The sequence below is a fragment of the Macadamia integrifolia genome, chromosome 4 (genome assembly GCF_013358625.1).
Source record: "Macadamia integrifolia cultivar HAES 741 chromosome 4, SCU_Mint_v3, whole genome shotgun sequence".
NCBI lineage: Eukaryota > Viridiplantae > Streptophyta > Magnoliopsida > Proteales > Proteaceae > Macadamia > Macadamia integrifolia.
Genome location: NC_056560.1, coordinates 2,536,512 through 2,608,600, shown reverse-complemented (window position 1 = coordinate 2,608,600; position 72,089 = coordinate 2,536,512). Strand labels below are relative to the sequence as shown.

The 72,089-nt window shown below is 37.7% G+C and overlaps 3 protein-coding genes across 4 annotated transcripts in view; 1 reads left to right on the top strand and 2 right to left on the bottom strand.

Annotated features, from left to right (window-relative positions):
* The first annotated feature begins 14,401 nt into the window (after window positions 1-14,401).
* Window positions 14,402-47,245, top strand: LOC122077267. The gene is made up of 11 exons (XM_042643155.1): window positions 14,402-14,616; window positions 22,040-22,095; window positions 24,872-24,996; window positions 25,140-25,234; window positions 26,678-26,883; window positions 27,283-27,471; window positions 27,543-27,743; window positions 35,206-35,359; window positions 35,523-35,586; window positions 46,733-46,798; window positions 46,905-47,245. Exons 1-11 carry the CDS (start codon window positions 14,497-14,499, stop codon window positions 46,979-46,981), a joined length of 1,353 nt encoding a protein of 450 aa, XP_042499089.1. The 5' UTR covers window positions 14,402-14,496; the 3' UTR covers window positions 46,982-47,245.
* Window positions 47,246-51,571: 4,326 nt separating this feature from the next.
* LOC122077220 lies at window positions 51,572-52,870 on the bottom strand. Its single transcript, XM_042643090.1, has 3 exons — window positions 52,262-52,870; window positions 51,984-52,156; window positions 51,572-51,868 (listed from the first exon to the last, which is right to left on the bottom strand). The coding sequence occupies exons 1-3, from the start codon at window positions 52,808-52,810 to the stop codon at window positions 51,772-51,774; spliced, it is 819 nt and encodes a 272-aa protein (XP_042499024.1). The 5' UTR covers window positions 52,811-52,870; the 3' UTR covers window positions 51,572-51,771.
* Window positions 52,871-64,646: 11,776 nt separating this feature from the next.
* The window catches only part of LOC122075149, a 14,173-nt gene continuing 6,730 nt past the window's right edge, over window positions 64,647-72,089 (bottom strand). For both annotated transcript variants that reach the window (XM_042640066.1, XM_042640067.1), the window contains one exon: window positions 64,647-65,067. The gene's annotated coding sequence lies outside the window, so the exon portion shown is untranslated. The remainder of the gene's footprint in view (window positions 65,068-72,089) is intronic.

Here is a 72,089-nt window from a genome sequence, read left to right as displayed (position 1 = left end):
AGAAATCGATTGGTGTTTTCAGGGTTTTGGCTACTTGCCAAAATCGGTTTTTCCCATATCTTCTAGGTGTGATCTCTATTTGCATATTCCTTTTAATATTTTCTTTATCATCATATCAAGAATGTCCAACACAAATTTCAGCATCATTGGAGCAATTTACACCCAACCGCAAGTATTCTCTCCCAACCCCAGCCCTAGGGTTATTTTATCCCTAATAGTCGTTTTTTGGGTTGACAATTTTGGGACAAGTTTTTTGTGGGTTGCTTTCATCTTTGTATTTATGGGTTTGTTTCTTAATTATATTTAGTTGTAATTCCCCATAGGTGGAGTGCCAAAACTTTACAATCTCCATGGGTGAATTTATCTGAGTCCCAAAACTTAACAACCGCCATGGGCAGAGTCCCAAAACTTTTTGGTTGTTGATTTTATTGAAGTCTAGCTAAAGGTTTGGTTTGCGATCTTATTTTGATTGGTTAAATATATAAGATCAATCAATTGTGTGGTCTAACAAGGGGGTTAGATCAATTTTCTGGTTTATTGTTTGTGCATTGTTGTGCACTAATGGCTGATAAGGAAGGAAAGAATATCGTCACTAAGGTGATATCTTCATCATCACATAAGATTACAGAAAAAAAGCTTGCAGGAGCTGCCAATTTTCAACAGTGGAAGAAAATTGTGCAGCTTGTTTTGACTGGTCGAGATCAACAGGATCACCTAACAAAGGAGAAACGTGCTAATGACACTACATGGGATATAGTTGATGCACGTATTTTGGGATAGCTATTGAACTCAATGGATAACTCTATAGTTGTTGTTGTTACCCACATCGATATTGTGAAGAATTAATGGGATTATTTGGATGTTCTATATTCTGGATAGAACAACCTCTCTGGCATCTATGAGCTATCTCAGGAATTTTATCGGACTAATAAGAAAGGTCAGCCTCTAACTCAGTACTTTGCTAATTTCAAGAGAATGTATGAAGAGTTAAATTCTCTACTCCCTATTAGTAGTGATGTGTAAAAGATGCAAAATCAGCGGGAGCAACTTGTAATTTTGGGCTTTTTTGGAGGTCTTGGAATAAAATATGACTCTACTCATTCTTAGATTCTTAGAGGTGACAAGGTAGCATCGCTTGCAGATACATTTTCCTAAGTCCTACAGGTATCTCGAGAAAATTCTCATTATTCTACTCCAGTGGAAAACTCCGTACTCACAGCACAGAGTAATAATCGTGGAGCTTCACGTGGTATAGGTAATGGTGACAATAAGGGACAATTTACTAGAAACTCTTCAGATAGTTCAGGGGCAGTGCACACATGCCACCATTGTGGTAAACCAGAACACAACCAACGCTTCTATTGGAAACTTCATGGCAAACCTCCTCAAGAGCAGTTTGCCAATTCAACTACAATTGATGAACCCTCTCAGCCTAGACAATCTGAGAGTAAGATGGCCAAAATGACCGATGAAGAATTTGCACGGTATAATCAGTTTCAGACTCAAGCACCTCAGCCTTCCACAGTTACTCTTGTTCAGACAAGTAATGCCATTTCATGTCTCTCCTCTTCTTCTTGCACTTGGATAATTAATTCAGGTGCATCGGATTACATGTCTGGTATTTCGGGTATATTTTCTTCTGTAAAGAAATCCTCTGCTAATGTCACATTGGCCAATGGCTCAATTGCTAAAGTCAATGATATTAGCACTGTTTGTCTTAATTTCTCTTTATCGTTATCATATGTTCTTTATTTGCCACAATTATTGTTCAACATTCTATCTGTAAGCAAGTTCACACAAGCTTACAATTGGTCTATAACCTTTTTCTCCGACCAATGTGTTTTTCTAGATCTTATGAAGAAGAAGATGGTTGGCAGAGGTCATAGGGTTGGGGGACTGTATCTTTTTTAATACAATTCACCTTCCATAACCTGTTTGGGTACTCTGATTCCTCATTAGGTTCACTGCTGGTTGGGCTATCCGTCTTTGCAAATTTTACAGAAACTTGATCCTAGTTTTAACTCTCTTTCTAGTTTAGAATGTGAATCATGCCAGTTTAGAAAACTACATCGTGTTAGTTATTCCTCTCGGGTCACTAAATGGTCTGCATCCCCTTTTTCTTTGGTTCATTCAAATGTGGGGCCCTTGTCCTGTAACGTCCAAGTTAAGCTTTAAGTATTTTCTTACATTTTTTGATGACTATTCTAGGACGACCTGGATTTATTTAATAAAAGATCATTCTGAATTATTTGTTATCTTTTGTGCATTTGTTGCTAAGATTCAAAATCAATTTAATGTGACTATCAAAATTCTACGAAGTGATAATGGAAAAAGAGTATTTTTCTAGTCCATTTTCTCAGTTTATGGCTGGTTGTGGCATGATACACCAGTCTTCTGTTTCAGACACTCCTCAACAAAACGGAGTGACTGAAAGAAAAAATCGTCATTTGATGGAGGTTGCTAGGTCATTAATATTTGAAATGAAGGTAGCAAAATACTTTTGGGCTGATGCAGTTCTCACTGCCTGTTATCTTATTAATCGTATGTCTTCCTCTATTTTGTGTGATGGTGTTCCCCATTCTTTATTATTTCTTTCTGACCCACTTTTTGTTCTTCCCCCTCACGTATTTTGTTGTGTTTGTTTTATTCGTGATCATCATCCAGGTTTATCAAAGTTGGATCCACATGCTATTAAGTATCTCTTTTTGGGTTATTCACGTACCAAAAAGGGATATTGTGTTATTCCCTTGTTCTTCAAAAATACGTTGTTACTGCCGATGTGTCCTTCTTTGAGTCCACACCCTACCCAAAATAAGTCATTTGTTTTGCCTGAGTTGGATGGTGATCTTTCAATTTATGTTATCCATCGTTCTGATCAATAGGACGCTATAGAGAAAGAATTGCCACCACCACCACCTCCTCCACCAGTTGCTCCACAAGTTTATACTCGTCGTGTTCGGGAAGCATTAGCACCCCCTCTCCCTGTGGAACCTACCTTATCATCTTCATTTACGGATCCTACTATAGTTACTCCTCTTTCTGACTTAGACCTTCTTATTGTACAACGTAAGGGTGTTAGGAGTTGTACCCAAGATCCTATTGTTGACTTTGTGTCTTATTCTGGCCTATCATCTACTTTTCATTCATGTCTTTCCACTATTTATTGTCATCCTATTCCTTAGAATCCTGCAGAGGCATTATCTAGTCCTGACTGGAGGATAGCTATGAAAGACGAACTATTTGCCTTGGAAGAAAATCAAACTTGGGATCTTGTATTGTTGCCACTTGGTAAAAAGGCTATTGGTTGTCGTTGGGTTTATGTGGTTGAGGTTAACCCTAATTGGTCTCTTACTTGTTTGAAGGCTCGACTGGTCGCAATGGGGTATGCTCAAGTTTGTCGCATTGATTACCTAGATACCTTCTCCCCTGTTGCCAAACTGGGCTTCGTTCGTGTTTTGATTTATCTTGCAGCTTCATCTCATTGGCCATTATTTTAGCTTGATGTGAAGAATGCTTTTCTTCATGGTGATTTGCATGAGGAGATGTATATAGAGCAACCTCCGAGGTTTGTTGCTCAGGTGGAGTGTGGAAAGGTGTGCAAGCTCAAGAAATCCTTGTATGGGTTGAAATAGTCTCCTTGGGCGTTGTTTGGTAGGTTTACTGATGTGGTTTGTATATTTGTACTGTCAAGGTGTGACAGTGATCATTCTGTGTTCTATCATAATCTAATGCAACGAAGATATTTCTGGTTGTATATGCTAATGATATTGTCATTACCGGAGATGATGTTGAAGGAATCCAAAGTTTGAAAGTACATTTACAGCAACACTTGCAAACTAAGGATCTAGGCCGGTTAGAGTACTTCCTAGGAATTGAAGTTGCTCAATCAAGGAAGGAAATTTCTGTCTCAGAGAAAGTATGTTTTGGACCAACTTGAAAGTATGTTTTGAACCTACTTTTAGAAACACTAACAGGTATGTCAGGAACAAAACGCATTAACACTCCAATGGATCCAAATGTGAAACTTATGCTTGACGAAGGTGATGTGTTAGAAGAACCTGAGAAATATAGAAGACTGGAGGAAAAACTGAATTATTTGACTGTGACTCGACCTGACAATGCCTTCCCTGTTAGTGTTGTGAGTCAGTTTCTTTTGTCTCCACGAACTTTGCATTGGGATGCTATTGTTCGTATTCTGAGGTATCTTAAGAAAGCTCCAGGACGTGGTATATTATACTCAGATAATGGACATAATTGTATTGAAGCCTTGAAGGGTTTTGTGATGCTGATTAGGCTGGTTCGCCTATTGATAGGAGGTCAACTATAGGATACTGTACTTTTGTTGGTGGAAATCTTGTGTCTTGGAGAAGCAAGAAACAAGCTGTTGTGGAAAGGTCTAGTGCTGAGTCTGAGTATCGTGCCATGTCTCATGTTACTTGTAAGTTGATATGGGTAAAGCAGCTTCTGACAGAACTTGGATTCGAATGCACTTCCTCTATGCAGTTGTAGTGTGATAACCAAGCTACTATTCATATTGCTTCTAATCTAGTGTTCCATGAAAGGACAAAACATATTGAGGTCGACTGTCACTTTGTTCATGAAAAGCTACAATAATGAGTTATTTCTACAAGTCATGTTCGTACAGGAGAACAACTTGCACATGTTTTTACTAAGTCCTTGGGGGGTGGTAGAGTGGACTATATATGTAACAAGCTGGGCATGATTAATATCTATGCTCCAGCTTGATGGGGGAGCGTTAGAAGATTATCATGAGAAGGAAGGATGTGCTACCTTGCTTTCTAAACCCAGTCTAATTCCCCAGTTGGTTTGATTTGGCCTTGTAGGACTTGAACCCAAGCGAGCGGAGTCGCTACCCTATAGAACATGATGACAAGTGTGACTCTAAACTGGGGTTGGCTAAACGAGTTGGAGTCGGTGCCTAGTGAAGTTCATGTGCCTAAGCCGTGCACTTGCAGGTATCACAAGGCCATATACGCATAATAAAGGTGTGTAGTCGTATTTTGTGTCGAGTACGCATTTTGGTCAATTACCTAGAGTGAAATACGTGTCAGGGCTGAGCCCCGTTGAAATCCAAAATTAATTGGCTAAGTTTTGGTTGACTGGTGGGTGGTCACAGGTGGGTCAGACCCACCAATGTGACCTACCACATTGGTCATTAGATATTTTGATCCATGTATAAATAGCATTTATTATTTTTCTTTCCCTCATTTATTGCCTTACAAGGTCAATGAGAAAAGTAAAGAAGAGAGAGAAACGAAGGAAAGAGAAGGGAAGAAGAAGGAAGAAATGGGGAAGAAGATGCTTGTTGTGCGTCACTGGGGTTAGATCTTTTGAATTTGACACCGGGAAAGTGATCCTCGCCTTGAGATCTACGATTTGAGGTGAGTAAAAGCTATATTTCTCAAACCCCCAAGAAACCCTAAGTGAAACCCTTCGATTTGGGTAGGAATCTTTTAGATTTTGTTAATCTTACATGAGATGATGAATCTAAGGTTTAATAAAGGACCTAAATGTTGTTTTTGAAGGTTTTAGAGGAATAAATTATAAGATTTGAGAAGCATTTGGTGATCTCTTGAGCCAGAGAAGGAATTTGGAGATTTTGAAGTGTTATTGAGAAAATAGGTAAAATCCAAGCTTAAAACTTTGAATTGATCCTAGATCTATGTTAAAATCACAATATGGGACCTTAGATTTTGTGAAAAATATGGTTGAATCGACCCCTTGTGGTTTCCCCAAGGTGGGATGAAGAATGGAAGTGAACAGAAAAATCCCGATTCTAAGTGGTGGGCACCTGAAAATGGTCGGACCCTCCAATCTGGAGCCCGCCTATCCTGGATGGGTTGCTGGCTCGACCGACGAGCAAGGACCGATGGGAACCTGGCCCGTCGCTCCTGGCCCATTGCTCTTAGCCCGTCGGTCCAAGCAGAGTCCCTGGGTAAAGAGACGAACAAGGACCGGTGGGCACCTAGCCTGCCGCTTCAGACAGAGCCCCTGGGTCGAGCGATGGGCAAGGACTGGCAGGTACCTCGCCTGTCAATTGACCTACCAGTCCGACCCTTCGGGTTTTGATTGGGCCCAAATTTGTTGGGCAATCTCTTATTGTGATTCTAAATGTGTTGGGATCATCGTACTCTATTGGTTTTGAACCTAAGGTGGAGATATACTAAGCTCGACCTCTTTTAAGATAGGTTGTACTAAAAACTCACATAATTGTAAGTCAGATCTTCCTCATACCAAGGGTGATCATTGTACACAATTAAGTAAGTGGGAAGAGGACTTTGAATTTATTTTCGGAGTGTTTTTACATCATTTCATTATTGATGTAGACTAGCCATGTCATCACTATATTACGTTGTGTAGACTAGTCATTCACGAATGTTTGCATGTATTGTCTAGTGCATTATAAAATTCATTTATGATTTGTTACATTGTGACTTTAATTGATACATGTTTATCCTTGCTTCGAGATATGAGATGGATGATTTTAAATTATGGAATATGATGCATTGCTAGACTAAATGTCGTAGACGGCTTGGAAACGAATGCATTGGTAGCTTGTGGAATGGGACGTTGTGGCACTATGTAGTCGTACTATCTCATATAGAAGCATGCGGTTAGAAATGACATATCCTTGTGCTACGACCCTTTCCAACAGGGATTTAGGTGTTGTGTATATCACTGGGGGGAAGCCCGAGGTTGTGTACTAGTGGTGGAGGTTAGAAGTACGTTTGGCCAATCACTAGGACGGTCGACAACTTTGGTGATATAATCAGAGAGCTAATCGTACTGCTTTTACTTTAATGCATGGCAAGGCCCAATTTACTTTCTGGTACCCATGGCTAGCCTTCTCCAACAACCCTATGGGCGTATCGCGGGATGGAGTTCGCGAATCCTACCCAGGGCATACATGCAATGTGATTGTGAGTAGCACATGACCTATGATTTAGATGTGATGTTTAAGTGATCTAGAATATAAAAATAGACTTACATACATATAAGTGCATTTGTATTGCGAATGATTGCTTAGTTTTTCTTTTCACTTACTAGTCTAGTGAACCCATCCCATGTGCATACCATTTTTAGATGATCTTGTAGATTATCTGGCCGAAGAACTGAGTTGAGACCCACAGTAGAGTTTCTAGCTGAGGACTAGTGGGTCTTCGAAGATCTTGGGCAAGGGACCGAGTGCCCATGCGAGAGTTGTGTTACAGGACAGCAACATTGATATCTACTCGGGATTCTTTTTGATTATTTTGTGATGTTACCCCTTTTGTGCTCTGGATGTCTAAATTGTAATTTTTGTGTATATATCATGCCTACGAGCCCACTTGTAAATGTATTATGTAATACAATATGGGTATCAAGAATATTGGGGTATTTACAGGTATATACATGTAAGACTTCCGCTGAAATACATAATTTGTTTTCTTTAGTTATGTGTATACTGTGTAGTGGCAACTGCGTTAGATGATCTTGGCAGGTTTTAGGTTAACAGATGTTAGCCCGGTCACTGGTCTGGTTCTGTGTGAACGGGGTGTGACAATGGAGGAGTCCTGCGGGTTGAGCAAACTCCTCCCTCCTCCCTTGTTGGTTTCCTAAACCAATTAGGAAAGTCCTAGTAGAACTAGGACTGATGTTAGTGGTGTTAGTCTAGAAGTTAGTAATCCTAGTAAAACTAGGAGAGTCAATATCCAACTAGGATTGGTAGCTAGTTAGTTTCATATTATGGTTCTATGTTTCTAGTCCTACTAAGACTGCTATATAGTCTTATTCACAGTTTATGTGTAAGGAGAAATTGCTATATATTGAGAAGAAGAGGGCTAACCCAAATCACACGATTAGGTCTCCCTTTCACAAAGTCTCTCTCTCTCTCTCTCTCTCTCTCTCTCTCTCTCTCTCTCTCTCTCTCTCTCTCTCTCTCTCTCTCTTCTCTATTATTATTTTACAATGATTAAACATAAGTAGAGATGAGGGCTATCAATAACTAGCAAACATATGTGCTTCAAGAAGAATCACAATACTTGGAGAAGTACACCTAACAAACTAAACCTCAGCTGCAATAAAAGCACTAGAAGATCCTTGTGTAGTTACTAGAACTTCATATGTGATACCACTCTCTTTCATAGACAACACATCTTTCAAATCATTAGCCAAATCATTGACATCATCAACCGGTTCAGCTTTAAAGGAACACAAATTGAACAATAGTATATGTAAGATAATAAAATATGATAAAAAAAAAAAAAAAGAGAGAAAGAGAGATAAATTCATATATGTTTAAAAATAAAAAATGTATACATTTAAAATTTGTTAGAAACTATCTCTAAAGTCTAATCCGAACATCCAATCTCAAAGGCAAATCAACGTTTTCGCATTTGTAGGTAGTAGCTTACTTCTATATTTGTCAATAAATCTACCTCCACCACTACAAGCAGCTTCAAAAGCAACATTTTATACTAAAATAGCCAAGACATCCCATGCCACCTGAAAAAGAACACTCTATTTTACTCATCGTGACTTCCAGAAGGCCAATACATCATACTGCTTCATCGAATCTTTGATCTTTAGCTCTTGCAGATGTAAATTAAATTCAGATTTATCTTCTATTACATTATTATTGAAACTCTTATACATGGATAGATCCTATAAAAATATAATAACCAATATGAAGAATAAAATATACATTATGATGAAAAAAAAATAATAATAATCTATGCCTCCCAGTCTAAAATATCTCCAACTGTATCAGTCTCTATAGCATATGAGTGTAGTCCCCTCTTTTCATCAGTTATCTCAAAGCTTTAGTACTCTTCAAAAGTCGTCTTAAGCTTGATTGTGCAAGATTAAATTTATTTTGCTGTGGGTCCAGGTTATACACCTTATCAAAAGCATACCCAATGAATATTAGCTTGTAACAATGACAAAAAAAAAAAAAATTACAATAGCTAAAATAACACTATATGTGTCCCAATACTTCTCAAACTTCTTTTTCATCTATTGTCTCATCTTCTTCCTATAGTCATCTCCATGATCTATCGTTTCCCATAAAGAAAAATGAATCTTTCATATATTATGAAAATACAAATTTCTTGTTAGGTACTTGGATAGCGACAACAACTCTATGATGTTAATAAAATACTTCAAAATTTGCACAAGTGCTCAACCTTTTCTAATCCTCATTGTTTGGACACAACTTTAGTTGAAATGTACTTTGATAGATAATGACAGAATCAAACATGTGATAAGTCAAGTCCTACCTCATGAAAACTTCTGCATGCAACCTTTTTGTATTTGGTACACCAATCTACTTACGACATTCAAGGAACTTTACTTTCCTTGCTTGAGAAACCTTCACATATAATACACTAGATCAAACCAAATGTACAGATTCATCAATGAACTTCAACACATCTTATACAATTTGGTTCAATATATGAGCACAATATCTGTTGTGAAAAAACTCACCACTACACATTGACGCATTTTTCAATACCAAATTTCTTTTCAAGTTCTTAATAAAACAAAGGTTTGCTTCAGCATTATCCAGAGTGATAGAGAATAATTTCTTCTCAATACTCCAATCTAATAAAATATTTGATGCTTCACATATGTTAGCTCCTATGTGGGGGTGGCATGATGCAAGATTTTAGAAATTTCTTATGCAATATCCATTCTGTGTCAATGTAATGACAAGTGAGAGAAATATAAGGGTTAGTAGTGATGGAGGTTCACAAATCAGTGGTCAATGATATTTTATTGTTAAAGGAACTTAAAAAATCTTTAATCCTCTTACTCTCCTTACTATGCCACTTTATGATGTTTGCCAATTGTATTATTTTACTAATAGGTCTAATTATGGGTAAAGATAAGTAATCAAAGCCCTAAACTCTTCATACTCAATGAATACCGCAATTCTTGTTTGACAGTAAACATAGTAATCATATCCTGCACTACTTTTGCATTAATCTTCTTACTTTTAAGTGTCAGATTCCCACCACCTCCACCCAATAACATTTTAACAATATCTTTGTTTTTATGTTTGGGTCAATTCTTAAGATATCTCATCAAACTGCTAGTGCCATTGATATCTATGTTAGCAAGATATATATTTTCATAAGCCTTACACTATGCCCTTTTTCTCCCATCAGAATTTTTTTCTTTTGGGATAAGTACAAACTCTTTCCAAATTATGGATGTTTTTTTTCCCTCTTTCTCGCCAAAGCATCAACTGTAGCAAATGACACAACCATTATAGTATCATGTTCAGATGCAATTCTAGAACTAGATGGACTAAAATTCCTCTATTTTCTACATTAACATGCATTTTAACTTCTCTAACTTCTTGATGTGGCATTTTACAATCAAAATAAATATATTAACAATGTTTGCAAATAATAAACAATAAAAAATCCACATCAAAATGAAACTCAAGTTTATCAAAATATAGAGTATTAAATGAGATGAGCTAATATATAAAATAATAAAAATATTATAAATCTCTCTCTCTCTCTCTCTCTCTCTCTCTCTCTCGGAATTAATAAGTATGCATTATTTTTTGTAAGAAAATAAGTATGTTTTAATACCATTAAAAATAGCACATGCTTGTAATTCAACAAACAAATAATGCATGCAATTCAACAAACAAAATACTATCTCTAGAATATTTTAGTAGGATTACATATAAATAAGGGAAACATGCTTTAGGGTTTCTCTTGATTATTTATTGTTGTTACTCTCTTATGTTTTGTTCGATATACATTCTCCAGATAGTTTCTAGATCTATAACACATTCTGAAGCAATAATGAAGAATAATTAGATTTCAAAATACATTCTAAACCAATAACATATTCCATAAATGCATAGCAAATGCACCCTTAACTTTCAAGAGACATGATAAAAGTACAATAGGTTTTCCCAAGGTGAATGGGTCTCAACTTAATAACTAAAGTCCTCCAAGAATAAAAGGGTGGGATTACGTTCCGGAAGCATTGATCATTTCTAAGCTTTCAAATTTGTCACAGATTTATAGCACGAGAAGTGAAGAACCGCTGTCTTTCCTGTTTAGAGGTGCTAGGAGGCCATCCCCACTTCAAAATCTACTTCGATAGAGATAAGTTGGGGAACAAATCAATCCTAAAAGAGATCAAGGAGGCAAACCATGCCTTCTTGGCAATGGACACTCCAAAAGGGCATGCTCAACAAACTCGACATCTAGTCCACAGCTACCATAGATCTCAGAGTCCACAATATGTTCTTGCTTCAAGTTGGTAAGAACTCCAGTAGTTCCAAGGCAAGCAATCCAAATGAAGGATTTCATTTTTGGGGAAATTTTAGAATTCCAAATGATTTTCCATACCTCTTTAGGGGTAAACAGGGCTCTCACTGCTGATTTGAACGAGGAGGAGAATGTTGAGCTCTCATTCTGCAGGTAAATTTAACTAAGAAAAAAAACTCCATTTGAAGTAGCCCCCAACAAAGCTTATCATGAACCCTTTCAAAGCTAATAGGAATTTTCAATACACTCAATCTCAAAGGGTAGAAAATAAGTCCACTGCTTTACCATATCCCGTTTTGTCTGCTCATCAATAAGCTCAAATACTCGATCACTTATTCAAGACTTTTCTCAGCCAAAGGAGAGTTCTGATTATCCTGGTGAGACTCCTTCTCTTCCTCCTCGAAGTGTTTTTTTCATCTCCTCGGATGTGGCGACATGTGTTTGGCCAAAGGCTATTGGAATCAATTGTGCCATCGTTGACCCGACTGGACGTCTTTATACGATTGGAACGGACCACTTGGCCCTTGCTCCTGCAGTGGTGGGTGAGGCCTTAGCAGTTCGTGTGGGCTTGTCTCTTGCTCGACGAGTTGATATTTCCAAAGCATCTATCGACTCAAACTGCTCTACTTTTATCAGATGTCTGGCACCTTATCCTTCAATATCCCTTTCTTCTATTTCATGTGTTGTCCGGAATATTCTTATGCTTAAATCCTTTGCGTTCTGTTGTAATTTCATACGTATCAATAGAGTCGATAATGGATTGGCCCACGCTATTGCCAAATGGGCACTTTCCTATCCTCGTTGTAAGTCTTGGGAATCTCTTTTACCAGAGGAACTCATGAACATTGTAATGCCATGCATTTTTGCCACAACGAGGTGAATATAATTATCTAAGTACTAAAAAAAAAAAAAAATCCATCCCCACCCCCCCCCCAAAAAAAAGAGGTTATACCCCTTTAACCTAACTAAGGATGTGAATTTGAAACCGAAACTGTTTATCGAAATCGAATTGTACCATTTACACCGAAATTGTGAAACCGTTTATTAAATTTTGGTTTTCGTTTTAAAATTGAAACCATGATTCAATTTTGGTTTCAAAGTTTAAACCGTTGATAAACCATTTAAATAAATCGTTAAGCCGATTAACATATATGTAGTAAGTTTAAGTCCTTCGATGTTAAGTTTACATATGTTTCAATAAAAAAAAAAGTTTACATCAAATAACTATTAATAAAAGCATATAATAAATAATAATTCAATTCAATGTTACAATTGACATCCATTTCACAACAAAATTTAAAGGTAACGAAGTTGTTGGATAAGGAATTTGAAAACATAAGAAAAATGTTTAAATCGAAACGGTTTATAAATGGTTTCAGTTTTAATCTATGAAACCGTTTGCTAAATGGTTTCATTTTGGTTTCACCTAAAGAATCTTGCACTAGACCGAATTAAGATACACCGAAACCAAACCGAACCAAACCAAACCAAACCGATTAACACCCTTCAACCCAAACAATATATATGTTTTGTTATTCGTTTACCCAGGAGTCTGTGTAGCTTTTGGAAAGTACAGTAAATTGTCAAACTATTTATTTAGGGTAATTTACAGTGCCACCCCCTGGAGAATACCACAATTATAAGAACACCCCCTCTGTTTCACCAAATTAGACTCAGACCCCCTACCCTCAGTCACTGTTAAGGAATATACCCTATATGCTGATGTCAGCAACAATATTTTATTTTAAATACCAAAATACCCTTATTAAATATGAAGTACCTAAAATACCCTTGTAATAAGTTACTATTTCTTTCACCTAAAATCTATAGATTTGGTCCCCATTTCAAGACCCCATTCCACTGGCCATGGCGATCGGACATAACAGCGGCGATGGCGATCGTTCATAGCAGCGGCGGTGGCGATCGGTCATAGCAGCGGCGACCTGCAGACCTTGCGGTGACCAGGCAAAACCCCTTTGTGCTTGAATCGATGTCGGAGAGAGTTGAAGACTCTGATGCGCCTGAGGAGTTCATATTCAAGCGGGTCCATATGCCTTACTTCCCTTCTCTTTCTCTCTCAAGAGTCTTCTTTGAGAAGTCTTTCTTCTGTTCCTCTGGAAAAAGCCAAAAAGATTGTTACGTGCTTTTCTTAATGTAATCACTTTCTGTAACATTCTTTTTCTTTTCGGTGGGTTTGTTGTTAAATTTGCAGGGCATGAAACAAGATGAAGAGATACATATAGTTCATAAAAGAAATAAAGCCAGGCTTGCTACTTCTTTTTTCAATCACTCATCAAGAAATGGTTTTCTTGTTGGCTACTTGTTTGTTTCAAGTAATCGTCTACTTGTCTTTACCTAATCGTGTGGCCTAGTATGAAAGAGATATCATGGGGTGTTATTACAGTACCTTAAAATTTGATTTGTGCCAATGTAAGTTTGGATCAATTGCAAAGATTTACTGAGTTTCTGAGCTGTACAATATCTGAAACTAATATAGCAACATGAAATCCTCCTTGGAGCCCCACCAGAAATGAACCCACCATCCATCTCTTTAAAAACAACTGGAAGCTCACGTTCAGCAGCTCATCTACCCCCAGAAAACCTCCCAACTGAAAACCCACCACTAGGTGGCCTCCATATGGTCAACCCCACCGTTTCTTCGTCAGCTACCGCCGAAGATTGGCCACCCGGGCTTCCATCACTCTCGATTGAGTTTCTGCCACGGACATCTATGGGTAATTCGTGGCGGAAAACGGGGCAAGAATTCCAAAGAGAAAGCCAAGGTAGGATGCAATCGGAATGGTAGATATGCTTACAAGGCATCTCATGACCTTCGGAACCGTCCGTCTCTCTCTCTCCCTCTCTCTGCACTTAATAACCCGGTGAAGGTGAGAATAGGTAGGGGTGAAGAGGAATTGGGTTAAAATAAGTTTGAGTGAAAAGGGTATAATGGTCATTTTACCTCTTGACTTAACAGTGACTAACGGCGAGGGGTCCGAGTCCAATTTGGTGAAAGAGAGGAGTGTTCCTCTTATATTGGCATTCTTCGGGGTGGCACTGTAAATTACCCATTTATTTATTTGGCCGAAACAAATGTAGACTGGTTTTGTCTGGTCTGCAAATAGTGGTTAGCTGACTTAGCTCTTCTGTATTGGTGCCACTGCCCTTCGTTTTCCCTAGAATCAACCCACGGCACAAAATGAGGAACGCCCTCCTCAAGCGCTTTGTCCAAGGTGCATTCCAATCATCATCGAGACTGAGATCGACATCAGCCATTGCAGCTGCAACTAATTCACCGATCTCCATTTCATCCAGACACGTGAGTTCTCCCTTTTCCCCTCTCCCATTTCCCAGCTAGCAATATTCTCCAGATATACTTTTGGTCCTCTATGTTTTCTTGCTCTGGTTCAATTAGTCTTCTGTTAGCAAACGGTCAAAGTATATTGTATAAGCAGATTTTGAGAGTTTGGGTTCGTTTTCTGTCATTAATTTTTTTTTCTTGCTTCATTTATTTGGGTTCTGCAGTTGTTTTTTGTCCGTCATCATAATGTCGCTAAAGATTTATTCAATGGTCTTTCGCACAGAGGGCTTTGTGAAGACTTATGCGAAATTAACTCTATTCAATATATATATATATATATATTATATATTTGGTAGAACACTATTCATTTTGAGCTATTGAAATTATATGTGTCTAATTTATAATACACCGTTGGCATAACAAACACGGGTTTGACAATATGTAGTGGTTAAGTTGGTAATGGTTCACTGTAGTTCCATTGTTGAATTGACTGTATACTGAAAGCTTCTACCCAAAAAAAAAAAAAAAAAAAAAAAAAAATCTATATACTTAAAGTGGGTTTGTGCTTCAATGGCTTCCAGTGAGGTAAAATTGAATTTCGTCTATTCACACCCAACATTTTGCAAAGCTAATGCTATACGGTGTCATCAAGGCAAACTGTTAAAGGAGAGCATTTAGTGTGCTTTATCGTGATAGAGTGCCCTTAGAATTTCAGAGAAGTCCTGGCAAGTCATGGAAGAACTCCTTTTCATTTTGGGAGGTGTGACTGGTGGACCGTTGATGATCGTGCTTTGAGTAGTTCCATGCATTGGCATTTGTGGAAATACTGTGAATTGATGAGACTGTTGCTGTGCAATAATATTTGGGTTTACTTTGGAAGTTCAATAAAATGGGTGGAATTGGTATAAAAAAGAAAGAAAAGGAGGAGGAGTTTGTTCTAAGAAATTTGATGGGGTTTCTATTATTCTTCTCTAATGATTGGAAGGGGATTCTCTAAAACTTGTCTTTTGGGGCTGGAGATCATGTTTATGCTCTGGGCACTTGCAAACACTATATGGTAGTAGTGGAACTTGTTGGGAGATTTAATTGTTTTGCAGTATATCCTTGTAAAGATTTAAAAACTTACCTCCTATCAAAATGTGTTCTTGTGATGGAGACTTGTGAATATCAATCATCTGCTATGGGATTTATTGGATTTAGGAGGTTGTAAAGATTTTTAAAATTCCAGATGAATGGAGAAGCACTGTAGTCCCGATCTGCAAAAATAAATGTGATATTCAAAGTTGCAATAACTATAGAGGCATAAACTACTGAATCATACTACTAAATTATGAGGGAAGATTGTTGAAGCCCATCTAAGAAGAGAAACTATTAACTTGGAGAATCAATTTGGTTTTATGCCAGGTAGATCCATGACAAAAGCCATTTACTTACTCAGGAGGCTTATGGAAAGATTTAGAGTTTGCAAAAAAATTTCAAATGATCTCCATATAGTCTTTATTGACCTAGAAAAATCCTATGACAGAGTCCCTAGAGAGTAATCTAGCTTGTACTAGAAAAGAGAATGGTGTTGAGTAAATATGCAGATATAATTAAAGACATGTATGAGGGTGTGGTGACTAATGTGAGAACTATGGGAGGTCAAGGTAGTGAATTCCCAATTACAATTGGGTTACATCAAGGATAAGCTTTAAGCCTTTATTTATTTGCCCTTATAATGGATGATTTAACCATGAACATTCAAGATGAGGTTCCATGGTGCATGCTACTATGCTTTTTGCTAATGGTATTGTTTTAGTGGATGAGACAATATCAAAGATTAAGGCTAAGTTGGTGTTATGGAGATCAACCTTGGAATCAAGAGGTTTAAGATAAATAGAACGAAGACAGAGTTTATGGTGTGTAACTTTAGTTACACTAAGACGGATGATGAAATGGTGAAACTTAAGGGGAGAGAGATATACTGCAAATGGCGCAAAGCGATCATTTTATATATCTAAGGTCAATCATAAATAAAGAAGGTGATATAGAGGATGATGTTCTCTTAGAGAATTAAAGTGGGATGGATGAAGTAGAAAGGTGCGTCCGGAGTGTTGTGTGACTGACGTATTCCTGTAAAGCATAAAAATATTCTATAAGACAATTGTAAGATCGGCTATAATGCATGAGGCGGAATATTGGGCAGTTAAGAAACATAATATAGATAAGCTTAGTATAGTAAAGATGAGGATATTGAGATGGATGTGCGAAAAAACTAGGAAGGATAAAGTAAGGAATAACCATATTAGAGCTGAGTTGGGAGTTGTCCGATTTGTGACAAGCTCTGAGAAAGTCGTTTGAAGTGGTATGACCATGCTCAACAAAGCCTTTAGATACACCAGTAAGGCAGTAAGGAGGAGTGATTGGATTCAGATTAAAGAATCTATCAATCTAAAAGAGCTAGGGGGCAGGCCTAAAATAACCGTAGGAGAAGAAGTGAGGAAAGACATGCATAGTTTAGGTCTTGGCTCAAGTATGACCTCGATTAGAGTTGTTTGGAGGCAAGTATCCATGTAGTCGACCCCATTTAGGTGGGATTTTTTTTTACCCTCGTACGGATCCATTTAGCCGATCCCATTTAGTTGGGAAAAGGCTGAGTTATTGTTTGCAGATGCGATTAGATTGCTTGAACATTTCTATTGTGAGTCTGATTTCTTTTTCTTTCATACATCATAAGTACTTCCTACACAAATGATAGAAGAAAAGAAAGCTACGAAATTGGATTGGTTGGTGGATTTTACTGCTGTCAAAACCTTGTTTACAGGTGCCCTACTTCCCTTACCCACCCCCCAATAAAAAAAGTGTTGATATGCCAAATTGAAAAGGAAAAGGTTGTAGATCATTCATTGTGGTATTGAAGTTTCAATCACTGTGGTTTTAAGCAATGACTTAAGTATCGACCGATACTTATGGATACATACCGTATCTTTTAAGGTCATTTAAGGTACCGATACATATTGTATCTTTAGGTACTGATATAATACATACCTAATACATAATTTATTATTAAAAAAATGTATTGTGCATTATCAGCTGATACTTACCGAATGACGTGATACTAATCAAAACGGTCGATACTTACCTTAAAACATCTAGAAAATCATATTTTCTGAAATAAACTAATTATGGAATAAATTAATAAAATTATGGATACATTGATTCAAATGGGTCTAGTGTTGATTGAAATTACATGTGATGTATGAAATACACTATGGACTTTGATTTCTGTAATTTTTTTCCTGATTTTTCTGTACTTCTAATTTTTTTCTAGAAAATAAAAACTATGGAAAAAAGAAAAATTATGGATACATTGAAGCAAATGGTCCAATCCACAATATCATTGTGGTTGCACCTTTACCTAAGTCCACTTACGACTTTGATTTTGAACCAGTTTGTAGCTCTCTATGTATTACATGTAAGAAACCTTATTCTTTATACATAATCAATTGAATGCAATTAACTTGTTGTATTTTGTTCTCCTTTTTATTTATAGTATTTGGTGGTTCAAAACCATATTTTGCATAAATCCTTAGTATTTCTATGCGTTTCTTGACCATTTCCATGTGCATCGTTAGTGTATCTTGCGTTTCTCTGATACGATAAGATGCAATTCGTCTCTGAATCTCACCCTTCCGATATAATAGCCCTTATTCCAATACTCAAACCTTGTTTTTGAGCAAGGTTATCAGGTTATGATACTTCTTAATGATACAAAGTCACTTGTTGGCGTTTTTGAACCCTGCCTTCGAGATAAGAGTTCCTATGATCAAATACCAATAATTTTCTATTATTCAATTTAAATCCTCTTACATCCCAGGAGTTTTTTGTATTCTATAGGTTTCATGGGGTTTTATAGAATTTCTAAGTTTTAAGGTAGGAAATGGGGATAAAGGATGACTATAAGGAGGATGAATGGTGTGATTTTCTTAAACTATTTGGTCTTGCTTTGCCTCTTGCCTTCTTGCCTGGTCAAAGGTTTGCAGATGAAACTTTTGAGACAAAAGAGGTGAATTAAATATTGCCCATTATTGGATCTTTGGTAATCCACGAGGGGGTGAATTGGTTATGGCAGAATATAAAAACTTGGACTATACCCAATTGATGAAACTCAAGTTGGTTGCAAGATAAGTGTGTGAAGTACAATGTGAGGAGGGAAAGAGACAATAAATGACATGAAGCAATTTAGAGTGGTTGACATAGTTTTCACGTTGTCTAGGTGACCCAAGGCATTAGAGGGGGCCTAGATGCAAGGTGACACCAACAAGGCACCCAAGACGTCTAGACGCCTAGTTGTAGCCTAGGAAACCCCTTGACAACTATGGTGTTTCTACAACCTTGCCTACATCCACTACCAAGAGATCCTACGACCGTCTGATCAATTTCTTAATGGCAATGATCAAGCCTTCCTCCAATAGTTTTATCAGGTTCACAATCAACCCAAGTGTTTAGTGATGCAGGAGTATGATCACCACCATTGGAATTTTTTGATCTTTTATTTAGGGACTATTTCGATAGTATGTGGCAATGGATTTTGTTTTTAATTGTTTTTATTTATAATGAGCTTAATTATAAGGCCCAAATTTTAGGTCCAAATGGGGTACACGAAATTAGCATTTTAATTATGTAGTTAATATTAGTAGTGGGACACATTAACTATTAGTTAGGAAGTTATCATGGTAGATAAAATCCCACCTAAATGGGGTTGACTACATGGATTCTTACCCTTCAATCAGCTCTATTCAATGTCATACTTGAAACAAGGCCTAAACTATACACGTCTTTCCTCACTACTTCTCCTAGGGTCATTTTAGGCCTGCCCCTAGCTCTTTTAGATCCTTCGGTCTGAATCAAATCACTCCTCCAAGGCCTTCGTTGAATATGGCCATGCCACCTCAAACGACTTTCTCGAAGCTGATCATGTATCGGGGTAACTCCCAATTTAGCTCTAATATGGTCATCCTTACTTTATCCTTCCTCGTTTTGCCACACATCTATCTTAGCATGCTCATCTTTGCTAGACTTAATTTATCTATGTGGTACTTCCTAACTGCCTAACATTCCACCGGACCACCTCATACATCATAGCTGGTCGTACAACATTCCTATAATATTTTCCTTTAAGCTTTAAAGGAATACGTCAATCACATGATACTCCAGATGCCTCTCCACTTCATCCATCCTACAATGGTTCATGAGCCAAGTATGGTAAGCATACAAATGAAAAGTATTCTCACAGATAAGCTCTAAGACTTGAGAAATGATATACTAATTGATTGCTTGAAGTCTTGTAGAAACTCTACAAAACTCTTTAATTAGAGGTGAAGTAATGTCCAAAGGATTGGCAGAAAAGTCTCTAACGGCTCTAATAATTGACCGTTTTATAGCCATTAACAGTAGCTGTTCACATATCAAAAAAAGAAAGAAGGCCAATCGGTCGACTGCTACATTGTTTGGAGACAGTTCGGGGTTTGTCCATTGTCCATCTGCCTCTAGGCTCAATTTGGGCTGGTAGGCTTCAGGTTGGTTGACCAAAACATCGTGCCCCAGGCCTTTTTTGGGCCAGGAGTTTCCAACTCTTTGGCATTTGTCCTCCCACATGTGTTTGGTCAATTTTCCTAGTCTAATATACCAATTAAGGTCTAGGTGTTCCCTTATAGTCATTTACCTAATCCCAAACCAAGGATATGTCAATTAAGGTCTTTTGTGGACTTAGATGACTGCGTCCAAATGGGTGTAGGAGCCTAAGTGAGAACCACTTTACAACTTGAGAATTTGCACAAATATTATAATTTTAAATTACATTCCTAAGATTGAATACGCTGAGGGAAATTTGTCCATTTGAATTCCTGTTATGTCAAGGGGTCGCGTAGGTGATACTGAGGTATCCAGGCGCCTTTTAGATGTCACCTTGCATCCAGGCTCTCTCCAACACCTTCCTTGGGTTGCCTAGATGCCTTGACAACTATGGTTCTTGGCTCATTCATCAATGGTCTTACTGAAGGAAGCTTGAGTCTGCAATCCAGCTTCTCAATCTTCATGCCTTTGATGGGCTTATAGATGTGTCTAAAGATTTTCCAATACATTGCCACATCATGCCGCACATGGGATTACTGAAATATCTTGATCTTCAATTTGTGTAGACACTTCATGCCAACCAATGGGCTTACTGTTGAGGCTTATGATTTTACAATTGCTACGCCACTTCTTGCCATACTTGATGTTGACCAGGCTTGAGAAATCTTCCAAGTTGATGTAGCTTGACAACACTCTTTCCTCTTGCTTTGGCAGAATTCTTGCACACTTTGGAGCTTAAGTGAGTGACAAGATAAGCCAGTTTAATTGAGTTTTTTCACAAGCAAACTCAAGTTTTACATATTAAACGTTACAACGTCTCAGCACCCATCTCTCTAGGAGCCCTTCCAAAGTGGGAGATGTTGTATGTAATGTTCTTTCAAAGCATCTGCAAGACACAAATCGTCTTCTTTTTTGGCTAATTCTAGGGACCCATGAGGAAAATTCATGAGTTCAGTTTAAATTGGTTCTTCTAAGGGTCAAGCTTTCGGTTGGAAGTTAGTGTTGGGTATGATGCTCTCCTGATACTAATTGTGTAAATATTAGTGAATGAAACTATGCAAACATATGAGGTTCAAGGCACCCATTTCCTGATTCCTTTATTTAGGAGGTCATGTCTTCTTTATTGGCTACAGATGTTCTCTTTTTGGTAGTGTCACTCTTTTCAGTGAGACTGAACGTCGAAGATCCTATGGTCTATTGCTTTCTCTGTTATTTTCGGGATGCAAAGAATGCATGGGCTTATTTTTTGCGATGTCGCTCGCTTCCCTGCAGAATATGCGTGAGTATAAGCTGTTACTTCGATGGGTTGCTTATGCTCTTTATGGGATTTGTGTATCTTGAGGTGGTTCCCCCCCCCCCACCACTAGGACCTGGGATCATCATTTTATAAGTAGGAGTGAACTTTATGTTTATACCCATTTTTTTTTTAGGTGATCTCTCATCTCTATTTTCTACATCTGACTTTTATATGAGCACACATTTGTACATTTTGAAGTGGGTAAACATTACATTGTTGGGGGAAGCTGCATCAGCGAAGTGGCATGTAGTGTGCACTGCATCACCAAGGTGTCTTGTAGTTGTAGTTACAATGTAGAAACATAAATTGAACTATTGTAAGTAATAATCCAATAGTTAGGACTGTACCATAGCAAACCCTTTAAGATCAATTTCACATAAGTAGTTGTGTGTAACTTGGCTCTTCATAAATTTATCAAAGGGAAAAAAGTGCTTTTAATGTACGTTGTCTTATTATGGGCATGGCATTTGATGAAATTGTTTGAAAGTCCCATATGATCTAACAGTCTCTCCATGTTATGGACTTCTGCAGTATGCAACTTCTGCATCATTGGCTGAAGAGGAGACAGAAACAATTGTGTTTCCTAGGTAATTACTTGTCTGATAACAAGAACTTGATGCTTAAATGTAAATTTGCATTTTAAAAAAAAACTTTATTTTTAGTTTGCGTTTACTTTTCGTTTTTCTTGGGTTCAATCTTGCATTTCAATTGCAATTGTCTTCATTTTGTTATTTGTCTAGCAACAGACCACTAGTATTTCCTTAACGTGTGGTACTTTTTTGGCTGATTTTTGCTCTGTTGATGAGCTTTTGTTGCATATTTATGCCCAGTTCCCTCATCTGATATCTAGAAACAAAAATTTCATGTTACCTAGCAATCTTCTTCCCACTTTCTTCTTCATCTTCTTCCAAAGTTTGCCCTTGCATTTAGTTCTCATTGTTTGTTTTGAAAGCCACCTGTAAACTCCGATTTTCATTTTTTTCTGTCTACCAAAACAACTACAATATTTTCCACAATTTTCGGTTAATTTTTGGATTTAACTTACCTGTGCGTTTAGCTGCAAATTTACAAATATTAAATTCAATAAATCTGTAAATTGGATTTTATACTGCTGCGATTATTTATGAGAGAAATATACAGGTAGAAGTGTACAAGTGCTAGAACTTGTTCTTGGTATATAATATCGGAGTTAAACTTTTACCAGTGGCTTTCAAGGATTTTAGCAAGAGTAAAGAGAACTGCATGAAGATAATCAACAACAAGAAGCCACTTCCTTTATGGCCCCATCTTTACTAAGCATCTTTTTTTTTTTTTTTTTTTTTTTAGGGGGGGGGTTTTAAGGGGTAGATAATTAATTCATTAACAATGGAGGAAAAAGAGCAGGTAGCCCCAAAAGAGGGGGAAGGAGAATCAATACAACAGGAAACAACAAAACGAAGATCCAATCCTTGGGAAGAGGTGGAGAGCTGTAAAATGGAGAGAGGCAATTCCCCCAGGATACAACAATATGCCTATTCTTTGTGGAGTCATTACAACTAGAGGAGACCAAAGGAAACTTGCTTTTGACTTTAAAGGAGATGGGGGTCTAAGATCTGCTGAAGGTTTTGAAAGTAGGGGACCGTTTCTCAAGTCACACTCCATCCAATTGTGGTTAATGGTGGGACTGAAGACAAGTTTACCTACTGCATCACAGGTTGATTTACTGGCAAAAGTTATATCAACCCAAATTCATTGAAATGTAAGAATCCTGTGTCTCATGGGCCAGCATTTTCCTAGGATTCCTTCCCAAATGGAAGAGGAAAAGGGGCAAGCAAAGAAGACGTGGTCCACATATTGTAAAGCATTTCAACATACACAACAGTAGGGAGATAACGAAATTTGACGGTGAAGGAGGAAAGACTGCGTTGGGAGGAAGTTAGAGAGGCCCCTATAAATAGTGAAGCTATGATGAAGGATATGACTCTTGAACCACACAAGCTTATGCCAAACAAGGGGCCTCGAGAACGGATGAAGTCCCAAGCAACTTTAGAGCTGAAAATATCAGAAAAATATGTATTCCAAACAACATTATCCCCCTTACCATTAGGACTTCGGGCAATGGAAAACAGGGCATCCCAGACAGGTGGTAGCGAGGGGCAGGAAGGGGTTTTGGGGGGGGGTGGGGGGAAGGAGGAGAACCATCCTACTATTGATGTCAACAACCTTGGCCAGACTAGGAAGTCTTGAATCGTAGATGGCTTTGGCACCAACAAAGTGGAGGAGAACACAAAGGTGACATTGATCAAGCCAGAGGAATGTAAAGGCACCATCATCAATGTGGTTGGAGATGGCCCCAGAGAAAGAGGCCTAAGCTTCAGAATCTTACACTAGATCCAATAAGCATCAGAGATGGAAGTAGCAATCCATTGTGTCATTGCGAAGAAGATGCTTTTCTTCTTAGCCACAAGCTTCCATATCAGCTTGAGAATATTGGCTGAAGTAACTTCTTTGATTCTATGCAAGCCAAGACAGTCTTCATTATTGGGAAGGAAAACAATGGCCCCAACTGGTAGGGTGGAGGAACCGAGGGTGTTCAGCTCCTTTCCAGAGGAAGGCAAACATAAGAGACTCCAACTCCTTGATAGTAGACTGAGGCAACCCAAAAATGCCAGACCAATAGATGTATGATGATTGATGGCTGGAGGATAGAACTGATTGGAACCAAGTGAGCCGCATAAGAAAGAAGCTTGCCTGTTCATAGTTGAAGCTTCTTATAGATGAGGTCGAACATAGGAGTGCATTGATGTGCTGTCAACCTATCCAGAATCAGAGGTAAACCCAAGCATTTGATCGGATGGTGGCCAATAGAGAACCTTGTCTTCTCAAGCAAACTAGCCTTGGCAACTTTAGAGACCCTAGCTAAGAACAAGAGCGGTTTGGAGGATTAATACGAAGACTAGACAACCCTTCAAAAAGCTATAACCATGACATGATGGTCTCAAGAGAGTCAATGTTGGCTTTGGAGAAGATCATGAGGTTGTCCGCGAAGGCAAGGTGGGAGAGCTTGAGAGGCTTGCACTTGGGGATGGGGGAGATAAGCTGCTGATCTGAGATCACTGGATGCTTCTGGCGTAGCTTTGAAAGCTAGGGTTAAGATGAATGGAGAGAGAGGATAGCCTTGGAAAATATCCACTGAGGAGGCAAAGTAACATCTTTTTACTTTAATTGCTTTTACTAGGTATATTCTCCTTTCATGCTTGGGTGTCAAAAAGAGCTCAATGCATGTGACATAAATAGTATTGTATCGGACATCCACCATATTTTCATGGTTGTTGGTTGGTTCATTCTCTGATTTTATTGGCCGTCCTTTTTTTCATTGTGCAGGGAAGGCCCAGGTGTATCCTATGGTCTTAACTGGGCTCTTGCTCTGAGAGGAGTATTTGTAAAGGATAAAGCTTTTCACAACTTGAGTTCTTCCGAGCTACAACAGAAAGGTGCAACCACTTCAGGTAGAAACTTGGATTGCTTTGCTTCCTTATTTTGTTTGGTTTTATATCTATTTATTATTTATCTTTGTCTTCAAAATCTTATTCTTCTGTAACCAATGATAATGCCTTGAAAATTTCCCTTTATCTTAATTGGGATATTGTAGAGAGTTTGTCTGGTCTTCCGGTTCGCGTAAGAGGTAACGCTGTTGGGGGGGCTTCAGAAATTTCCAAGGCACAATTCAGTACACTCATGAAACAGGCAAGTCCAGTTCAAGGAATGGATACCATCTTTCTTGTTGGCTTTCCTTACTCTCTGACTCAGCCTTTTTTTTTTTTTTTTTTGTAATTTATAATGTAAATTGAAATATCATTACCTAAGATCAATTTGATCCAGTTGATATGTCAAAATACATTTTGATTCGTTTGCCAATGATGCATGTTTCCTTCACAAATATAATCTCTAGCATACAAGATTGTCTACCCTGGGTTCTTACTTTATATAGCCTCTCTCTGAGTCCATGTCTAGTATATTGCGCCTTTCTTCTCAATAGAATATTTTGGTTTATCAAAAAAATGAGAAAGGTTCAACACACAAGACTTCTTACATAGTGTTTTGTCAGGATAAATCACTCAAGACCCCAGACTATGAGTTGATTAAACCAATTCAAATATTCAAACTTATTGAGAGGCTGAATTTTAGACTAGAATATGAGGCATGTTTATTTGGCACTTAAAATGATCTCTACGTCGGAGTGTGTATAGCAGAGTTTCTAATCCAACCCATCTATCTAGCTCCCTTCATAATTCACACTCTGATATCAGATTGTGGTCTTCTCAAGCCTTTTTGTCTGAATAGCGATCTTCAATGGCATTTTTTTTGGGTGGGGTGGGGTGGGGTGGGGAAGTGGGATTCAGCTGCACAACCTTAGATTCTTGTGGTTGCAAGGATTCAAATGTTAGTTATGTTTTATTTTTTCCTCCGAAATGGAAATAATATGTGGGCTTGTGCGGAAGTCAGTAAGATTGTAGAAGGTATGGATAAATTTTAGATGGAACTTCTGGAAATGATAGACCATCAAACACCAAATAATCATTACATTGACATAAATAAAAGAAAAAGTGACAATTTTTGGATGCCCGACTTCTGGCATCCAAAAGTAATTACTGTGGCTGTCCAGCAATGGGTCGAACTAAACCAAATGTAAAGGTCCAAGGACATGGTAGGTGATACATGTGCTCCATTTTTTTTTTTGGGTGAATAAATAAATGCATTAAAAGAAGTGGGAGGTTGAATACAGCCTCAAGGGGAGATTACAAACCCAATAAAGGTAACCATAGCCTAGGAAGGACAACATCCAAAGCTCAATGGGCTTGAAGACTCAAAAACTTGTCACAAATGACATGTCCATTACATCACAAAAGCCCACATGGCTTAGAAATCTCAGGCCCAATTGGGCAACACTCAAAGCCTACATGTGCTCCAATTTTATTTAGTTGGTACTGGGAATTCCTTGTTGTAATGACTAGTCCATTTCTATTGTCAATGGTTGATTTGTTTGGTCCAAACCTGGTTTAATTGTGATACTTAAATCTGATGTGTTGGATTTTTTTACTTTATGTTGAGAGAGGTGACTATATATGCTCGTTGCTTGGGTGTCTTGTACCCTGCTGCATCTTGATGCGTGTTAAACTTCTTTTCTAGGTCACATCTCACATTTCGTCCATATCAAATGTTTTTGTACAAGATGGAGCTGTTGGGTCTTCTTCAAAATGTGATGCAAAAGTCCGTGTTATAAGTGACAGTCCATCTGCTGTATTATCACTTTCCAATGTTCTATTCAGGACACCTACTCGTGCAGTTTCTCATGATTCTTGCCCTCTGACTGTTTATGTTGCTACATCTATAAGGTAACGTTGGTTCTCTTTGGTGTGGGTGTTTGGAAATGATTGCTGCTGCCATTTGAATCACATGCTGTTTTGTTCCATTTAATGTTTTAGAGAAAACGGTTTGTGGTTATAAATCTCAATAAAGCATGAAATTCTTTCACAAAATATTTTCCTATAACATCTTTCAAGGAAGTGTTGGTTGTGCGGTTTAAATTTATTTTCTAGTTAGCTATTTTCTTCTTTCTTCCTTCTAAATATTCCTTTTTTCAACTTATGTGGAATTTTTTTTTTTTTTTTTTTGTGTTAACTTGTGTGGAATTTCAGTTACCAGCTTTTGTAAATCTTTCTTGATAGCAACACTCTAATGGTGACATATCACAAGATAATATTATTTTGTACTACTGCCAAATGGCAATGCAGTCCCAGTACTGGCGAGGTTGTTGGTCTTGGGTCACAAACAAATGGTGGATTTATAGCTGCTGATATTGAGCCCTCATCACTCATTCTTTGTGGTAAAGCCTTTTCCGATATCAAGGGTAGCAAAGATGCACTAGCTGCCTTGGCTGGACCTGTTATATCTGCGAGGGGAGCTCTTCCTTTAGCTGCTAGGTAAATAATTGCATATTTGGTTTCATTCTTTATGCGAATCGTAATGGTGCAACTGGTGTTGCATCTTTCAGGCTATTGGTGTCTGGGGAGACTGTGATACTTCTTTTTGCACCAGAGGACACCCTTCAGAGCTGCTCGGATTTGCTGGTTTCTGCAGATGCAGGTGTAATTCTATCCTCTCAGGGTGTAGCACCACTCTTTCAGACTGGAGATTCTGGGGCTCCCAATCTATTCAAATTGCCAGCTGCTGTGGTACTTGCATCTGCTGATAGGTAAACAAGAAACCATGTAATATTACTATAATTTGTTCAATAAAACATAGTATACAGTTATGTGATGCTGCGCTTGGCACGACCACATTTTGGTGGTCCATTAATTAATTCTCTAAAATCTGTCATTGGAAATGATTGGGGTTGGTGTATGTTGGCTTTGACTATGTCTCATTGGTTGGTTGCTCTTGTTTGCTTTATGTGGAACAGATTTTAGAAAGGATTCTAGATGCAACACAGTTGTTCTTTTCAGGTGTTGGGCCAGCCTGTGAATTGACCAAAAACCTAAACTGACTCCCTTCTGACAGTTTGGACTGTAATCAAATGAATAAGATGGTTAAGATCCTGCTGAAATGAAGTGTCTCAGATGGTTGAAATTATCTAGACATTTTCAAGTTTGCTTCCTTAATAGGAGGTGGCCTAATATACTGACCCCAGATTTTGGATCTTTGTCAAACAATGTGAATTTTGTTGTTACAATTATTACCAAGAATAATTATGGTGTATCCAGAGGATTATCAAGCATTCCATGTGATATGACATCTTGTCTTAAGTTGTTCCCGTAATGGCTCGGGTTCAAGTTTGGCTTCCTTCAGATGTAGTACTACGACAACTCAGCCTTGTCCCAAGTAAATGGGGTTGGCTACATGGAGCCTTGCCCTCCAATCAGCTCTATTCAACATCATACTCGATATAAGATCTAAACTATGCATGTCTTTTCTCACTACTTCCCTTAAGACCATTTTAAGTTGCCCTCAGCTCTTTTTTCAATCTGAATGAAGTCACTGCTCCGTACTGGAGCATCCAAAGGTCTCATGGCCATGCCACCTCAAATGAATTTCTTGTAGCTTATCATGTATCGGAGCTACTCTCAAATCAGCTCTAATATAGTCAATTTTTATTTTATCCTTCCAAGTTTTACCACTCATCTATCTCAACATCCTTGTCTTAGCTACACTGGTTTTATCTATGTCATGCTTCTTACCTTCCCAACATTCCGCACTATACATCATAGTCGGGTCATATGACTGTCCTATAAAATTTTCCTTCAAGTTTTAAAGGAATACGTCAATCGCACAATCCTCCAGATGCACCTCTCCACTTCATCCATCCTATTTTAATTCTTTGTAAAATGTCATCTTCTATATTACTGTCTTTATTTATGATTGAGCCTAGATACCTAAAATAATTCACTTTGCTGAATCTCCCTCTCATCAATTTTCACCACCTCATTATCTGTTCTCATGTAGCTAAAGTTACACACAATATACTCCATCTTCTTTCTACTTATCTTAAAGCCTTTTGATTCTAAGGTTGATCTCCATAACTTCAATTCAGCGTTAATCCTTACTTTTGTCTCATCCACCAAAACAATATCATCAGCAAAAAGCGTACATCAAGAACCTCATCTTGAATGTCTCTGGTTAATTCATCCATGATAAGTGCAAACAAATAAGGGACTTAAAGTTGATCCCTGATGTAACCCAATTGTAATGGGGAATTCACTACCTTGACCCGCCACAGTCCTACAGTAGAAACCACACTATCATATATGTCTTTAATTATGTTACGTATTTATTTGAAATACTTCTCTTCTCTAGTACTTTCCAAATTTAACTTTATAGGGACTGTCATAGGATTTTTCTATGTCAATAAAGATCATATGAAGATCCTTTTTGCAATTTCTAAATCTTTCTATGAGTCTCCTAAGTAAATAGCTTATGTTGTGAATCTTCTTGGCATCTCTTCTCAGGTGGGTTTCAATCAAGGTTCAAAAACTCGCCAAAATCTTGTATTTCGGTATTTTTTTATCAAGACAAAATGACATACAAAATATAAAAGTACATAATTTCGATCATCTCGGTCACATTTTGGTCATTTTGTTTCGAAATTTCGTTCATTTCAGCCCAAAAATGCACTATTTCGTCGAAATTTCGTCCATCTCGGTCTTTTTCATTTGGCTCATTTTGCTAATTTCGGCCACTTCAGCCATTAGCCCCCCAAAATGGTCAGCGAAACACATGGGAAAAAGTACACCATTTTGACGATATTTCGGTATTTCGGTGGTTTTGAAACCACTGAAACACCGAAACAAAATGAGTTCTTGAACCTTGGTTTCAATAACCCTCTTCCATAATTTCATAGGATAACTCATTAGTTTTATGCCTATATAGTTATTGCAGTTATAAATATCAACTTTATTTTTGTAAATCGGCATCACAATGCTTCTCTTGCATTCATCTGGCAATTCCTTATGCTCATAATCTTATTAAACAACTTGGTTAGCCAAGATGAACCACAGATTCCTGAGCTCTTCCACACTTCTATTGGGACCTCATTTGGGCCTTGTGTGTTACCTGCTTTCATCCCCTTTAAAACATCTTTTACTTCACATGCCCTGATTTTTTTGTATATATCTATGACATGTGGTGTCTTAATGGGTAATATAGTCTTCCGTGACACTATTACTCGAAGTGTCTTCATTTAGTAGGTTACAGAAATAAACTTCCACCTCTCCTTACTGTCCTTATCCCTTATTAGTATTTTATTGTCTTCATTTTTAATACATCTAACATGGTAGAGATCTTCCTTTCCCTCATTTTAGCTATCTAATAGATAGCTTTTTCCACTTCCTTATATTCAGATTGTCATAAAGGCCTTCATTTTTCTTCGCCCCCCTTGCTTTTCCCACAATCTTCTTAGCTTCATTTTTAGAGAAGTTATACCATTGTAGATCCTCTACATCCTTGGTTCTTTGTCATTTCTTAAAATTATCTTCCGTAGTTTTAATGGTTGCTTGAACCTCATCATCCCACCACCAAGTCTCCTTAGAGGAATGACATTTTCCTTTCAATTCACCTAGGCCATCTTTAACACCTTTTTAATACAAGTAGTCATCTGATTCCACATCATATTAGTGTCTCTCTCAAATGCCCATTTTCCTTGTTTGAGCACTTTATCAGTAAATGATTTCAAAGTTTCTCCTTTTCAGCTCCACCATCTTATCCTAGGGCAAATAAGCTCACATTTCTTACGGTTCTGCGTAGTGAGGCACATATCCATGATCACTAATCTATGTTGTGTGGTTAGGCTTTCCCATGGTATAATCTTATTACTTATAGTCCTTACATAAAAATTGATCAGACCTTCTAGCTAAAAAGAAATCTATTTGGCTACTATGATGCCCACTTTTGAAGGTAACTAAATGTTCATCTCTTTTCAAAGTAAGTGTTTACAATGGATAGATAATAAGCCACACCAAAATATAAAATTGTGATCTCCTCCTCATTCCTCTCTCCAAAACCATATCTTCCATGTACACCTTCATAGCTTCTATGATCTTTCCCAACATGTACATTCAGATCACCCCCTATCGTAATCTTTTCTCCTTGACTAAAACCTTGCAGTAATCCATCCATGTGTTCCCGAAATTGTAACTTGCTATTTTCGCCCAATCCTACTTGGGGTGCGTAAGCACAAATTATATTGACAACCTCTTTCTCCAAAACAAGTTTTATGGATATCCTATCTCTGAATTTTTTAATGTCCACCACATCATTCTTTAAATCTTTATCCACTACTATGCCTCTCCCTCCACTTCTATTACTTTTATCCTCCACATACCAAAATTTAAAGTCATCGAGTTCCTTAACTTTTTTACCTTTTCATCTAGTCTCTTGAATATGGTCTATGAAAATACTTCTTCTCGTCATGACATCTATCAATTCTAGACTCTTATCCGTTAAAGATCCAATATTCCAAGATGATAATCTAATCCTACACTTTTGGATTAGCTTCTTTACACGCAATCGTCTATGGTGCAAGTATCCTTGCTACTTGTCATTGCATCCGGGTGTTGACTCTTTGCATCGCTTTTAGGGGACTCCCTAGCTAACCCTTGCTTACTTTTCACTACACTCGGGTCATAGTGTAGTGCGTTGCTTATTCTGGCGGGGAACACCCTAGCATAATGTTTATAATATGAGGCTGTAAAATCCATATAAAAGGGTTTGGCTAGGGGTTTTTTTTTTTTCTTTGTGCCAGCTGCCTACCTGACACACCAAGCCTCCTCCTTTATCCAGTCTTGGGACCGGCAGCAAACATTGGCGGAGTTTCCTTCGATGTAGTACTGAGGAGCCAAAAGAGTTCTGTTCAGCCAGCTGTTGCTGTGGTGGCAGCAAAATGGTCTGCAAGCTTAAGCCCTACCATGAAGTTTAGCCTTTGTGTACAGTTGACTATCCTGGTTGGTTGACAGGGAAAATTATAGAGACTAAGAAAGGATAGGAAAGATGAATAAAAAATAGTTGACCTTCTAGGCCTCTGGACCATGCTCGATCTGAAGCATCTTGAGTTAGGCTGTTGCCCTCTGCCACCCTTATCTTTATTCTGTAAGCAGGGAATGAAGTCTGGATTGTCAATGTGATACTAGTTGCTATTATTCTGTCTAGAAGTGACATTCTTTCGTACAAAAATATACTTAAATTACAGGTGTTGTGGAAAATAATGAGCTACTACTGTGACTAAAAACACAGTTTTCTCATTTTAACCTCTGATTTATTTAATGTGATTCTTTCAGCCCTTTTTGTCCGTGGGTAAGAAAGGATAGGAAAGACGAATTTCTGGGACAGAATTCCATTCTGACACTCAACTTTGTTGTCCTAAAGCAGATTTTCATCATGTGGGACAGGCATCAACTTGAGGATCCAAATGTTGTGGCTGTCTGTTAATTAGCCACAAGACAACTGACATTGTCAAAACATTTCTTGCTGTCTGATAATGTAACTTTTATCATCCAGTAGACTACTATTAATAAATAGAGTTAAAGGATGGCATAAAAATCCATGTAGCCAACCTCATTTAATTGGGAGAAGGCTCAGTTGAGTTGAGTTTTGTAAAGATTTGAGAACCAGAATCAAAGAAGAAGAAGTAGGAGAGAGACAAAGAGATTGGTGTAACTTGGGAGTCACAACCGTGTAGTTGGGGCTTCCCCTTTGATTTAATATATAGATTATCTATTACATAGTCATAACCCATATAGGAAAGTAGAAGACAATAAAAAAAAAAAAGAAACTTTCTAGCGTAGCTAACAAAAACCCTAAATCCAATATGAAACTAACAAAGATATGCTTGTATCAAATATAATCCCATGGTATGTAGGTCTATGGTCAGCCATAGCCGTCCAACTGACACATGCTCTCATTTCTCTTAACATATAGCAAAAGAAAGCTTCAGCTTGGACCAACAAGAACTCCAACAAGCACAAAGAGAACTCCAATCAACCATCGTAAAGCCATCAACAACAAACAACAACAGTATTAAAAGCCCTTCCCAGAGAAGGTATTTCAACAACAACGAAAGTCCTTCCCAAAGAAGGCACTCCAACAACAACGAAAGCCCTTCCCAAAGAAGGCACTCAACAGACGTCTCACGGAAAATTCCACAGATAAATAGGCAGAGCATTAGGTTGTTGGGGACCAAACAACATCAGGTCGCTGATTATACCATCTTAAATAAATAAAATAGTTGCTGAGGACAATCACAAGCAGATATGTCTTCAAAAGAAATAATCTTGAGCAGACAATAAATCAAATTGAGCAGATAATTTGAATCTCTCCCTCCCAAAGAATCCCATTACCACAATAAAATAATTTTCAATTTCCCCCTTGGGATAGCAAATCTGGACAAATAACTCCAATTACCGCACATGCAACTACTAATTTTCCCCAAAAGTGCAAATTCCAATCTGAGGTGATCCCGGGTCCATTAAAGCAATAATTTGGCACATATATATGTCCAATGACAATTCTGTAATTGCTTCATATCCCAATTAATGCAAAACCCTGTACTCAATTGGGTTCAATATGGACCCACTTATACAAACTACCAAGTTACAAAGAAACAATGGCAATTTGGTAATATATCTCAAGGGTACCACTTGATGCGGATTTGGCTCCAATACCGGAATCGGATCGCTTATGGGCTCATTCAAATTACAAAGGAAGGATGATAAATCTGTAATTTATCGGAAAGCCCTCAAAGAGAATGAGAAACTTGTAATAAACCACATTTTTAAGAGAGTATTGGACAGCTCAATAGGAGAGGACTATCAAATAAACACAAGTAAAGGCAAAAGGGTAAACTAGGAAGAGACAATAAAATATGAACATTAAAGGATAAGACAATTAGTGAAGGGAAAAATTGGAAACTCAAACCAGATAGAAAAGGAAAGAAGGGAACTCACGTTTGTGAGGTTGTCTTCAACCTCACAACAAAAAAGACCTTCCAAGCATCTTCTTCTATTCTTGATGTTATCATCTCTTCTTAACTCTCCTCCTCTCAGAAACAATACCGTTTGAGAAACCATATTGTCTTCTTCTCAGTCACGTCTTCAACCCTTGCAGCAATAATTGATAGCATCACTATCATGTGGGAGCAAATCGATACCAGCGACAACAGATATCAGTAGCAGTAGCACATCCCATGATAGCAGCAAACCGAAGACATGTTTGAAACCAGCAACCACCATCAGTTCTTCGATCAGTGGTAGCAGCAGGCTATCAATTAGCAGAAATCTTGGTGCAGCAGCAAATAAATCATCGACCAACCAGATAATCCTAGTTCGATCAGCACATATTCAGCACCTTTTTGAAAACAGACTCAATCAATCAGTAGTAGCAGCAATAGGACCAGCAGAACAAATTATCACTCACCAATGACCATTTTTTTTTTTTTTTGAACAGTAGACAAACACAAGTTACCTCTTCTTCTTCATCTTCGTGGCTCTGGTACCATGTAAAAATTTGAGAACCAGAATCAAAGGAAAAGAAATAAGAAACAGACAAAGTGATTTGTGTAACTTGGGAGTCACAACCGTGTAGTTGGGACTTCCCGTTTCATTCAATATATAGACTGTCTATTACATAGGCATAACCTAAATTGAAAGTCGAAGACATACTGAAAAAAGGAAACTAACTAACTTAGCTAATAACTACCCTAAACCCATAGGAAACTAAAAAAGATATGCTTGTATAAAATATAATCCCAAGGTATGGAGGTCTATGGTCACCATAGCCCTTCAACCGACACATGCTCTCATATACTCTAACAATATATACAGTACTGTTATCTATATGAAAAGGTCATCACTTTTAGACATCCAAATTGAAGTTCTGTCTGTTGTTCACCCAAAGGTTTGCTCAAAATTTTGTGACTCTAGATCTTTTTCTAGCGTTAATTTTAGCATGAAGGCTTGTATATAAAGAAAGATGGATTCTACTGGCTACATTCATTTATTTCTGGAATTAAAATCTGTTTCTTTATACCTTGGTCTCATTCACTTAGATAAAATCCTTGCCTTCGTCCTCCAGCATCTTAAATTCCTTTCTTGGTGCATCCTAGCAAACCAAGTTATATAAACTCGAAGTTTCCACTCTTGAGAATTTTAATAAATTCTGTCTTGAAGCAGTTCTGGCACCATTCCTTCTTTGTCGAAGCTCTCACCTGGTCAAGCAGCTTATCACTTCCTTGCGGGCTATCAGAATGGGAAGTTTGTACCAGCATATTGCAAGGATTTCTCAGCTACTGATCCTCTGGAACTTGCAAAGGGTCTCCTATCGAAGGTCTGTATAAGAATAAATCCCTCCCCCCCCCCCACCCCATATGAAAAAGAATGAAGGAAGATTTTTGGCACTTGTTAATACATTTCCCAATACTCTTTTTATTTATTTTTTAATCTTGTTCGAGGTTAAAATGCTTTTTGTGTTTTCTGCTTGATTTTTGCAGCTGAATGAGAACCAGCTTCCATCTTTCTTAATTAACCTCAGACAAGGAGAAAATAATGTGACAGGTAAGTTGGAAGAAAATATTAGTGAGGTGTCATACCCATGGATTGAGTTGCCTTCTGCACTTCCCCTTTCGCCTTTTGATGGCAATGGTTGTAGATTGGGTTAATTCTGAAACTGAAGCACTATGTTCAGTCATTAGGAAAAAAAAATTATTTCAGCCCAAAAGTCTTAATGGTCCTTGTTATCAACCTTGCTTTCGTACTATTATATACATGGCAGTATCAGATCAGCAAACAACCAATAGTAGAAGAAGAGGAGGAGAGAAGAAAAGAGAAGAGGAAGAAGAAGTCAATGAAGAGGAAATGAGAACAAGACTCACGGTAGGTTAGAATAATCTCCAACTGTAACAGCATGTATTAAATATTAAGAGGAAATAAGTACAAGGACAAAATTACTCCCCATTAGTATAAAACATGACCACAGTACCCTTATTTAAAACATAGAAAAATAAGTCTCAAATTACCCCTATCAATAGGATAGGAGTAAGCATACCAATCTTGATACGCCCCCTCAAGCTGGTGCATATACATCACCCATGCCTAGCTTGAAACAATCATCACGAAAGGCTGGATGAAGCAAGGCTTTAGTGCACATATCACCAAGCTGAACTCTAGAATTAATAGAGTGGAGATCACTTTCCTCATCATAGCACCTCAATGTGTTTTGTCCGCTTATGAAAAAATGGGTTACTGGCAATGTAGATGGGAGCCTAATTGTCACAAAACATATTTATAGGTTTAGTAATAGAAAAACCAAGCTCTTGAAGAAGTGATTTCAGTTTCAGCCGCATCAACTCAGCTGCAATATGAGCCATAACCTTATACTCAGCCTCAACACTAGACCTTGCCACAATAATCTACTTTTTGCTCCTCCATATGACAAGATTACCACTAACAAACTTGCAATACCCAGTAGTTGACCTATCACCTTCAGCACCCGTATGATTTGCATCTGAATAGTCAACCAACTCAATAAGCTTAGGTCTATAAATGGGGCCCTTTCCTAGAGCACCCTTAAGATACCTTAGAACCTAATAGGCAACCTCCCAGTGAGCCTTCTTAGGAGATTCCATAATTGAGTCATTGACTTATAACACCCATAACAAAGGATATGTCTAACCCGGTAACAGTAAGATAAATGAGCTCACCAACTAATCTCATGTACTGATTCTTATTAGCAAGCTTTTCACCATCATTAGCCCCAAACTTCTGATGTGGATCCATATGCGTATCAATAGGTTTGGATGCCAGTGTACATTCTCAGTCAAATGATCAAGCACATATTTTCTTTGAGAGAGATTAACCCCTTTCTTGCTATGAATAACAAGAAAATACCTAAGAAGAAACAAGTCTTTCATCTGAAAATGCTGCTGTAAATAAGATTACACCTTTGTAATACCAAATGTATTATTACCATATATAATAATATCATCAATATATACAATCAACACAATTCCCGTTGGCGAGCAAAGACTTAGTGATCAGAATAACACTATGTATATACTTTTTGAGTAATAATGGAGTTGAACTTGAACTTGTCAAACCAAGGTCTAGGTGATTGTTTCAACCCATAAATAACCTTCTAAATTTGACAAGCTTTAGCCGAATTCTCCCCTTGAGAAACATACTCAAGAGGTTACTCTATATACACTCCTTATGCAAATCACTATATAAAAAAGGCATTTTTATAGCTAATTGTAATACAATGGCCAATTAAAATTACAACTAAAAAATTATAAACCTACTAAATTGAGATGTGCAACAGGTGAAAAAGTATTCTCCACACGATAGGTCTGTGTGTATCTCTTAGCAACCAAATGGGCTTTGAGTAATTTAATAGAGCCATCAGAGTTAATACTTAATAGTATACACCCAATGACCTATACTAGTTCCTTACCTGAAGGTAAATCCACTAAGGTCCAATCTATCAAAAAAGCAAGGCATCCACTTCGACATCCATACCAGACTTCCATCCAGGATGAGAGAAAGCCTCATGATAGGTATTTGGAATGGAATGAGAAGATAATGACAAAGCAACACTAAGTAAAGAAGACAAAAGATGGGAAATAGAAACAAACTTCTCAATGGGTCCATGGGATAAGCAACCGTGAATTTTTGTGTACAGGAACGAGTACTGGTAAGTTGTAAGACGAAGGGGAAAGAACTGTAGCCAAGAAATCAGACCAAGTGGAGGACACTAGAGGAGCAAGAGCCACAGGTAGTGGCTTGGGATGGCATTGATACACTTGTAGTGGTGCTTTCCGAGGGTTGGATGTAGAATCAGTTAGAGGAATCAATGAAGGAATAGGTGGAAAATTGTCAATAGCAGTATCTAAAGCACTACCCACAATAGAAAAGTATGGAGTATTTTCAAAAAATGTAACATCAGACCTGGAGACAATTTATTGATACCTGGGTGCGAAATGTGGACAAATAAAATGCAACTAAATATACAAGGTGGCAAGGATAACAATGAAGAATTAGGGAAAACAACAAACCTGAATGGGAAAGTGTAGCAATAGAGGAGGGAGTGGATGACTCGAGCTATTTGACATGCTCAAGTAATTGAGTAATCAGAGCATCATAAGACGAGGACCATGATGTATTAACTCCAGATGAATTACTAGGTTTAGAGTCAGTAGGTGCTACCATGTCAGAATTCCCATCAGACACTGCTGCATTGGCCACTGTTGTGCCCACTGAGGTTTTTCCTATTTAGCCCAACATTTATCTGTTCTATGATCTTGCCACAATGTGACTCACTGTCAGACAGACTGATCAATCTGTTGGCCACCAAGGCCACCTGTACCACGTCCTCATCGTCTTCCTGAACCACGACCTATACTAGGAAATTTAGGACCATGGCCACCATTACGAGTAACGAATGCAGTACTTTCCCTGAAAGAAGAAGATGAATCAACTCTGGAATGGGAGGGAGAGATGATATGTTGAATATGGTAGAATGCCTCATTCATAGAAGGTACCCTTTCACCAGAAAGTAGCTGGCCTTTAAGTGGTTGTAAATCTGAGTTCAACCCAAACAAGAATTTTGCAACCTGAAACTCTGCTCTCACTGTCTCCAACAACTCTATCAGTGGTGAGAGGTTACTAAACATTGAGTTCCTCCCAAATCCCCTTTAGGGTCCATAATATTCGCCAACTGAGAGATCTCCTTGTTTAAACATGGATAATTTTTCATACAAATCCTAGACACAAGCCATATTTTTGTCTTGGTAGAAGCTTTCCTTCATCCCACAATCCTTTAGTGGTAGTGTGGAGCATAACGTTGACAGTAATAGTTGGTTCCATTATACTATTCCATAACCACACTAGAAATGTGTCATTTTGATGCATCCAATTTTTGTACTCTGTATCGGTGGTGGCAGGTGGAGGAGAAATCAAATACTCCAATTTCCTTTCGCATTGATTTACACCTTCACAGCTTGGGCCCAAATTAGATAATTTGAAGCTCCATTGAGCTTTATAATCGTAAACTGGATATTAACACTGCCTTAGTCACCCATGAGCCACAACTAACACAAAACAGCAGTGATATGTCACCTCCAAATCATAAACAGATGGCCTGCTGAAGGAGAAGATAAAACAGCCACCCAGTGCTAATACCACAAGAGGTAGCCAACAACCGGCCCGGGAGAAAACTTGTAGTAGCAAATTAGGGCCTCAGATGGGGCCAAGGGATGTAGTCTGTTTTGTTATACGGAGCAGGATCATATTCTTTTCTAAGGCTGTGCTTTTTCTCGAGTCAAAGGTAGGTGATTCAACATTAGGCAAAAGGTACCACGGCTTTGAATGCTGACCAGGACAAATAGGGAGTAGTAATAGGAGAAAATAAGACCAAAATATGGGGGCAATCCAACAGCTGGTTGTGGAGAATAAATTAGATGTGCCATAATAGAAACTTAAAAAATGCGGAATTTATAATTCTTTGAGATTCAATAATCTACTCATCTGATCAGCTTCAAACTTGAAGAAAAAAGAGACCTTTGGCCGCATGGATGAACCCAAAAAATCTCATCCACTAGACGATTATGTTGGGAGATCCTCAATCCAAAGGTGCAGCCAAATGACCAAAAAACAGGGTACCACTAATTTTAAGGATCAGCAGCAAGAAGGAAGCTTCGTGTGCTTAAATGAGACATCCTAATAGTAGTCAACACCATAGCTAGGCTACCCTAGTTGTCATGACTCACGTGTTACAAACTAGGTGATGCATCAATGCTTCGATGGATTTACCCAAACCCGCCTCAGAACCCGGACCAAGACCCAAATCCATTTGGGGTTCCAAGTTACTGATTTGGGTTCAAGATCATTAGTATATTCTAGGATTTTATTTTATTTAAGAATATTTGTTATCTTTTATTTTAGGTTATTTTGGGGTAGCTATTAGCTAAGTAGAACTTTTCAATTTTAGTTTTATTGTGTTTCTATTTTATTAGATTTTAAATTAGGAAGTTTCTTTTATGTTAGATTAATTTCCTAGTTGGCACTTTTCTTTTTTTTTTGAGTAACTCTTTTCCTACTTATGTAAGGCCATGGGCTACAATAGTTCTTAGTTGATTATTGAAGAATGAATTAAGTTTGAGAAAGACTTGCGTGGCTCTCTCTTCCTCCCCCCCCTTCCTTCTTGAAGAATCTCTTCTTTTCCCCTTCTCTCTCTCTCTTCTTCTCCTTTCCTGGTTCTCTCCCTCTCTGTTCTGGAATCAAAGATTAAACCCCTGCTAGGTCTGCAACTACCTCTGGTTCACTACCAGAACCTTGTAACTCAACCTGTCCTTATCCGTGGGCCACTGTTACCTGTACTCTGTTTCTGGGCAACAGCTGCTGTCCTAATCAGGTGGGTCGATTTGCCTCTCCCTCGATCTGTTTGGACTGAGATTATGAGCAAAGGAAACCCTCTTCTAGGCGACCAAATGATGCAGATTCTTCACCAAACTAGGCTTGTTTTATTAGGAATAAGCTTAGGGTTGGGTTGTATACGTGTTGGGCCTTCAGTCCATGTGGTTTGGAGTATATTGGACTACTTTTATGGGTCTAAACTAGGGGTTCTAAGGTTGCATACGGGATTCAGTGATTTGTTTCCTTTTTCTTTAGTTTCCTTTTTAGATGGGGTTATTTAGTTTCCAATTTCAGTACCTAAATTAGTTTCTAATTTCAAGTCATTGTTAGTTTCTAATTTCTGCCTAGATTAGTTTCTATTTTCATTAGATTCTAAATCTGAGTTACTATTACTTGTAAACCCTCCCCATCATTATTATAAATAAAGGAGAGCTCTCATCATAGAGAGACGATTTTACAATTAAAAAAAAAAGAAAAGCTTCTTGCTGCTGCTGCTGGGATTTCTCCATGGCTATACCTTTGTGACTGATCAAGGGTTAGGGATTGGTGTGTGATCCGATTGACACTCTGCGGCGAGAAGTCCGGGTGGGTCTTTTCTTATCTGGTTTTCTTATTGGATTCTCTTCTCCAGCAGTTCAGGTAAGTGATCAAACTTCTCTGCAGATTTCTGGGTTGGTTTTCTCTGTTTTCCTTCCTATCGGCCTAGCTGTTTTTGGAGAACCAGCCATCCGATGGCCTCCATATTTTGACTGAAGGATAATCCTATCCAGAGGGAGGATCGATCCAATTTTGGGGTCAATCAGACCACTGGATCTGCTGAAGTGAACTGTCAAGCAATTCTGGCCGACTGTCAAAACCTGCACAGATTTAGATTCCGTTTTCTGTTCTGTGTTACTGTGACATTCTGGACTATTAGCATCTGTGATCTGAACCTACTGGAGGTGTTATATTGTTATTAAATTTCTGGTTTAATCCTAAGACTGCTGCTGATTTATTTCGCTTTTGGTTACTGTTCATTGAGATCGTTTTTCAATTCTGGTTTGTGGCCGAAGTCTGATTTTCTGCTATAAGTTTGCTATTGGTTTTTGGTTGTTCTTAGTTTAAAAGTTCCTGTAGTTGGGGCTGGTTTGGTTGTCAAATCCTAGTCCTACATTACCAAAACCCCAAACGTGGAAGACCTTGACCTGCAACTAAGCTGTTCTAAGATTTCACCCAGGTCTGGTTCCAGAGGATTATATCTCCCGGGGTTGCTGATTATTGGACCTACTAAAGCATGCATACGGTAGGGCTTTGGAGTAGGACCCTACACCTGAAATCTCAAGTCCAGCAGGCCAAAGGTGAGGGAGTTCTTCCTATCGTTCTTCTGTTGGTTTCCGCCTCTTGCCATGGCGGAAACCTACAAGGTTGAAGACAACCCTCTCTAACCCACGATTCTTGGTCCTTATGTTTATTCCTTGCATTTCCCAAATTACCCCACTCCTTCCTTTTTAATATACTTTGTGCCTTACTTTATCTTTATTTCCTAGTTTGTCAATTCTCAATAAATCTTATTTCCCTAGTTACCCTTCTAAGAGCCCTTTATTTACTAGCCTGCCACTCCATTAAAGATTCTACTTTAATTATAGTTGTGCCATTCCATTCAATTTACCAAATTGCCACTGATTGTAATAATTGGCTATTAAGCGTTTAAGTGGGCCCACATCCAATCGGTTTGGTTCTCTTGGGGTCCATCGGCCCCGCATTATCTGGTATCAGAGCAGAATTTTTTGTCTACTTATTTACTCCAATGGTTGCTTAAACCACCCCCTCATTTGAACTGCGGACTTGATTACTTCAACAAAATGAAGAGATGTTGAAGATGCTTAGAGCTTTTCAAGAAGAATTGGTTGCTAAAAGGATAGAAAGGGAAGCATATATGATAGAAAGGGAAGCACAAGCTGTTACCTTCCAGGACATTAACACAAGACTTGATGCCTTAGAGTCACGTATTCAGAAACCCGGCGGACAACAAGATCACATTACTTATGACATTGTGACGAAACCTCGAGAACTGTGCCCCCAAATCTAGAGACCATTACATCAAGTTTTGCTGTCGATGTTGAAGATGAACAGGACGATCTGATGAAGGATGCTTCCGAAGAACTAATCGATGGCTCGATATCATTTGTGAAGCCCCACCATCCGATTCCGGTCAAAGTCATATCATTTGTTGACGACCATCAGAAGATAGTGACCGTTGATCGCGAGGTGCTTTGAATCTTTACTCCATTGGAGCCATTGATCGAGGATGCTAATTGAGTGGCGTTGATTCTCTCCTATAAAACTCGTGGACGAGTTTTTCTAAACAACAGGGGAGTTGATGTAGCAGCGCTTCGATGGATCGACCCAAACCCGTTCCAGAACCTGGACCAAGACCCAGATCCAATTTTGGTTCCAAGTTACTGATTTGGGTTCAAGATCATTAGAATATTCTAGGATTTTATTTTATTTAAGAATATTTGTTTTCTTTTATTTTAGGTTATTTTGGGGTAGCTATTAGGTAAGTAGAACTTTCCAATTTTAATTTTATTGTGTTTCTATTTTATTAGATTTTAAATTAGGAAGTTTTTTTTTATGTTAGATTAATTTCCTAGTTAGCACTTCTCTTTTTTTTTAGTAACTCTTTTCCTACTTATGTAAGGCCATGGGCCACAATAGTTTTTAATTGATTATTGAAGAATGAATTGGCTCTCTCTTCCTTCCCCCCCTTTCCTTCTTCTTGAAGAATCTCTTCTTTTCCCCTTCTCTCTCTCTCTCTCTCTTCTTCTCCTTCCCTGGTTCTCTCCCTCTCTGTTCTGGAATCAAAGATTAAACCCCTGCTAGGTCTGCAACTTCCTCTGGTTCACTACCAGAACCCTGTAACTCAACCTGTCCTTAATCCGTGGGCCATTGTTACCTGTACTCTGTTTCTGGGCGACAGCTGCTGTCTTAATCAGGTGGGTCGATCTGCCGCTCCCTCGATCTGTTTGGACTGAGATTATGAGCGAAGGAAGCCCTCTTCTAGGCGACCAAAACCCCTTCATATAAGTTTTCAATACTGCACCAAACGTGGAAGACCTTGACCTGCAACTAAGCTGTTCTAGGATTTCACCCAGGTCTGGTTCCATAGGATTATATCTCCCTGGGTTGCTGATTATTGGACCTACTAAAGCATGCATACGGTAGGGCTTTGGAGTAGGACCCTACACCTGAAATCTCAAGTCCAGCAGGCCAAAGGTGAGGGAGTTCTTCCTATCGTTCTTCTGTTGGTTTCCGCCTCTTGCCATGGCGGAAACCTACAAGGTTGAAGACAACTGTTTGAGATTTAAAATGTAACCGCAAGCGTACGGATCAGTGTAGCTACGGGTCGAACACAGGGAGAGCAGCCACTTTATTTTTTATTTCTTTTAATAATGCGAAAGTGAACTGATTAATGGTTGTGATCTAATTCTAATTACCGTCCTAAAAATAACGTCCTAACCATTCGTCATCTAAGAATTTAAAGACGCAAGCCACGCAATTAAAATTAAATAAATAAATAACTAAAAGTAAACAACCCACGCAATTAAAAAAAATAATAATAAAGGAAAAAAAAAAATGCTGAAATAAAAATAAAGTAAAAGAAAGAGGATAAAACTAGAGAGAGACTCACAAGTAGGTTTCTCTACTTAGCCCGAGGGATGCATCATAATATGAGCTTCCCTACTTGACCAGAGAGTCACTCTTACAAGGGTTTCTCTACTTGGCTTTAGGGAAAGGGAGACAATTAAAATAAAAGCAATAAATTGATGGTTTTATGGCCAGGAGGGGCAAAGCCAACACATACACTAGCCATGAACCTTGGGGGAGAGGGATAGCAATAATGTAACGACTGAAAATAAAAATCCTAAATTAAGAAAGAAAGGGTAGTCAGAAGAGGAATGAGAGGGGGGGAGAGAAGATTACTGAAGGAGCCTACTTACTTGAATCAATGCTTGAACTTGAAAAAAAAATTGCTCCACGGCTCATGATCTTGTCACCTAGATCTAAGCCTAGAACTATAACTTAAAAAATTACAACTCAATTGCATAAATCATAAACATAAAAAGAACTGAATAAAAATAAAAGAGTACTTGCATTAATTGAAATAAAAAAAACTATTACAAAAGTGATTAAAGCAAAAATAGAGAAGAACTAAAACCAAAGAGTGAGAGAGTGAGAGAGGGAGAGAGAGAGCAACTAAAAAAAAACTAGAAGAAGAATGAATTGTGTCTCCTCCTCTTACATGAGTTGTATTTATAGGGAATGGAGAGGTAGGATAACAATTTTCTCTTTCCTAAAAGAGAGAAATCCACAATTGATTGTGAGATCTTTTGAGTCCAAAAGTGCTAAGATGGAGGAGAGAGAAGAGAGAAATAAATTTTGAGAAATTTCCTATAATTTTTTTGCTTATTTTCTTTCCTTTTTTTTTCTAATTTATTTTTCTTCTTTTTTTCTCTCTCCTAGGGACGATTTTTTTTCTTCCTTTGTGTGATTTGGACAATCTTTGGTGATGATGTGGAGGAGAGAGAAGATTTGGACAATTTTTGGTTCTCCCCTTTTTTTTCTCTTTCCTTTTTTTTTCTTCTCTTCTTGCTTCCACGATTTTGCTTTCCTTTCTTTTTTTTTCTTTTTCTTCTCTTCTTCCTTCCACGATTTTGCTTGCTTCTAACTTGATGTGGAAATCCCCTCCATGCCCTTAGTGCTTTAAGTGAGTGAAAAGCAGGAAATCTTCAACAAAATCTTCTAAAAAAAAAACAACCATAAGATTCGAACTTGAGACCTCTTGGTGAGCAAGAGAATTTTGTACACCATAGCTCACCAACTAAGCTAGGTAGTTGTTGTTACCAAAAACAAATCTTTAATCACTTAAAGATGTGGTCCATCGATCCTTGTTGGCATTTGGAGTATTCCTTGTACCTCTGGGACAATTGCAAACGGGCTGGTTCTGCATCTCGGTTCAGTTCTGATCCATTATTCTTTTTCTGACCCGAAAAGAATAATCATTTGTACGGGTGACCAAATGAATGTGTACTTTTAATTGAACACGTCCATCTTGCTCAGAATTTCGTCCTCTTCGCAACCATGGAAAGAAATAGGACCTCTTTACGTGTAAAATTGAAGATATAGCTCCCGATAGTCCTTAAGGCCTTGAAAATATAAAACCTGCAAAAAGAGAGTAAAACCCAAGGTAGCTCCATTCTAAATATGTAAAATGCATGTTTTACTACCCTAGATTTCACACATAAATGTGCTCATCAACAACCCTCTTTAACCCACGATTCTTGGTCCTTATGTTTATTCCTTGCATTTCCCAAATTACCCCACTCCTTCCTTTTTAATATACTTTGTGCCTTACTTTAACTTTATTTCCTAGTTTGTCAATTCTCAATAAATCTTATTTCCTTTCATGTCCCATCAGTTACCCTTCTAAGAGCCCTTTATTTACTAGCCTGCCACTCCATTAAAGATTCTACTTTAATTACAGTTGTGCCATTCCATTCAATTTTACCAAATTGCCACTGATTGTAATAATTGGCTATTAAGCGTTTAAGTGGGCCCACATCCAATCGGGTTGGTTCTCTTGGGGCCCATCGGCCCGGCATTACTAGGGTTTCAGACAAAGCAAGAGCAGCATAGGTATCTGTAAACCATAAGGAAGAAGGCGTAGAGGTCGAACTATTGATTGCCTAATGCTCTGATATACCATGTAGCAGTATCAGATCAGCAAACAAGCAATAGGAGAAGAATAGGAGAGAAGAAGGGAGAAGAAGAGAGGAGAACAAGACTCATGGTAGGTTAGAATAATCTCCAACCATGTATTAAATAATAAGAGGAAATAAGTTCAAGGGAAAAACTATTTCCCATTAGTATAAAACCTGATCACCGTACCCTTATTTAAAACATAGAAGTCCCAAATTAGCCCTATCAATAGGATAGGTGTAAACTCACCAATCTTGAGAATATATGTACTATTGGTAATCCATAATGTGGGTGCTTAGGAGTTTTTCTCAGTGCTAGTAGTGGTCTATGAACTATGTGAAAGAACGGACATTTTTCTTTTAGGCAAGTGATTCTGTAGAGACATGGTATAACTGTTCTAGGTTAGCTACTATATCTGTGTTATACATTTTTATTATACTTTGGGTGCTTTTAATTGATACGAATTGTAAAGTGAAGATACTTAAAAAGTTTCTTCCATTTACTTTTGGAGATCAATTGGAAACAACTAAAGAAGCCTTTTATGTTTCTGTAGGCAAAGAGCTGATTAAGCTGGCAGAATCCACCCTATCAGGAAATATATCCCCTTTTGAACCTAAAGGTAGCTTTCTTCAATTATCATTTTCTCTTTCCTTTTTTTTTTTTTTTTTTTCTCCTGGTCAACAGGGATAAATGTAGTTTTCTAAATTCCTTTCATAACTTTGCAGCTGGGGATCTCCAATCAAAGTACAAAAGCTTTATGACTGGTAAATTCCAGGAGCTGCCAGAGGAGTTCTCATTCTGAAGCCCCCTGTTCCTTGTATCCCATTGGTTCCATTTTAGATTTTCTCTGCATCTGTGAGAATTTTGTAGTCTCATCCTGTGTCTGGGGAAAAAATAAAGTACCTGAAGTAAAATGTGGAATAAAATTAATGGTTCTTTTTCCCATCCCATGTGTGTACTCGCATTTTACATGTATTTGTTCAAATTTTCTTGGGTTATACTGATACAGGTGTAGAACTGAGAAAATTCCTTGGTCTTGAAATGAACAATAGTTGATTACTGTGGATGTTGGGGTCAACAACTTTAATTTTTTTGGGTTTTTTTCAAATAGGCTCTTTAATGTATACCACTTCTCCTGTTTGTGATAGGGATTTATCATTGAATGGATACCACCTCAAAGATTGGCCTCGGCTGAGAAGAAAGCACGGTAATTTTTTTTTTTTGGTTAGGCACTAGGGAGAGTTGAACTCATGACCTCTTAATTTTGAGGTGTTGGTCTTTGCCAACTGAACAACCTTGTTGGGGTTAAGCATGGTAATTGTTAGGACTAAGTGATTATTTCATTTTGTATTAGAACTTTAGAAAAAATAATTTTTGGCCTTCAAATAAATTAGGTTGAAAAGCTTGAATTTTTATTGCTTAGTTAACTCCTTTATTTTTTGTGGATTTTTTTTTTCCCACTAAAACTAAAGAAACTTAACACAGACCCACAGAGTCTATAGAAGTACACATTCCCCCTGGATTTTTCTTAACAATATACTCAAAACAAGAAAAATTACATTTCAGATGGGATATTAAATAAGATAAAAGAGTAAATAGTCCATGGGCAGGGGGTAGGTCCTCGGCATCGGTCCGCACCTCTACAATGACTTCTCCCAATAACATGTCGGATGGATTTGACTCTTTTCCTGATCGCCCATCGCCCAAGTCGGTCCATAACTATTTGGGCGAGCGCCATGTGTCTAGGCGAAGATCCAGCGCTTTGAAAAGAGGCACAGTGAACGAGGTGTTGACAAAGGTGCCAAAGGCAAGACGTCTAGAACCATTGGATCCTTGTCTGGACACATGGTGCTCACCCAGGTAGCTATGGGCGAGACCTAGGCAATGAGCGCTCAAGAGAGGAGCCGGATCCTTGTCGGACAGCTCTGTCTTAAGTTTCCTATTCTGATCCTGCAAAGCCATGATTTAGGCTAGCATTAAAGTGTCCATTGACACCTAAAGTTCCCAAATTGCATTTATGGAACCAAGAGTTTTTTTTTTTTCGGATAGAGATTTCCTAAGGCTATGGTGAATGGAGCCCATTGCGACCGGAGACAATGGGAAGGTGAGAGGGGAAGAGAGGGGATCACATCTAGTCCATCCCATCATTCAGTCATCGGGAGGACTGACTCTTTTTTTTTTTTCTTATCCACCCATATGGTTTTTATCATGGTATGCCATTTCAATATAACATTAATTTATGGAAATAATTTCATTAATTTAACATAGGCCTAATAAACTGGATAGATCTGATCACACCAAGGACCCTTAAAATGAGCTGCAATCAGGTTAACTCCTGGGAGGGAATAGAGTTGGTTCTGTCTCTCAGCATTTCTTGCAGAGTGGCTGCCCTCACATCGGCATCTCTCTCTTACTTGGTACCAAATTATAATGTGTCAATCTACTTTGCATACTAGACAATCAAGTAATAGCATTTAGTATTAATTGAAGCTGTGTCAGGCATCAAATCTATGCTTTCAGGGTGATGTAGGATCATGGGTTAAGGAATTCTATCAGTGAGAATGTGAAATAGGATCATGGTTTAAGGAATTGTATCGGTGAGAATTGCGTGGATCAGATTGATCAGAATCAGCCGATGTTGATCCCAATTTTGGTTCAATCCTATATGAGCCAATCCAGATCAGTATCGGCCTGATGCTGATCTTGAGCCAGATTCTGGGTTCTTAAACATGTTAGGATATCACTTTTACTGTAATAGAAGAAAAGAATGAGGAGTTAAAAAGTCTAGGACCAAGTTTTCCTAAGTTCATGGTTCATTTTTGAAAAGGTTCTGAAAATCCTATAGGAGTTCGTGAATCTTAAGATGAAGTGGTCAACCTCACCGCATGGTGAAATAAAACTTCTTCTCATTTACCAAAAAAAAAATGAAATAAAACTTCTCCTAAAAATCTATTAATCTCTCTCTTTTGTTCATCGGGAGTAGAATTGGGGTTTTTGAGGTTTAAACAATTTAGAGGGTCCCTAAACCTGAATGGCTGAATCGCTTCATTATTATTAGAGTTCATCAATGATTGAACGAGCTAGATTATTAAAAGAATCATTTCCTTATCCCATGTTTGGGTTGGGAGAATCACGTGGAGTGAAATAATTTCCTTCTCATCTCCCAAAGTGAAGTAGTCTTGGATCCATGAATTCATCATCATCTTTCTAATTAACTTTGCTCCTCACCCACAGCCACAATTAGTTCTCTAATATTTTACAATAATAATAAAGGTAACTTTAATCGAAATCAAGGGTTGAACGGGCAGGTTTGAAAGATTCCTCGCTAGTAAAAAGAAAAAATTAAAACGGTTAGTTCTCATGTTCCAAAAATTTTCAACTTCAAATTAATTCTAGAAAGGATCCTTACCTAGGGGGACTGCATCCTAGTGCAGCACTAGTGACATTTTTTTTTTTTTTGTCACATGGCGAGTCAACTGCAGCCTAAAATTTAACTACAAGTGACATTATCTTGTCTTATGCTCCAAGTTTGAACAAAATGACTTACCATGTGTTTATTTATTTATTTTTAAGATTTACAAAAAATTGAAAATAACATGGAAAGCTATATGATTGACTTGGTATCTTTATTATACTAATATAACTTTTTTTTTTTAATATCTACTACTAAATTAAAATTGGGTCAATTTATTTATATTTATTAATTATAAAGGGAAGTGTTGTTTGAGCACAAAGGCGTTCATTATGCCATCTCATATCCTTATCTTATTTGCATAATTAATATATATATATATATAAATGAGAGGGCATATTGAATGCCTTAGCCTCAGAAAGCCTCAGAAAGCCTTTTCTCCATTTATAAAGTGAAAGCAACTTTTTCATATTTTACCTTAGGGTGGGGGATGCATCTTGTTGTCACTAGGTGCTGAAATTGTAATTTTTAACTTTCTTTTAATTGCACATTGTCTTATTCTCAGAAGTTTTTCAGGTCGAGATAAAAAATGAATTTCAAAATAATTTGAAGGGTGAAGTTCCTTCACTGGTGCGGTGAGTTGAGGTTTATCACCCTATCTTAGGATTCATAAGCCCCTATAGGGTCTTGGAACCTCCCCAAATGCCCCTCTGATACTCCCCACATTCATCTAATTAAGGCCCACTCAGTGACTAGATTTCCATTAAGTGGTTCTAATTTAAGTGTGACTTATCTTTCTTTGGAATTGTTATTGTTCATGAAATGACAAGATTTACTCTTCCTGTAGAATCGCAATCCATCTTACCAAAAGAAAAAAAACAGAAGAACCACAATCCATGGAAACAACCTATATGAAATGGCCTAACATTAAAAAAGATAAAAATAAATAAATTGTGAGCGAGTTTGGCCCTACACCTAGACCCATGAGGGCTAAATAATCGACACACCCCCATAAAATGAAAAATGACATTTCTATGGATACTTCTTTAGGTACTCCCATAAGCTCTTGCACATCTGTAGGATTCGTACTCCCCTAGAGAAAACACTTACCTAAAATAAAATAAGTAAAAAAAAACCCTACTAGTCTAGCATAAAAAACTCCTAGGCAGATGAGAATGCAAATAAATCACTCTACCCCTCATTGCTCTGCATTGAAAATGTTTCTAGGGATGTAAACGGATCAGATGTGTTCGGATTCGGATATTTCTAGAGCGAATATGGATACCACTAAACGAATACGGATGCGAATCAAATTTGAATTTTCAAGTATCCGTTTACTCTATGGCTTGTGTAATTCAAACCTTTCTACCCCCAAATGAATATAATTTGCTCTTAATCCATCTTTCTAAGTTATTTTAACTCTTTTCCTCATTTTCTAAAACCTATTTAACTTCAAGATCCCTCAAAAACATTAATTGATTAATTAATCAGATCAAATAATTATTTTCTAGATAATTCGGATAACCTTTAACCGATTATGGATACCACTAAATGAATACGAATTCGATCAAATTTTGACTATTCATTTACATCCCCAGATGTTTCTATCACGCCTCCATTGACCCACAGATCTAGTATTTCCTAGGCCAGATCGATAGAGTTCTCTTGCTCTTAAAATAATGATTTTCATTATCCGACTTATTATTCTTGACCATTCCGGCATAAGGATGATGAATAATCTCATGACGTAGAGTATTCTTTCGTCAAAAATCAATCTAAAGTCTACAAAGCTTTCCAGTGTCTCCGTAAAGAACCCCAAAAAATTGACTCTCTTATCTTCAAATCTTTAAAGAAAGAGAAAAATAGGAGCTGAGCACATGGCCACGTGTAACAGTTACTTGACTTGCAGCTTTTTTTTTTATTAGTACCACCACCATAGTAGCCACCACACCACCACCGCCGCCACCTTCCCACTGAAAATGTTTACAAAAGCTTCATATATTTTTAGGTTTCAAACTTTTACAGTTACACAGTTAGGCTACAAAGCTTAAAATTGGAAGGCAAAGTAGTTGCTTGTTAGAGTCAGAAATGCTATTAATACATTACAAAGCGCGAAACCCATCATCATCATCCTCCTCATAAGAGAGAGAGAGAGAGAGAGAGAGAGATCTAAGATCACGTCAAAAGGCCTCCACCAAAGCAGCTGCGCCCACTTCTTCTCCATTATCGTCTTCCTCTGCATCCCATAGGAAGTGTGCATACGATCCCATCACAAAGCTGCAATCAACAACACAAACCCAGGAAAAAAAAACTTTAAAATCCAAATAAAAAAACTGAAAATTTCCTTCTTTTGGAGCGTAAAAGATTGATTGTTTTTGTTCATCTTTCGTACCAGTCGTTAGAGGAAGCTTGAACGGCTTGTTCGAAGTAAGCGTTGGCTCTGTCTTCATTTCTTTGGGTTTCCCAGATCAATTTCCCGTACAGAGACAACACTTCACCGTCTCCTGGACTTGCTAGAATAGCTCTTCCATAGTACTCTTCGGCTCTCACTGCATCTTTCTCTACCTATCGAAACAGAGTAATCAACAAATCAATATAAAGAAAAAACCAAATCGAAGTTGAAATTTTGAACGATTTAAGGATCAAAATAATGGAATTAATTCGCAGTACCTGATGTAAGAACTGTCCGTAGTTCCTTAACAGAAGTGGATCTCCAGGGTTAGATTTCAACATTTTTTGATAATAATCACCGATCTTCTTCTGATCGGTACTACCTCCGTCGCCGCCGACCTTCATTCCTTTGCCACCGGCGAAGTTAGACTTTTCCCTCACAAATACGTTCCACGACATTCCACAGTCATCCACATCACCATAGCAGATCTCTTCCTCCACCTCCTCCTCCTCCTCCTCCTCCTCCAGAATATTAGCCGGAAAAGAGCGAGATCCAGGACCTGATAACTTAGAAAACCTACCGGAATTTTTGTTCAGTGGACATGAAACGTCAGCTTCCGACATCGCTCGCCGGATAGTCCTCTTGTCCTTGATCTCCAAATGCGGCGGCGGCGGCGGCGACGGTGACGATTTCTTCTTGTTTTCGCCGGAGAACACTGACGAGTTAACGAAATCCTTTCCTGATCCGGAGAAAGAGACCTTCGGTGAACCGGGTACCAGTGAGGCGTGAACCGGTGACGAACCGGTCCTTATGAGAGTAGCTCTCATTGTGGAATCTTAGAGAGAGAAGGTACTGGAAGTGGGAACTCACCAGAACTGTTCGAACTTCTAAGTGTTGTTGTTTGAAAGGTGATGGTTTATATAGACATTAAAGCTGTGATGGCACCGTTAGGTAGTCAGAGTGACTGCGTTAGAGAGGTTGACGCGTGTGAACGTAGCACACGTGAGTGTATGACTTACTGGAAGGCACTGCCGGTGGGGGCGGCTATTTTAGTGTCCAGGTGGAGTGTTACCTTGTTTTCCTTGGACTTTAGTCTTCACTTTCTTTAAATACTACAGTTTCCACGCGTCACGAAGAGGCCGTGAAGGAGAGAGGTGACATTTGATTATTGCCACGTGGAGTTAAGGTATAGGGTGGGACCCACAAAATGGACTTTTTTGTACATGGTGCATGACTGCATGTGATTCGTACCTTTCCCAAGATCTCCGTAGCGTACAACACTAAACTCCGGGAAGCACCGAGAGGAATGGTGGTGGCTGCGGGCTGCCATTCGCGATAGAGGTTAGCCTAAATCTAAGAGAGAGGGGAGGCGTGCGAACGGAGTTGGTAGCTTAGTGGAATGAACCATCTTCCGGGTCGGCTGACTGGATTTGATTCGATACTTTCATTATCATTTGTTGGTCTTATCGTAAGTAGGGGTGAAGTAGGATTGGGTTGAGTTGGATTGGGTTTCTTAAAACTCTAATCTAACCTTAAGTCTTCAAAATTCAACCTACGCCCAAGTCAATCCTGTCAAGTCATACCAATTCAACTCGACCTTAATTGATCATGTTAGGGTCAGATTGGGTTGGGTTGGGCTGACCATGGCTTTTGCAATGATTGGATTAACCTAGATTGATTAACCTGTTTTTGTCATTCATATTCTATACATTAAAAAATTATAGAAAAATAAAATACCAAGAAGAACCTAATTCTAATATAAAAATTTAGGGTTTAATTTCAGGCTGAATTGGGCTAGGTTGGGTTGGGCGAGGCCTCAGCCCAACCCAACTCTGATCCAGGGTTGGGGTTTTTCAACCCTAACCCGACCTCAGGGTAAAAGAAACTTGGCCCAAGCCCTGTTCGGGCTCAGGGTGGGCCAGTGCAAGTTCAGATTGTCAAGGCCAAACTTTCAACCCTAGCTACAAGTAACGCTTTCACATGAAGGCCTTGGTTAGGGATTATGATCACCATCATTCTGATAAGGTTTTAATATTCAATACAAAAAGAAGAAGAAGAAGAAGATAAGGTTTTAGTGTTATAATTTACACAAAATAATATGTTTTCTGTTGAAATTATAAGATGTTGGGAAATTTAATTAATTAATTTATTATTATTATTATTTTGTTAACATAGATCTTTGGTTTATTCATTGATCCCAAGCAAACAATGTGGAGATGTTTTCTCTCTCCTCTCTATCCATTTGAGCCTATACTGACAAAATCATTTTTCCCACTATGATTCGCGTGGCTAGGGATTCCTTCTCCCCTTTAAGAACATCAGATTTATAGGACCGACAAGTAAAATCATGCATGACTTCACAAGAGACTTTGATAAAGACTAATCAAATCAAAAGAATTAAGGTTCAAGTTAGGTTATGGACCAAGGAAGGTGCTAGGCATCTCAGTTCACCCAATTATATCTTTATTTCTATTTACATAGTTAAAAAAAAAGTCTTAAAATTAATGTAAATATAACCGGGGGGGGCGGTGGTGGGTGGGGGAGAAGGAGATAGGTATATCTCATGCCTTTGGCTAGAAAAAAAAAAAAAAACTAGCATACAAAAACATAGAATAAACCTAACATGATTAATGGGAAACTAGTAAATAGATAGTATTAATAGAAATGCCACAAGCTAATTAAATATGCAAAACCCAAACTAGATGGGTGAATATATATATATATATATATATATATGTGCACACATGACAGATCGTTAAAAAATATGAATACAGAGCTAATTAGCCACAAAAGTAGAACACAATAATTTAATTTTACAAAATACCCTAAATGCATGGATATGATTAAAAGTGTAGAAATGATCAAAATAATACAAAAAAAAAAAAAAAAAAGAGACAAAAATTCATAATAAAAAGGAATCATCCTCAAAACACTTAATTAACACCAACAACACCAGAAAAATTAATATAAAAAAATTTGGCATCATAAAATGTGCTAAAAATGATGAAAATACCAATATTTCTAAATAATCCCTACATAATCACGAACAGATAGAGAAAGATCCTATAAAATTAGAGAAACTATTGTGAATGCAGATCTACCATGAAAACATCACAATATGCTAAGAAACCCATACTTAAGTGATAAATATAAGGGAAATTTATCCTATAACAGTAAACCATCCAGAATGAAATAACTTCGAAACATTTTAGAAGAATCATTTAATAAGAATCTAAAACATAAAAAATAATAAAACAAATCTGAAATGATATCTCAAAATAAAAAACCTAGACTAATACAAAACACAATCAATGTTAAGAGAGAAACTAATATGCATGATTGAGCCATAAAAATGCTAAAATAAGGGGGAAAATGCAAGAAAAAAAAAATGTAGAATAGACATTACAACAGTAAAAGATGAGATAAACAAATATAGAAGACACAAAAAAAAAATAAAAAAATAAACTTAAAATCGGATTGAAAACTATTACAATGTATGCCATTACCTAGAGAAGTAACAACAACATACAACTCTTCTCATGCACAATACAACTAAAATACTCAACCAAATAAGATATAAAAAGAAAAATAAAAATAAGAAAATGAAGATGTTATATCTAAGATGAAGAAGCACCTAAGTATTTGGGTGGATTTACCAAAAAAAAAAAAAAAAAAGCATTGGGGTGGAGGGTTAAACTTCTTTCTCAAAAATCCTAAACTTGAGTTACAGTTTTTGGGCTTAGTTGCACACTCTAAATATTGCTTTTGAATGTAGGGAAGGACCTATTTATGGGCTTATGTAACCTCTTCAGCATTTCTACGACATGGGTTTTCAAAATCTCACCCAAAATAATTGGAATTGAGTGAGAACTGGATGGTTTCTCCTCATTAGTCTAAATTAGGGTAAAATATTTATACCAAAAATATTCAAGGGTTTTTTTTTTTTTTTTTTTTTTTCTGGTTAATCACAATTGAAAGGAAAAAAAAAAAAAAACCAACCTTAAGGTCCAACGAATTTATTTGGAGCCCTTGGAGCTTATTCACAAGATGAAGCTCTACCAATAAAGGAAGCTTTGAGTTAGCTAGTGGCTATGGGAATTTCTCACTTGCGCATCTTATCTGATGCTAAAAAGTGATTAGAATGTTGTGGGATTATTAATGGTTATTCATCATTTGCTATATTTCAATGCATTGGATTTATGGTATTTATTTGTGAACAAAAGAAATGGTCAATAAAGCATTCACTTCCCATGCTAGGGTGAATATCAAGAGAGATTATTAGTTGTTCAAAATTGGATTTAAAAATCAGGGTTTAGTGGCATGCATTTGTAAATTGTTTTAATTTTTTTTTTGATATAATATTATTTACTAATACTTTTTTAATGATCACTTTCTAAACGTATTGAAAACTATTTTTATTTTCAATCAATTGTTCAAATTCTTTAAATTCGATGTTTTGAATGATCAGCGGCAGTAGTAATTAATCTATGCTCGTAGGTCTAATATGTGATATTAAAAAGTAGAGATACTAGATTATAATAAAGCTATTTTCTTGGAGCTTAAGTGTTATATCTACCTTTGGGTGTTTTTATGTGCAAATACCTTTATTTGAGAAATGAAGATAGATATACAACAAAAAACCTAGGTGAATTTATCTAGTGGATATCAAATTATCTTCAGTCTCTCCAAGAACTCATATCTTTTACTTTCTTATTATTCTAGATTATAATAAAGCTATTTCCTTGGAGCTTAAGGGGATTCTATGCATATTTTGAGTTGACTTGTGAAACTAGAAATTTGTTCTTTGAGGATAAATTCAGTTTAGTTTATCTTAAAAGGAGAACGCATTGATGTAAATGGGTTTTATCTTCTTAGTGAGCTTTAAGCATTTTATGTTTTGTGGTCTTTGGGTTGGGGAAAAATTAGATGTTCACCCCATGTACTTTTCAATCTTCCTTGAAATTGATTAATAAAATTGCAGAGGGTAGCCTTAGACCTTGCAATTTTACAGTTTTGTAAATGTATTGTTTAGATGATCCATTCATAGGTGTATTTAGAATTTAACTTTTTCTTATGATTGTCGTTGTTTTATTTCTAAAAGTTCTTTAAGTCAATAGTAAAAAAAGATTTTTCAAAAAATATAAAAGTGACTTATCTTTATGTCATTATTTAAAGTTGTTATTGTCTTCTATATTTTTCAAGTACACATGTGAAATGATAGGATTTATCCTCACTACCAAAAAAAAATAAAAATTGTATGTTATATCATAAGGGAAAGAATAATAAGGTAATAAATAATTTGAAATATGTATTATTTACACTCATCTTCTTCTTTTTAATTTATAAACTATTATTAGAGCTTGCTTTATAGTTAAGAATTAAGATTAAAAAAAAAAAAAAATTGGCCAGCACCAAGAGTCCATCTTATTATGATTTTTTTTCCCCTAATGACTAGTATCTAGGCTTTTAGCTTGACTAGTCCTAGGGTCCATATTGACACCCACAACCGTATGGACTGGGTCATATCAAGGTTGAATGAGATTTATTCAACTTTCATCAAAAGCAGTGAAGTGCACTAAACACCTCCTTATGAGTGGCCCAAAAAGATAAGAGATGTCGAACTTAAAACCACATGCTTCTTGAGACAAAGATCCCTTGCCAACTTCGCTCCCTCCTCAGGTTTAACCATCTTATTATGATTTAAATTTGCATTACAAATTGTCGTTAAGAGATTGAAAATTTAATTTGATAATGATGAGTGTTAGTCTCACTGAATTCATGCATCCTGCACACTAAAATCATCCATATATAGCAACTGCCATTGCATCTCTAAATAATATCCATTCCAACTAATATTCAATGTCTTTTCTCTTTATAGAGGGTGGAACTTGGTGTAACTGTAAGTTTGGTTTGCTCAATTGTGATCACTAAACCTTTCTTCAAAGTGGGGATAAGGCTGCTTTCATGACTCTCTTTAGACTCCGCAATGACGAAAGCCTCTGCAATGAATACACCAATTTTTTGTCTTTTCTCTTCATGTCTTATCATCGATCATTAATTTCCAAATATTCTAACAAGAAGAACAAATTAATCGAGCTGCCAATTTTCATACAAAGGTGTGAAGAAGAAGAAGAAGATGTAATTGGTGTAACAAGCTCCACTACATCCTAGTTTAGGAGTAGTGGTTGGGAGATAACTTATTGGAAGTAGGCATCATAGATGAGGATAACAACTTTTTAGAAGATAACACCCGTACATGATTGAACATATATACAAGAAATTTAATGATACAAACAAAGGAAAATTACATGATTACCCACTTCTAGGTTTCTCTTAACAAAATTACCCATCAAAAGTTTCAGTTAACAAAAATACCCAAAATTAGGTTTTCCTTTACAAAATTACCCACTTAAAGTTTAAGTTAACAAAAATACCTAAAATTGAGTTTGGGTTAAAAAAACTACCCACTCAAAGTTTTAGTTATAAAAAATTAGATGTTTATATGTGGAAGATGATGAATCATTATTTTGGGTAATTTTGTAAATCCGAACCTGATTTTAGATATTATTGTTAACTAAAACTTTGAATGTGTAGTTTTGTAAACTCAAACATAATTTTGGGTATTTTTATTAACCAACACTTTTTATGGATAATTTTATAAAAGGAAACCCAAAAATAGATAATCATGTAATTTTACCAACAAACAATGTGTTTTTCCACTTCACTTCACCCCACTTAATAGTTCCAAATAGTGATATATATGATAAGAGAATCTGGCTTATCTGACGTAGGAAACATCAGACCCGCGTGTCAATGAAAGAGACTGGAAAAAGAATTTTCAGCACACAATGAGGAAGGGACTGTCAGTGTTTCCTAGGCCAGGCTGGCAGAATTCTTGTTCCTTATATATGTATATATATATCAACGGATTTGAAAACAATGGTTATTCTTGTTTACAAGCAACATGGATGGTCTACTAACCAATTTGACACGCTATTAGAGTGGTATTTATCCATCCATGCATCATCCATATCAGCAGAGTAGCTTTCCATCGTTTGTTTATGGTAGTTAGTGGCCATCATTGTTACTTAACGACTCAGAACAAAACGCTACCATTTTGGATTTAGGAGTTGTTTAGTTGTGCTTAGTCTATTGGCTACTTCCTTAAAAGTCCGAATAAATTCGGTTTTTTCTTAAAGAACAACAACATCAATCAATCAAATTAACCAAATAAGACCATGTGATAACTGAAAGTTGGGACATATTTCATGTTCTCGTTGGACGTGGCTAAGTTCTATTTCTATGTATCATGTTCATCATATGACCTGTAAGTCCTACTATGAGAGAGAGAGAGAGAGAGAGAGAGAGAGAGAGAGAGAGAGAGAGAGAGAGAGACTGGTCTAGCTTGTGTTTCTGGTAGAGAGAGAGACTTCATGGACTGGTCTCGCTTGTTTTTCTGGTAGAGAGAGAGACTGACTGCATGGACTGGTCTTGTTTTTCTTTATTCTACTTTGGTTTTTTGTATAGACTGGCCTGGTATTTCTGGTGGATAAGAGAGAGAGAGAGAGAGAGAGAGAGAGCATGTACTGGTCTTGTTTTTCTGGTGGAAATTCGATCTGGGTGCCGTTGTTTTCTGGTGCATAGAAAGTGATGAATTTAAAATTATATTTTATAAGAAAAAATGTAATAAATTTAGTGGAGAATTGGAGGTCATCAGGTGCAATGTGTAGCTTTCGGATTGTATTTTGTCTTAGGAAGTAAGGTTTTGTGATCAAATTTTCGTTGCTATACCTAACTTCTTGGGGTCATCGTATGAGAATTTTTGTCTCGGATTGATCTAGTCCTATGTAAACGGTATCACAATGACCTCAGAGACTAATTGTGTCAAATATCCGAACACCTCGAATATAAAAAAAATGACAAAATAAAAAAAAATAGTTCCAACACAAACGCCTCAACTGCTGATTCATCCCTTCCTCTCCCCAAACCCTTCTCCCATTTTATTTTTCAATTCTTTATTTTTTATTTGTGGATTCAAATGATCTCCCTCTCACTTGACCGCTTTGGTTCTAATTAATTTACTTGTTTATAATTGACTTTGCTACCACCCTTGCATGAATATGCATGCATGATAAATCTATAACTTCCATGAGTATTCACGATCGCTACATTTATGCTCTAAAATACAATATCTATGTATGTCTTCTCCTATTTATTTATTTATTTTTTTATATTTCTTAAATATGCATCACTACATGTATCAATCTATTTTTTTTCTTTTTTTCATATAGAATTACTTTCCCAATTCTATCGTGAACACGTATGTTGAATTCTTGACATTAAATTTATTCACGTAGGATTCCAACCTTTTTTCAGAAAAAAAAATGTTACCTGATTGCGTGATCTTTGTGTTCGGATTGAAGATGATGACCTTACCCCTTGTGAAATATAAAAAATCCACTTCCTGATAATACCCCTAACTGCCCCAAATACTTCTTTTTTTTTTCTTTAAATAATCTAGAAAATGCCTCCAATGGTAGTGAGTGACCTGACCCGGCCACCATGTTTATTGTTTCGGAATCTAATCTGGGTTTTTGCATGTTCCCCCATATATAAATAAGAGAGGCCATCTTACCTTAATTGGATCTATATAAGGACCTTCTACTCCGATCAATTTTCCTTACTTGGGATCCCCAAAGCCCTCACCCTTAGGCCTCGACCCTCCTTTAAAAGTGGGAGTTGCTTCTGGCCCGCATGACATGCACACCGAAACCGTACCGACATTTAGAGAGAGAGAGAGAGAGAGAGAGAGAGAAGTGTAAGATAAGCTCTAAGTCACATGACAAATGAGTCTTCGTGGGGCCCACTAGAAGTGGAGGAAGTGAATGGCAGCATTCCAAGTTTCAACCAATCACGTGCGCCGAAAAACGTGGAAGATGAGGTGTGTGACGCGTGTCATTGTGCATTAAACAAAGGAAATGAAAACCCATCAATAGATACTGGAAACTCGATTCAATTTCAGTTTAAATGGTGTAAATCAATTCGGTTCATATTTATTTGACTAAAATTATAACTGTATCATTTATTAAATGGTTATATTTTTTGAAATCATGACTGTTTAGTAAATGGTTTTGGTTTTCACGATTTCTAAACGGTGTTCATGGTTTTAAATGGTTTTGATTTCGATTTATTCCATACGGTTTGTAAAATGGTTCACAATCGGTTTGTTATAACTTGTAACCATCTCTAAACTGAAGATCATAAGTTTATCAAGAAATAATTGGCAACCACAAATAAGAGATTTTATATTAACGAATGTATGTCTTAATTTGATAATCTAGTGTTATTTCTTTGCATGGTCATTCTCAAACATTTAGAATTAATATCATACAATATCCAAATCCAGCCTTCTACAGCACAAAATATTAAAATGACAGGTGGTTCAGCCAAAACACCCCATCTATGATAACATAATAACATATATGGATTACAAATTCATGATCTAAAGCTTAAATTTGAATTGAATTGTAATAAATCATACCAAAACAGGATGGGCACTTAATTTAATTGTTAATTGTTATACGGATTACTGCCCCTTCTTTATTTAATTGTTATACGGATTAATCGGATCGGTTTAAATGGTTTTAAATGGTTCGGTTTAAACGGTTTTAATTCGGTTTGAAATCAACGGGTTCCGCAGTTAAAATCGACCCGACCCGTTTAGTTAATCGGCCTGAAACTTGAAACTATAACCACACCATTTACTAAACGGTTTTGCAATTTCAGTGTAAATGAATCGATTCGATTTCGATAAACGATTTCGATTACAAATTCACATCCTTACTGCAAACAATGAAAATTGGACAGTGAGTAGCAGAGTTCACATATAAAAAAAAAAAAGTAGCAGAGCTCAGGGTCAGGCTCATGCTCATGAAGACTGTGGCGTCCCACACTGTAGATCATTAGAATTGAGTAACCAACCTATACACTTGGCTACCTTAATGGTCACAATCTTCATATGAATTACCTTGAGAACCAGGATCAAGTGTTGTATCATAGATTAAAGCATCGGCATCAGTATCGGTATTAGTATCTTTATCTATTGATATCGATTCAATAAGTGTGCATCGGTCATTTTTTCTTTTGTTTTAAAAAGAAATTAAAGTACATTTTTTTTTTACTGTTTTACTATAGAAACAATACGTGTAATCGATCTGAATTGTTCAACTATCGGGTAAATTTCAACCAATACCAATTCGATACGGTCAATACAACTAATATGTCATCTATACTTGAAACCATCATTGGTATTCCTTGAGTGACCTATAAAAAGAATTGAGTAACAACGGCTAACATACATGTGAGAGGCTTTATTCTATTCTCACCTATTTTTTGGTTGCCACATGGATTGATGATTTGATTATTATCATCATTATTAAAAATTTAATAGTTGAAAATAAATAATCTCACAGTTTGTCTTCTTATGATGAAAGACAATTGAATTGAGTATGGCCTTGAATAGGACAAATTGGAAGACTAGGATCCAAGTGGTTGACTATATTTGACTGTTTTACTTCGTTAGTGATTTTGATTATCGGTTTATTTTCTCTTTTACATTTACTTTTTCATTTATTTTTCTTTGTCATTGTTTGAATCCATGTAGTAGACCTCATTAAGTTGGGATAAGACTTTGTTGTTGTTGTTGTTGTTGTTATTGTTGTATCTTTAAAGACTCGTTTTATATTGGGTTATTTTTTCCCTCTTTGAATTAAAATTTTCAAATAGATTGTAATTAAAATGTAGTAATATCAAATTAAATCGAAATTCAAATATATAAGAATCGAATTTTCCTTTAGCCATGGGCAATACGAAAAAATCGTCTATGATGAGTGGTGAGTCGACAGTGAGCATCCAATGGCTCGTGGTCCATGCGGTTGTGGACCGCAAGCCATAAACTCGGACATTGGTGAGCAACAAACTTGGTACGAGCTGTAAACTCAGACATTCTAAGTTCGACTCCCGCTAGGCACACCTCGGGCCACTCACATGGGGGTGTTTAGTGCTCTTCATTGTTTTCAGTGAAACTTGAATGGTTCCCATTCAACCCCGATATGACCTGGTCCATGCGATTGTGGGGTTAGTATGGACCCGGGGGACTAGTCAGGCCAAAGGCCTGGATACCGTCATCAGGATAAAACAAAAAAAGTGAGCATCCAATGGTTAGGGTGCACGTCAAGACCCTCCCAACCGTTAGATGCTCGCCGTCTAACAAAGAGGTATCATATCTGACTTCTGACCTAAGGGTATAAATTGATGATTTCATGAACCAACTGTCTGAGAAGTCTGAATCACGACATGATAAGAATAGCCCATAATGTTCCCCATTCCTCAGCTATATAAGGAATCACCATGGCCTATGGGTCAAGTGATGACAACAATCACTGAAATTTGGGAAGTTATGAGGGACTTGCATAGAGTCTCTACTTATTTTAAGGCTACTTCTAGAATAATCGGATAAACTCAAATAAAACTATTGAGTAGAATTCAGGCAATTAGTACTATACTATTTCTAAAGGCCTATGGGGTCCACCCCTGATGGTTATGGACTCCAGTGAGTTGATAGAACAATTAATCAAAATCAACTCATCAAGTTAAGAACTTCGACATTGTTCTAGTAGCTCAAGCCTTCACACGGCCGGGTAGATCACCTATGTTCGAAGGGAAGGCCTACTAGGGGGGGGGGGAGGTACTTTAGGCAGGAGGATATCTGCAAGAAAGCCTTATGAAAGAAGTTCACACTGGGGAGGATAAAAAGTATGAGAAGAGAGGGAAGTGGGAGGGAAGAAGTGAGATAAGAAATCTTGGGTGTCCTGATGATTAATTACACCTCTATTAGATTTAATGACATCTCCATTTCATATGGAGGGATTGATATGAATTTGAATTCCAACAAATGTGTTTGATCCGAGAAGAGAGTTGTTGGGTGGAGGCATTTGAGGGGTTAAATGGGTTTGAATAACCCTAGACTTCCTTCCGCCGTTAGATTTGAAGCGTACAAGTGTTGTGCGCACAGTGAGGATTGCGTAAGAACTGAGCGATTAAGAATTGGAGAGAAGCCGGATCCCTATTCTAAACAACTCATTTTCAAGTAAGACCTTCATATAAAAGTCCAAGGGTTCCTCTAAAAGCAAATGCCCATAGATTTCTTGTAACTGTCTGATCAGAATGTAAACTCCTCAAGCAAAAATCTAAGACCTGAAAGAACAGTTCCTTTTACCAGTAGCTAGTCATAAATGTTGCATTCCCTTAAAACTCAAAAAACTATTTTCCTTCAGAAATGGGTTTCTGTTTCCCAATTCATGAGCAGAAGTATAGAATAGACATTGAAAGTATTTGGAACCCAAGTTTGACAGAAAAGCTCTTAGAAAGCCCTTCTACAACATACTTCACATTTGGTGCATCATTGCTTTATCTGAAAAATTGCTCAAAGAAATGAATCTTCATCTGTTTGCCCTAATTTTCTTCCCTTATTTTTTTTTCCCAATCATATATTTCCAAGGAATAAACCTGAAATTAATAGTTTTTATATTGTGGTGAAGCAAAGGTACACTTGATGCAACATAATAACAGTGAGAGAATCTGATGCTGTTGCATGCAATGTACTACTGTGCAACTCAGAATCACTTGTATATATCCCACATGAAAGCTTTTTCAATGTACATACTGAGCATCTCAGACCAAAAAAAAAAAAAAGGACCCCTGTTATCAATCATTATTGTAAAGAACATTATGAAGTTCTAGTAAGATATTCATAACTGGCGATTAACAAAAGCCACGTCCTTACAGGAATATTCTGCTTACGAGGAGCTCCACCCGAATCACAAAGTCTTCATATGTAAGCTTGAGGAAATCTTGACCTCTCTCCCATCAACAAACAAAATGATTCATTTACTGCACATCTCAAAATTTTTGGCTAAATGCTGCAGCATTACCAACAGTTCAAATCACTAATTGCACCTTGATGTACTTGACTGGCCCCGTTAGTGTTCAAAGGATGGACAGAGAGGTGCAATAGTTTAATTAACTGTCATCAGAACAATAAAAATACTTTATTAGCATATAAAAGTCAGATACTAAAGTTCATATAATACAAGAAATACAAAAAAGATGCACGGGAATGAATGACTCAAGAAAATTTATCCTTCAACCCTATGGCACTCCTGATGGATTTCTAAAGCTTAGGTGAGTAGGTTCAGAAGCTTAATTGAAAACCAGGGTTGCAGTGGAGAATAAAGAGAACTAAGAAAAATCTGATACTTATAATCAGAAGTTCAGATGCATGCAATATACTGGTTGAAGTTCTGATTTATGTCCAAGAATAACTTCACAGAAGCCACGTATTCCTTTAAAGCTTAAAGGGAAATCCTATAGAACTGTTGTACAACCGATTATGATGTATGGGGCAGAATGTTGGGCAGTTAAGAAATGTCATATAGAGAAGCTATGTATAGCAGAGATGAGGATATTAAGATGAATGTGACAAAACTATGATGGATAAAGTAAGAAACGAATGTATAAGAGATTATTTGGGAGTTGCCCCGACCAACGACAAGCTCTGAGAAAATCATTTGAGGTGGTATGTCTATGTCCAATGGAGGCCTATGGATGCCCCAGTAAGGAGTGAAAAGAATTGAAAAAACATGATTGAAATCTCTAAGGAAAAGACAAGGATATTTACATATATCCTTGATGCAGTTAACAAGTTGGACTTAAACAAAAGAGGCAAATTGTACATTAGAAAACACATGTTGAACTTATATCTATTATAGACATTTGACAGATTGGGACTGTAATAACTATATAATGTTCTAGATAAATTTGTAGTCCTTAAAATGATGATGTAGGGTAGTGTGCAAAAATTTTCAATTTGGAAAATGGTGCTGGACCACTGGGTTATGGCTTCCTTTTAAATTAAATAAGAGGATGTAATAATGTTTTAAGCAATTTTCCTGTAAGAAACGTTTCCAGAAACTGCTGTTATCAAACAGCAATGTGTGCAAAAAACGATCCAAGATACAGGATTATCAAACACCAGAAAATCCATTTCTGTGTGCAGAAAACGTGAAAAATCGTTTTTGCTGATTCTAGACACAGAAACAGTACAAACGTTATCAAACGATGCCTGACTCATTCCGTCACATGCATTTTTAGAATCATAAATTGCCAAAAATTTTGATTTATATTTCTAAAAATGGGTGAAACGGAAGGAGTTTATCAAACGCTTTACATGCTGTTTTTTCGTTTCTAGCCACAGAAAAACGCAGAAACATGTTTCTAGGAACGTTATCTACGGTGCCTGAGACTGTAGAATATAAAACTAGATCTGACTACCAGGTGAAATCTGAGGGAATAATACCATATTCAATCCAATAACATACCCAGGAAAATAAGATTAATCACTGACCTGTTTGAAGAAACAGGTAGTGAAGGAGAAGAGTAGAAGAAGAAGATATTAGGAAGGATATGACCTGGAGCCTCGATCAGTATCCCACTGATCAGCATAGTGTCTCAACAGGCAGCAACTGCATCCCACCAGCAGCAATCTGAATCCCACAGACCATGTTGGAAGAAACAATCTTTATTCAAAATACAAATCGTGGGGTAGGCTTATCCATACATCAATATATATAGAACTGAGTTTTAGAGTCTCACTCTAAAAAGAGAAAACATGTCCACAGCAGGAAAACCAAGGTAAGAAAGAAAAACAGAACTCTCCAAACTGTAAGAATGGTATCGGAGTGTTTTAATTACGTAAGGAACTTAAATAAACAAAGTTTTCTACTTAAACACAACTCTACCCTTATCTTAACTAACACTTTTAAGATAAAATAAAACTCTATCTACCACTATTAAACCTGAACCAATAAACCGGTTCAATGATGAACCGTCAACTGGTTAAGAACTGGGTTAACTTCGAAACAGTAGTAAGTAAACAACAGAGTCACTTAGTCAAGTGCATCAAGTTCTTTTTTTTCCTTAGATGTTGTTTTAATTATCTTCCTTGCTGATCTAAATCAACTCCCCCAGATTTAAACCATTTGTCTCCGATGAATGAAGGGAAATGTAGTGCTCATACAACTCCAGATTGAGATGATCGAACCTTCGGTGCGTATCCCTGTGCAATCAGTTCCCGGACAGCCTTTCCATTTGACAAGTAAAGAATGGTAACCACCTGGTCGTCCACCTTTCTGAGTGACAATATACTAGACGTCCACAATATCTTCTATCCCATCTTTAAAAGTTGGAGTAAACTAGGGAAGCCGTAAATTATGCTTTGTATCTCCCTCATCTGAGTGGTTGACCCAAATAAATCGTAAGATCGGTCACATTGAAGATGTGGCTTATGGCCATGTCAGCAGGCAAGTCGAGCACAAAAGCATTTGGTCCAACGTTTTTAAGGACCTTATAGGGGCTCATTTCCCATGGGAGGAGCTTCATGTTGGTGCAAGAAGAAGAACTCCCAAGAGTAATGTGAACCATCACCATGTCTCCATGATAAAACTCCACAAAAGGCAATAATGATCAGCCGTAGCTGTATAAGAATCTTCGCTAACAGAGATAAAGCAATGAATGTCGGCATGTACCTCAATAATATGGCGCATAAACTCAGCCACTCCAATAATAATGTGCTTGAGGCAGAAGGGGAACAAGATCAGCAGCTCGTTTAGGTTGAACTCCGAGAACAGTTTCATGAACTAGGTAATGCAGCTAGTTGCCCAAACTTCGGTTAACAACCTCCGTTTGACCATCAGCCTATGGATGGAAGGATGTAAAAAACTGAAGTTTTTATATTGGTCTACATACTTTTTTTTTTTTTTTTTCCTTTTTGTTAACCAAGGTAGATCTGGGCCAGCTTACGCACACCTTCACTAATCCTTTGGGAGACTCGTGCAGCAACCCACCGCCACGATCTCCATACATGAAGCCTTCCAGAAAAATAATGAACTTGATATCTTTATCAAATATAATCAACTCTAACAACCATGTAGCCACACAACTTCCTTGAAGAAGATAGTAGCAATTTGACTAGCAACGAAAATCGTAAGGCATGGAATGAAATAGGCCATCTTCAATAATTAATTGACCACGGATGGAATTGTGTTGATCCTGTGTGAGGGGCAAGCCTAGCACAAAGCCCATGCTAATATGTACTTGTGGTGCATGTGGAACAGAAAGTGCGGAATACAAAACAATATTCTAATTAGTTCCCTTAGCTAACTCAAAATCGGCAATGTTTTTTATTACATGCTCCACATCCTTCTACAAGTGTTGCCAATAATTTTTGTCGGTTTACTTGTAGAAGAGCCTTGTTGAAACTGAAATTTCCACCAAATCCCTTTGCATAATTCTTCTATAAGGTGTTGTCATAGGGATGAGGCAGGAACACACAGTCGAGTCCCCAAGAAAAAGTACCCATTGTAGAGCGAGTATTTAGGATCCCTCTCACCTTCTTGCAGTTTCTATAGGTGTCAAGAAATCCTTGTTTGAGGCATACTCATCTCAGATATGGGCAATACTCATGGCATGGGCTGAGAAAGTGTGTAATGCCAACACTTTTCTACTCTTAGGCATCATCAACAGTATTTTTCTTCCCTAGCTTTATAGTTGGTGCAAACATGAATTCCTGTAGGCAGGCAACCCATTTAGCATGTCAGTTGCTCAATGACTTCTATGACTGGTTGTGCTTCAGGGCTTCATGATTTGTGAACAAGATGAACTCTTTGCCAACAAGATAGTATCTCCAATATTTCAGTACTTGTGCTACAACATAAAGCTACAAATCATAGATAAAGTAGCATATTTTGGCATCGTTAATCTTCTCACTATAGAAGGCAATGGGATGATCTCCTAGTAAGAAAGCCCCTCCAATACCAACTTGTGCGGTGTCTGCTGCTACCTCGAACATCCCATCTGAGTCACTTTATTTTAGAAACTGGGAAACATTTGCAAGTTTTGAGTTTGTTTCTAGCATTCAGTCATAGTTAAGGTCATTAATAGAAGATTTAGATTTCCTTTCTTTTCAGACAGTCTTTGAGTCCAATTATGAGTCTTTGTTTTGGTTTTTATAAATATGCTCGTAACCCAAGTCATTGGGCAGATTTCCTCTCTCCCCTACAACTTTGAGTCTCATCTCAGATCTTCTCTTCTTCCTTTACTGGCCCTCCACCAGCCATTCATAGGTGTCTTACCCTTATCTGCAGGGTTACCTTGACGTCAACCCTTAAGTCGATTAGCTGTTGAAGGCCTCCGGTTCTCCCTGGCTTGAGAATTAAATCTTCTAGCAGGAGTCTTCAGATTCACCTCAGCTCTCAAGGCCTTTTGGAACCAGTCTTATACATCATAGACATCATGAACATTTAATTCTTTCCAAATATCCAGATTCAGGCTTGACTTGAATCGGGAGACGACTTAAGTGTCATCTTCCTCAATTCCAGTACGTGAGATAATAGCATCAACCGGCTCCATATATGCTTCAATAGATAAGCTACCTTGACGAAGGGAATCGAGCACATCATTAAGGAGAGATTTGTAAATCTGGGGAATATATTTGTTCTTCAACTCTTCCCTTTTTTTTCAGGTGCATTAAAAGTGTATATCAAATACCCCAAAAAGAAGAGGGGGGGGGGGAAGCAAGGCCACGAGGCTACATCAAATGCCCAAATGGGCTACAACAAGAACAAGCTCGCATGGGATGGCTCATCTTAACTTAAAAGACAAAGGCTTAAACCATACCCATTTCAGAGCAAGTAAGCCCAAGGAACCCAAAAGGGACAAACAAAAGAAAAGGGCAAACCAATCAAAACTGCGAAGGGAACCACAAACCCTAACAATCAAATCTCAAAACTACAATTCCTAGCCACCACAATGAAGGAGCACCGCCAGCAAGAAGGCAGCCACGATGGAGGGGCGATGGCCTTGCAGAAGGCCACAGCCAAGTGGGCAACTGACCAAGCGGAGGTGGTAGTCATGGCAGAGAGTTGCCGGCCTTTTGGAGGGCAACAACAAAGTGGCTGCCGGCCAAGCATAGCTGGTGGCCAATAGGTTGCTGGCCATGCAGCTGGCAGCATAACGATAGATGTTGAGCAAGCCAAACAGAACTGGCGGATGGTTGGCCTTGCTAGGTTGGTGACCAAGCGGCAACAGGCTGAGCGAGCAGGCGGAGTTGGAAAGCAAGTGGTGGAGGAGCAAGAGAGCGGGATTGGAGGTGAAGTGGTTGCTGCCAATTGGTATAAATCCTGCGATCAACAGACCAAACGAGGCAGGTTGCCCACAGCTGACAAACACAGCAAGGCTGGCAGACAGCAAGGGTGGAGGCCATCAAGGCGATCGACCAATGGAGAAGCAGGTCCGAGGGAGCAAGGCAGCCGAGCGGACAAACCAAACGAGCCTAGCATCCTGTAGGGCGGACAACCAAGAGGGGCTGGCGAATAGCGGGATGGAAGGCCTGGTGGGAGTGGCGATCATCAGGGCAGCAGGCCAAGCTAGACTAGCGACCATCAAGCAGCTAACCCAGAAGGCCGGCCGGCCGACCTATGCGACTGTTGACCAAGCAGGACTGGCAGCCAGTGGGAAAGCGAGCCAAGCAGTTGCGGCCAACAGTCTGGCAGGCCAAGTCACAACACCAAATGAGCAAGGCAAACACTAGGAACAGAGGAAGAAAGAAGAGAAAGGGAGTGGAAGAGGAAGAAGGGAGAAGGAGAGAGAAGAAGAGAAAGGTGGAGAAGGGAGAAGGATGAGTAGAGAGAGAGAAGGCGAAGGAAGAGGGATAGAGGAGGATGGGGGGAGCAATGGCCAAGGGAGGTGTACCTTAGGTTAGGGTTTTTGGCAGCTCCCAAACGAACGAAGAGGCTACTTGATAATTATGAACTTAAATTCTACATAGTACGAGATCGTAGCCTGTTTTCATGATATTTCCACCACTCTCTGGGTGGCCCAATCATTTTGGTTCGTGCAAGCCTCATCTTCCTATACTCAGTCAGAGTAACCAATCAAAGTAATCATACAGGCAAACAAGTCGGTCCAGGAATACAGTTGTATTCTTTCAAGTTGAGCTTTTTATCTTCTGGGAATTATCATTAGTCATTATTCAAATCATTCTCAAGAATATTTTGTAAGGTATCCTCAAATGAGGGTTGGTTTGTAGGAACTCTCTGGTGTCCTCTCCGAACTCTCATAAAAATTATTAGCAGTTGAATTAGCAGCAATTCTTCCTTCGCTCTATTATGGTCAGGAATGTCAGGTGTGGGGGATGGACTAGAATCGTCATGATGCTATTAGTGGCACCAAGTCTCTCAGACATGTTGTGGACACTTTCAACCAATCAGTGGATAGTTTTCATCAAACTAGCTATATCAGAAGTTCTTGGCTCACTGCTAGCCATGGCTCTGATATCAATTGATGGGTCTGTAGAAGCCTAGGTGAGTAGGTTCTGAAACTCAATTGAAAACCAGGACTGCAGTGAAGAATAAATGTCAGAACTGAGAGAAATCTTATAAATTATAATCAGAAGTTCATATGCATGCAACATTCTGGTCAAATCTCTGATTTATAGCCAATAATAACTTCACAAAAGATGAACTTGATCAACATGGTTGGATCTAGATTTCCAAAGGAGAACTCTTGATTAAGGGATCAATCTCAGGTCTTTAGTGGAATCAAAACAGAATTGAAAAATGATGAAACAACAATACATCAGAAACCATATTTAAGAGCAGAGTTATATTTTGATCTGTGGATCTGAAACAGATTAAACAGTAACCAGTAGCAGTAAACTTGGAGTACCAACAGAATAAAACTTGGTTTAATCTTTATCAAAATCAGATTTTGAAAACTGAAATCAACAGAAAATCAGAAGCTAATCCTGAATATATATTCTGATCTGAAAAACATAATTCAAAACTGAAGATAAAGGGTTTTAGTTGCAGAAGGAACAGACAAACAGATCACAGATTGGATCTTACAACAAAGAATCTATTGCAATTATAACTTAAGCCCAAGTTCTGTCCACATAGTCATCGACCAGCAGCAGTTAAGGAGATCTTTTGA

Bases quoted from the DNA above. Each gene is read 5' to 3' on its own strand.
- LOC122077267 (XM_042643155.1), top strand. From the start codon at position 14,497: ATGAGGAACGCCCTCCTCAAGCGCTTTGTCCAAGGTGCATTCCAATCA. The intron at 22,096-24,871 runs GTAATTACTTGT...TTCATTGTGCAG, and splicing joins GAAACAATTGTGTTTCCTAG to GGAAGGCCCAGGTGTATCCT. The intron at 27,472-27,542 runs GTAAATAATTGC...TGCATCTTTCAG, and splicing joins GCTCTTCCTTTAGCTGCTAG to GCTATTGGTGTCTGGGGAGA.
- LOC122077220 (XM_042643090.1), bottom strand. From the start codon at position 52,810: ATGAGAGCTACTCTCATAAGGACCGGTTCGTCACCGGTTCACGCCTCA. The intron at 52,157-52,261 runs GTACTGCGAATT...CTGTTTCGATAG, and splicing joins ACGGACAGTTCTTACATCAG to GTAGAGAAAGATGCAGTGAG. The intron at 51,869-51,983 runs GTACGAAAGATG...TGTTGATTGCAG, and splicing joins CAAGCTTCCTCTAACGACTG to CTTTGTGATGGGATCGTATG.